Genomic DNA, 72,089 nt, shown 5'->3' on the forward strand with positions numbered 1-72,089 from the left:
AGTGAAAATCAGTGTTGCTTTAAGTCAGTGAAAAAGTGTCAAAACATAACATTAGAAAAATGGGTTTTTGGAGAAGCAAAAATTTAACCCTTGACTTCCAAGTCTTTATAAACAAGTTTCCACCAAAATCAAAGTCATTGTGCAAATCAAGGCATAGGGAAACATTTCAAAGTCTTTGAGTGTGCATCGTGCGCGTTTGGAGCAAGGTTGGAGGCGGTTTTCAGGGCGCGGTGCATATACACAGGGGCGCGACACACACAGAGGGTGCGGCACACACAGAGCCAGCCCCCAGTGTATTTTTCCATCGAGCGTGGTGCACACCCAGGGTGCGGCGCACTAGCTTTTGCATGCGACGCACACAGACAAAGCGCCAAAACAGTGCCAAACTTCCCCAAATTTTTGTGAAGCCCCTCAAATTGATAGGTAGGCTCTATGACATGACTTGTTCCTCAAATTTTATAAATGATATGATGGTTTATGGCAATGTTTGAAATGCAACAAAACTCATAAAGTCAACCACAAGAAAACACCAAAGGCCATTGTTTCTAGGGTTTCATATTTGTGGTATTGAAGCCAAGGTTCCATTTTCACCCACCATTTTTCCCTATCCTCCCTTTATCATTTTTCCCATTATCCCTACCCTAAAACACTACCAAACCCTATTCCCTTTCCCCTCCTCTTATTTGTCAACAAAACACCCGAAAACCCTACCTTGTCAAAACCCCAAAAAACCTACCCTATCAAATACCCAAACCCCCTACATATCCCTAAACAAACTTCTCCCCATAACCCCTATCCCCATCATATTTTCCCCCTCCTAACACTCCCTTTTTTTCATTGTTCCCCTTGGTGGCAGATATCACAAACAACACCTAGTTTCACACCATCACCAAAGGGTAGCCCAAGTACAGTACACATAGCAGTCATGGCATCTGAGCATTCATCAGAGTATGAGATGGAGACACAAAGGGATTCATCCTTGGAAGAACAGGCTGCCAGTAGACATCATAAGAGTGGAAAACATGTTAGGGATGAGCCCACCACCCTCACTGAATTACAAGCATTCCCTCTTGCCATGTCATGTTTCCAGCACCTAGCATGTTTTGAATTTTGTCAAAGGGTGGCTGATGTTAGAGTTCATCATGAGTTGACCTATCTTTTTTTGCTTCACCTACATGGATGTCAGTCTATCTTGGCCGGGGTCACCTTCACATTGACACCCGAAACTATCTCAGTGGCAACAGGCATACCAAATGTTGGAGAACAGTGGCATAAGAAGAAGAAGGTGGATAGGCAACACTATGAGCCTTAGATTAAGGCCAGATTCTTGAGTCAGCTCACAAGATTCTTTCCATTTAGATATTTGAAAGATGAGTATTCTCCACTCATGAAATTGATCATGAAGTACTTCAGTTGTGAGGGGAGGTTCTCTCGAATATATGCCTATCACATCAGGTTGCTCATGCACTTTACCAGGGTGCGGATGATGAACCTACCATTTTTCATTTGCAGGAACATAGAGAGGATGAACACCTTCATGCAGCATAAGACCCCTCAACATCAGCTTAACAGTGTTTATCACTTTGCTCTTATCCAGATTTTGGTGGATCATCAGTTGGGATTGCAGGGCACTGCTTGGGAGGACTTCATCTCCCGTGACTTCTTCAACACTTCACAGGTACTAGTAGATGCAGAGCATGAGATAGGTGGTCCCTATCATCAATATGAGTGCCATGAGACCACTGCTATGCTAGTATCCATCACCTATCAAAGAGGCAGTAGGCACTTGTTTGCAGCAACAAAGTGAGTGTTATATCCACCCAGGGTAGAAAGGGCCTCACTTCCTACATCGACAACACAGGTACAGGACAAGGACAAGGAGCCCATGCATGAAGAGGGGCCATCAAGTGAATAGGAGGGCGATTTCATCCTCATTTAGGATGATGATGCAAATGTGGAGAGCGGCCGACTTAGGATGACTATTCAGGAGCTGAACACGGAGATCCAAGACTTGTCACTCAATGTGGAGAGGGCCAAATGGATCATCAAATATTTGGAGTAGAGGAACAAGCAGCTTGAGGACCTGCATGAGATCACGGAGCTGCAAAACATCCGTGAGAATCGACAAGCTGCCCAACAAAGGAGGATCGAGCTCACTACCTTGGAGCAAGAGATCAACAATGACCGTGAGTCCTGGCTAGAGTGGATCAACATCCACCTGAAGAGATTGCTGGAGAAGGCCGACAAAGACAAAACCATACTGAGGAGGATGGTTTATCATTACAGGGCACGAAATATGAGTGCAAAGGACCAGATAAGGAGCTTGAAGACAAAATTGAGCAAAGCAACAAAAGAGGCAAAAGAGCAAGATCGGCTTCGAATCTTGGCTGTAGCTTTTGTGGCCCAGAATAGTGCCTCTTAGAGAACCTCCAGCCCAAATTTCAAGAAATTTGGGGCAATTTTGGTCACATGGTAATTTTTTGGTCAAAACACAGGTTTTTTCTCCCTGTGCGCGCCGCCACTGGCGCGACGCTTAGAATTGGGAGCTCCAAATTGGAAATGGCTTGAATTTCTGGATTCAGCATGCAAAATCACGACCACTGGTGCTTGGACAAGAAAATTGGGCATGATTTGAGTCTCCAGGAGGTCAAAAACACCCAAAAAATGACCTCTCTGCCCCTATTTTGACACACAGGAAGCAGTCTTGGGAGAATGAAGATTTGGAGGGGCAAATGAGCACCAAATTCTGAAATTCCACTTGGGTTAGAAAGTAGACAGGACAAGCTTTCCAAAAAGAACACTTGGGCACATTTTGGACTCCTACAAGTGCCTCAAAACAAACTCCAAAGTGGCGCAGCGCATATAGAGAATGGCGCGACACATATAGGAAAAAAGGCCAATTTCACCTCCGTTTCGCGAAATTTCGATTCGCGACTTCTCCAAGTGGGCCTGCTCATCTACATTTCACTTTTGCAGCACCTAAGGTGGAATTTGAAGTATTTTCACTCCATATTGGCTTCTATCCAAGTGGCAAAGGAAGGCAAACAGTCACCCAAGCCATTTGTCATGTTTGTAACGCTGCACCTGTAGCTAATGGTTGGCTTTCCACCTCCATTTTGTAATGATTCGAGTAACTCCCCAACCCTTGGGTGTTCTATCTCTTCATGGCACATTCTATATATTGTATGCAAACTATTTTCAAATGGTTGGTTGGCTGGTAACTTCTGGGAGACTGTGGGAAAGAAACTTTGTTTCTTCATTGTATACTTTGACAGAGAATTAATGAAAGGTAGTGGCTTTTTTTCATGAGATTCATGTGGTTGTGAGTGTAGAAAATGCGTCTCTTATGTTTCATATGTATTTCATTATGTTTCATAGTTCATTTCATATTCATTTCCAGTGAAATTTTCTAAGTTAGATAAGGTAGAATTCATTTATATTGCTCTGCATGTGGGAAAATTTCATGTTCAGTGTTCTTCTTCCGTTGAAAAGGATTTATGTACTTATGCCCTTTTCACTCTCCTAAGCAATCCTTTCCATTCCACGTTATTTCAAACTAAATTGCTAGACTTTCTGCATGTCTTGCCTCACGAAGTAATCTGTGCCTTTGTATTAAATTCTCTGCTCATTGTTGTCCGTTGGTCCCATACCATCCCAGAAAATCAGTCATTCATAAAAAATTGCTTCTTGTATCCATATTTACTTACTAGCCTAAGATCAATATTTCACTGTTAGTCATCTCAAACCATTCTGTTTACTTATTCACTAAGCGTGACTCGAAGAGAGCCCTCTCCTGTTTTGGTAGGGCTAGCTACCAGATTGAGCATGGTTTGTGGTTACCTTGAATTTTGCCTTCCTTCAACCTAAGGCAGATTTAGGTGCTAACAGTATGGACATCTATTTAGTATGTAGACTGCAATATAGCAAGCTTTTGCCTAAAGGAACATGGTAAAATCTAAGTCATGAACCATAGATTTAGAAATCTCTACAATAGACTTGTTCTTCTAGTCAACAACACCATTCTTTTGTAAATTTTATAGTATTGTCATCTCTCTCTTGATCCATGGCTTTGATTAAAAAAGAATCAAGTTCATTAGAGGTATACATGCCTCCATAATGCAATCCTAGTACCTTGATTATCCTAAATGATTGGTTCTCAACAAGAACTATGAGCTCTTGGAGCCTACTGAAGGCCCTATATTTTGTATTCCTAAAATATATTTAACTTTTCTTGGAAAAATCATCAATGAAAGTAACAAAATAAATATCATATGTCTATTAAAGTGTGCACATGGATCATAGACATCTAAATAGACTAAATCAAGAATCCCTCTAGATCTATACTTTATGTTTAGGAAAGAAACCTTGACATGCTTATCGACTGCACATTCCTTGCACACCTCTCTCTCCTAGACCTTGAAGTCAAGGAATCCATCCACCATTTTCCTCAAAATAAGTAGGGATCCATAGTCTAAGAGACTAAATATTTTGTGCTAGAGCTTACATAGGTCAAAAAATCTCTGTGCTTCATTGGATTTGTTAGAAGTTTGTAAAGGCCACCCTCCTTAACTCTTTTAGCCAACACTTGATTAGAATCAAGGTTCAAATGTTTGATGATTAATTTTTGGTGGCTAAAACTAGAATATTCTGTCTCTACAAAGTTGATGAGATGGATCACATATATATGAATGAACTAAATCAATAATCCCTTGAAATATATGCTTACTTCTTGGGAAGGAAACCATGTCATGCTTGTTGAGTGCACATCCCTTGTATGCCTCTTTATATGCTTGACCTTGAAGTCATGGAATCCACCATCATTATCTTCAAAAGAGGTAGGGAACCGTAGTTTAGGAGACTAAATCTATTGTGCTAGCACTCACATATATTTTCATTTTTGGTCAACAAATCTCTTTGTTTATGGGATTTTTAGAATTTGGAAGGCCAAATACCTAACCATTTTGCTTCCTTTATTGGAACTGTGTAGTGACTCTTTTTTATATTCCATCTTGTGGCCTTTATACCTTTTCAGAACTTTATTTTAGCAAGTGTGTGTTATAGGTTCTATGACCTCACAATGTTGAATAGTATGTCTTTTAATTCCCATGAAATGGGTCTTGAGTAATGTATGAAAAAGGTTGCTAATATCTATACCCATATAATGTCCACATTGGAGATCCATATATTGCAGGATTTTCTATTTATCTATTGATATGTTTACTAAATCTCTGTTATTGTTACTGTCATCCCTGGTTAAAATATGCCCTCATTTGATCAATTGAACATACTATGAATAAGAATAACTGTTATTATCAAAGGAATTTATGGGATGTAATTTCTCTAACTCCCCTTACAACATGTCTAGCCCCTGTATACATCAAAATCTTGTATTTCCTCTTATTTGGAAGGCATGCATGACCTTTACCTGTACACCTATTCTATAAGCAATACTCCTCTATAAATATTTTTCTGCTTCCATGATTCACTCACCAAGGCTAGTGTTGTTTTTCAGTCGACTTCAACTTTGTTGCATAGGAAATTTGAAGAACATTATAGAACATAAAATACATTGAACCAACCTCAGATAGCTCTCAAACCTCTCATATGCCAAAAAATATCCTGCTTCAAGTTTTCTGTGCATAATTTGATTTTGATAGCATGGGAGTTATGCTAGCTTAAGCACCTTGAGAATAGGGAAAATGTGTATCACTACATAGTAGTCTCAAAGGACCAAAAGGTAGAATGAACATGAATCATATGAGTTTACCACTTTCTACAATTGATCATACTTGTAAAAATTCTTACCATCAGATCCTTCTTGTTGGATAATACCAAGGCCATTGTGATAATCTAGTACCAATAGCATTGCAATGTTGGTTAAAGATAAACTCAGCTAATGGGCTTCTATCTTAGAGAAGACCAACTGCACGAATAATTTTCTTCTTCAATTTTTGCATTGGCATTAATATTACCTATATTAACAAAAGAAGGGGATTCTACAGACTCTCCAACTTTCTCACCAGGTATGCCTGGTTGTGAGAAATCATTTGCACTCTTCTTGATTTGCTTCCTAGGTCTTCCTTTCTGTTTAGAATCACTATTTCTTCTCAAATATTTAGGATAAATTTTTTTAGAGGTACCTATTAATCCTTCATAGTTTTCTATGCATTTTTAGGTTTTGGAGATGGCTTCCTCTCTGAATTAAATTTTCTCTTTCTAGTTCCTACCTTTCTATTATCTATTTCAATAGAATTCTTTCATACTACTTGAGAATCCTCTAAATAAGAATCACCTTCAACATTTATTTGAATAGTTTGTGTTGTGTTGGACATGCCCTTTCTCTTTCTCTACCTATCCTTACCCTATGTAGGCCCTTGTTCCTTTATATTCTGCTCAAGTTGAGCATCATCCAAAAAGAAGGAAACATCTTCACCATGCATTAAATCATCTTGTGCATGACCCCCCATCATAACAAGTTGTTGAACATTATTCCTTTTACTATCTCTTTGCAAAATTTTATATTCAACAGTCTCATTCCAAATCAGTGTGTACACTATGACTTCCTTCATTTGTCCATGTTGATGTGCCCTGTCCATGGCCTTTAAGTCCAAAGTTAGATTCCAATCACTTTCATAAAATATAACAGTATCAACAACTGTGAGATTGATTCCCAAGCCCCTAACTCTTGTGGTCAACAAAAAGACAAATATATCTTTCTTGTTTTGGAAGTCCCTAACCATTTCATCACGATCCATTATGGTTGAACATCCATCCAAACAAAGATATTTTTACTTCTTATAATTCATGCAGTCCTCAAGAATATTGAGCATTTTAGTGATTTGAGGAAATAAAAGAATTCAATGGTTTTTAGCATGGAGGCATTTCAACAAAGCGTCTAATGTTTGTAGCTTCCCAGAATCTATAGGAATTTTTGTAAGATCAAAGCTTTGCAAAGGAGGTGAAGATTTGAATATTCTGTTTATAAGTTGAAGAACTGGTTGTTCAGAAAATAAATATGAGTCTATTTCTTTAATCAAATAATGAGGATCCCGAGGTTTTGTAGGACCATTGAACTCGGATGTACAAGAAAAACCAACTAGTAGCTTTTTCATCAAAGGATGATGAAGTTCTTTCGCATCTTGATATGAAAAAACCCTGTTCGAGTATATGACATCAATCGACGGAGCTTGTATTAGCATAATGAATGAATAAACATATTTTAACAATCCAATATTATTAATACAATGGTTTTGATGGGAGATGACTAATCCTTCATATTGTACATTTCTAGGACTAGTAGCACACTTTCTTCTTCAAAATATTGACTATGCACGTGTTGGCAACATCAACAATCTACTAACAACTCTTACTTTGTCTTCTTCAATCTGATCATACTGCAAGATATCCTTCTCACTTTCCATGAAACCTTCAGTAATTTCATCTAAAAATCAATGATCCCATTTCAATAAAAAATAAAGTAGCCACTCCACAACTGAACATATACCAAGAAAAAAAACCACAACTGGCAATAGGTCAATCATTTGAGAAAATCCAAATGTGCCACTTTTAGCAGGAAAAATAGATTCCCCTTATGATTTCGATGTAAAAATTGATGAATGAATATTTTCAGGCGAATAGACATTAAACAAGTTGTTCAAACATCTCTATCGAAACCCCTGAACTAGTCCAGAATAGAACATGGGTTGGCTCTTAATACCTTCTCTATAAACTAGCTTGGGAATCTTGTATGAGATAATATTTCGACTTCCAACATAGTTTATATCTTCCAGTTCATCAAAAGGTGTTGGTAAAATAGAATTCCCAATTTACCTGAAGTACATAAACATGCACCCTTCATTCCTTTCAAATAACTCTAGATCATTGCATACCTTCCACAACTAGATAAAAATGTTCATGAGGTTTTTAAATTTTTGTAGTTTATATAACCTCGGGAACTATCAATTAATTTGGCTACATAAATATTATTCTTGATAGCCTCATAAAAGGCATATTGTGAGAGCTGAATGTGCAGTTCATAGTTACTTCCTTTTTATTGGTCATTTCGATGATCACATCTTTCTTGGACAACATGTAGTTGATTAAGTTGGTGTTCATGCAATGTGCCTCCATGATTTGCATGATTTTTTATGCCTTTGGAGAACCATTCATTTAATTTCTCATGGCTATCAAACAACTTTGGCATGATAAAATCAAGTAGTGTCCAAAGTTATACCATGTTATTTTGAATAGGTGTTCGAGTAAGAAAAATACTATTTCAACAGTTGAAACCCAAGAGCGTTTTCCACCGTATATTTTTTGAATTTAATGTAGCAGCTACAGCCACCCTCCAAAATTTTTCCTTAGCTTCATTTTGCAGCCTCCCTATCAACCATCCTTAGCATCATGTTTTATACTATCTACTTATATATGATTCAGTTGAGTTTCAGTGGCTTTTCAGCTTGTGTTTGTCAACTTATTTTCCTCCCATCATGGGCTGACATTCCAGAGTTTGGTCATTTTCTACTTGTTATGCTCACCTAGAAAATTGTGCAAATCTGGAGGGGACCCAACCTTCCTCTCCAAAATTGCGCAATCCATCTAGGCTATGTGTTGCTCTCTAGAAATGTGCAGAATAGCCAGGCATCCTTCCCTCTAGAAATTGTGTAGAGTAGCCCATCACTCAAATTTCTCTAAAAAATTACACAATTCTAGCTGACAACGAGGGCTTCAGTCTAGAAATTGGGTAAAGCCTCAAGGACAGCCAAACTAACTCAACCCAGAAACTATGAAAAAGCCACTCCAAGGCTTGTAGGTTATTGCTTGTGTTCCTAAGTTCACTGTTCCCTCCAGGACTGAGAAATCTTGATTTTCATGCATGGGTTCCTTTTCCCAAAAAAGAAAAAAAAAGGAAAAGAGAAAAAATCATGCTTAGATTTTAGTGATCCATTTTTAGGAGCTGGAAGTTACATGCAAAATATGTTTTAGAAATGTCTTGCCAAGTGTCGCTTTGTCCTAGATTTATGGCATGCGCATCATAAACCTCGATCTTATCAAAACTATTTATTCAATGCTTCAAATCTCATTCTTCACATCAATATTAGAGCTCTAGCATCCCACATCACATCTAGGAGCATTCAGCACATTCAACTCAAATTTTTCTAGGTAAGTCAGCTTTTCATGTCTTTTGTTTCTTTTCTGTTTCTTTTTGTATTTTAGTTTGTGTGAGTGTTGCCTTCTTGGTTTTTTTGAATGTTTTTTATTGTTTTAATGCATGTTATCTTGTGGAAGTATTGTTTCAAGTTTTTCATTGCATATCACTACTATCGCATGTATGACATTGTTTATGCATTAATGGTCATCATTGCGGTGACTTGCTTCACACACTTACTGTAGAAAATTTTGAATAATTTAACACATATTCAATGGAGATTATCCTGATCATGTACTATTGCGGAAAACATACACAATACATAAACTCCTCTACGTTGATCATCAATATAGCAGCATCAATAACAATAAAACATCAAGAGCATTCACACATTAACACAGTATGTATCTCGGGGAAAGCATCTCGCTAAAAACCCCAACTATCTGTATATTAATGATTGAGTCATGTAACATTACACAGCATAATACTTCTCACAAGTATCTCCATCTCTGTTACACACAATACAGCTCATATCTGATCTCCAAATCTCTTCCACTGCTTGCCTGCCTCCACTGCTCAATACCTGCTCAAGAACTGATGAGAATGGCTCACCAAACTCATTTTTCACCTGCAAAATAGTCACTCACTCTTTTTTGGACGTGATCACAAGCTATAATGTGGGAAAATACGTGAGCAAACTCATTGGCATACTCAATCCCTTGATTGTGCAAGATCTGGTGCACAACTATAGTCACAACTGATAGCAATCTGATTCTCTACCACCTGTCCCTGTTGAACTGAACATGCACTGACATGCAACTGAGTTAACTGATGTATTCAGTTGTATTATGAGTTAATAACTTGTGAATTAATTAATAACTAATTCACCCAACTCATCTCTAGTCTATTTGCCAGTTAGACTAAATACAACCAGTTTAACAAAGCTAAATTGAACACAACTCCATCAACTCCACAATCAACTCCACCAAACTCAACTGATTGAGTTCTAACTGAAGTCATGCATGCAACAACTCAACTGACTCATAAGAAAAGCGTATTTCCTTCTGACAGCTGCATGTGCCACCTCTGTAGCTCAAACTGAAGTGCTCCAAGAGAATAAGATTAAGTTTATAGTCCAAATATTATTGTGAGATAATAATATTTGACTTTTCTATTTTTGACAGCCAGTCTAAAAATAGACTTTGATCACTCACACTTTCATCAAAAATAGAAGTCCATCTATTTTTTCCCAACTTGATCAATCATCCATAAACAGCAACCTGCAATCCATAGACATGATCCATATGTCTAAAAATAGACATAGTCTAAAAATAGACTTCTGCCAAAAATAGCCTGCGGGCCCACTTAGTGAAGGCGACTCTTTTCACTAAGCTCCATCATCTTGTTGCAATCTCAACACTCCCTCTCGAAAAGATATGGATTATCAGCAACCCCTATCCTGCCTCGGTGGTACTCGAATTTGCTCCTGGTGAGAGCCTTCGTCAGAATATCAGCATCCTGATCCTCCGTTGGAATGTACGAAAGTAACATGATCCTTCGCTGCACACAATCTCTAATATGATGGTACCTGATGTCAATATATTTAGCTCTATCATGAAATACAGGATTAGCCGAGAGTTTAATGCAACTCTGGTTATCACAGTAAATCACAGTAGGATCCAAATGAGAACCGAACAAACCAACCAGGATCTTCCTCATCCATATAGCCTCGCATGCAGCCAAACTTGCTGCCATATACTCGGCCTCCGCTGAACTGAGTGCCACGGATATCTGTTTCCTGCTGTACCAAGAAACTGCTGTCGATCCAATACTGAAGACCCCTCTTGATGTGCTCTTTCTTTCTGTTGGGCTCCCTGCCCAATCTGCATCCGTGAAGCCACATAGCTTCACCTCATCCTCCTGTTTGTACCACAAACCATATCCCGATGTGCCTCTCAAGTAGCGCAATACATGCTTGCCCGCCTTCCAGAAGAGCTTGGTAGGCTTAACCATAGCTTGTGAAAGCTGGTTAACTGCATAGCATATATCAGGTCGTGTATTGACCAAATACATCAGCGACCCCACCAACTGTCGATAAACAGTGGCATCCACTTCTTCTCCCAAAGTGGCATCCTCCTTCCTCCAACCTCCAGGAAGAGGAGTATCAACAGGCTTGCAGCCATGCATGTTGAACTTCTCCAGTATCTCCCGAGCATACTTGCCCTGAGAAACAAACAGTCCACCACTGCGCTGCCATATTTCCAATCCTAGGAAATAGTGAAGGAGGCCCAAATCCTTCATCTCAAACTCTGTAGCAAGATCCTTCTTGCATGACAGTATCAACAGCTCATCACCCGTTAGAATCAAATCATCAACATACAGTACAATTATAAGCAACTTACCCCCCACCACAATCTGGTATAGGTTCGGATCTGCCTCGCTCTTGGAGAATCCAAGTCCTGTGAAATAGCTGTCTATCCGTGTGTACCAAGCACGTGGTGCTTACTTCAACCCATACAGCGCTCTCTTGAGCCTGCACACATGCGACTCGCTGCTGAAGACTTCAAAGCCTTCGGGTTGCTCAATGTACACCTCCTCCTCAATGACTCCATTGAGGAACGCAGTCTTCACATCCATCTGATGAATGTGCCATCCCATCTGCGCTGAGAGAGCAAGAATCGTCCGTATGGAAGAATACCTTGCGACAGTGCAAAGGTCTCCTCATAATCGATCCCCTCAATCTGTGAAAAGCCTCGGGTAACAAATCTTGCCTTGTACTTCTCCACACTCCCGTCAGCTGCCTGCTTAACTTTGTAGATCCATCTCTAACCCACCACTGATTTCCCTTCCGGTCTAGGAACAATCTCCCATGCACTGTTTCTGACAATAGAATCATACTCTTCCACCATGGCGTCTACCCATGCGGGATCCTCCACAGCTTCCTCGAAAGAGGATGGCTCAGTCACAACACACTTGCTCATAAGAGCCATGTATCCAGTGTACCGATCAGGTGACTGTCTCTGCCTGCGTTGGGCTGTAGGTGGTCCTACAACTTTCTCTGCATCTTGAGCTAGTCGCTCAGCTTCTGTCAAGCGCTTTCGCCCTCTGATGGTTGGCGCTGCATGAGTGGTCTCTTCCACTCCATGAACCTCGTCCTGTGGCTGATCCACGTCCTGAAGCTCATCCTTAGGAACTAATAGCTCCTCATCTGCATGCAAGTGTAGCTCCCTCTCAAGCGAACACTTCATGGCTTTCTCCTCCTGAAATTTTATATCTCGTCACACAACAGTTTTACCACTGTCTGGCAAATACACACGATAGTTGTGGGGCATATCAGTGTACCCCACAAATATCCCAACCTCTGCGGTCGGCTCCAACTTCTTCCTGGCATCCTTTGTCACATGCATGTAAATGTTAGCACCAAAAATCCTCAAATGAGAAAGATCAGGCTTCTTACCAGAATAAGCCTCCTCGGGTGTACTCATGCCAAGTATCCTATGAGGACAACGGTTCTGCACATAAACTGCTGTATTGCATGCTTCCACCCACAAGTGAAGGGGTAGGCCCTGGTCATGCAACATTGCCCGTGCAGCACCCACAATCGTTCTGTTCTTCCGCTCAGCTACCCCGTTCTGTTGTGGGTTATGGGGAGATATGAGCTCTCTACGAATCCCTTCTGTCTTGCAGAAATCCTTGAACTCGTCCGAGATGTATTCACCACCATTATTGCTCCTAAGAGCCTTCACCTTCTTCCCTAACTCCTTCTCGACCAGTGCTTTGAATTCACAGAACTTTGAATATGTCTCACTCTTCTTCTGCATGAAGAAGATCCAGCACTTACGAGAGAAATCATCAACAAAAATCACATAATACCTGTGTTTTGCTGTCAAAGCAACTGAGAAAGGTCCACACACGTCTGTGTGAATTCTCTCAAGGATCGTCGTGGCGTGACTATCCTTCTCATGAAAGGTGGCTTTCACAAACTTCCCCAAAGTACACCCCTTGCACTGGTCTGACTGCGCAAGTGTGCCTTTAGGAAGCCCTGTAGTGATCTGCTGCAGTATCTTCAAGGCTCCATGGTGAAGGTGACCCAATCTCCTGTGCCACAACTCGCCATCATCCCGGCTCACCAATCCTTCTGCCTTGCCTGCCATTACTGCGCATCCATCTACATGCAACTAATAAAGGTTCCTCACTCGAACCCCTATCTTCTGGGTCTCACCAGTTGTCTTGCTGCGCAGGAAAGCCTTTCCCTTGCTGAAAACAACATCATACCCCTTGTCTTCTAACATCGCCACTGAGATGAGATTCTTCGTCAATCCTGGAACATGCATGACTTCCTTCAATACGAAGGGTTTACCAGACTCCCTCTCAAAGGAAATGGTACCGATACCGGTCGCATTGTATCTACCATCATCGCCCATCTCGATGTGCACTCCAAGATCTTTGTCCTCCAGATCAAAGAACAAATCTCTATCTCCCGTCATGTGAAAAGACGCACCACTGTCCGAGAACCACACTAATCCCATCACACTTGAAACCAAGCATGCGATCAATGAAAAATCAAGCTCAAACTGTGAGGCTAGAGCCTCTCCTACTGAAGATCTAGCAGCCTGCTTGTTCTTCTTCTTCTGCGGACAATTAGTGGCATAGTGTCCGTGCTGGTGACAGTGAAAACACTTCACCTTGGACATATCCTGCTTCTTGCCTTTCGCACCGGAATGAGAAGCTTTCTTGTTCTTCCCCTTCTTTGCTTTGGCAGCCAAAGCGCAATTATCTTCATTAGATACCTTTGATGAAGATCCATTCTCATACTTATTGTTACTGAGTTTATCCTTGAGCGCCAGGTCGCTCTTGCTTTGGAATAACATTCGCAATCCGTTGAAAGACATTTCAACAACACTGCTGCAAATTCGAATTCCACCAGCTACCAACTCAACTGCTTTTGATCTAAGATTCGTGAGAACACAATATTTCTCGTACAGAGATTGACTGTATGGTCATTCACCAGATATCTCACCTTCCAAAGGAAGGATGAATCCAGAGGCTACCTGGCCCGATTACAGACTCTGCCTGAAGAAATAAAATGTAAACACTTTCTGAATAATAGATCCGATGATCAATCCTCGCTTGATATCCTGTAAAAATCTCTTCTACAAATCAACAGCTCCGATACCATGTAGAAACTTTTTCTACAATTATCTAGCTCGCTCTGATACCATGTAGAAAATTTTGAATAATTTAACACATATTCAATGGAGATTATCTTTATCATGTACTATTGCGGAAAACATACACAATACATAAGCTCCTCTACGTTGATCATCAATATAGCAGCATCAATAACAATAAAACATCAAGAGCATTCACACATTAACATAGTATGTATCCCGGGGAAAGCATCTCGCTAAAAACCCCAACTATCTGTATATTAATGATTGAGTCATGTAACATTACACAGCATAATACTTCTCACAAGTATCTCCACCTCTGTTACACACAATACAGCTCAGATCTGATCTCCAAATCTCTTCCACTGTTTGCCTGCCTCCACTGCTCAATACCTGCTCAAGAACTGATGAGAATGGCTCACCAAACTCGTTTTTCACCTGCAAAATAGTCACTCACTCTTTTTTGGACGTGAGCACAAGCTATAATGTGGGCAAATACGTGAGCAAACTCATTGGCATACTCAATCCCTTGATTGTGCAAGATCTGGTGCACAACTATAGTCACAACTGATAGCAATCTGATTCTCTACCACCTGTCCCTGTTGAACTGAACATGCACTGACATGCAACTGAGTTAACTGATGTATTCATTAGTTGTATTATGAGTTAATAACTTGTGAATTAATTAATAACTAATTCACCCAACTCATCTCTAGTCTATTTGCCAGTTAGACTAAATACAACCAGTTTAACAAAGCTAAACTGAACACAACTCCATCAACTCCACAATCAACTCCACCAAACTCAACTGATTGAGTTCTAACTGAAGTCATGCATGCAACAACTCAATTGAATCATAAGAAAAGCGTATTTCCTTCTGACAGCTGCATGTGCCACCTCTGTAGCTCAAACTCAAGTGCTCCAAGAGAATAATATTAAGTTTATAGTCCAAATATTATTGTGAGATAATAATATTTGACTTTTCTATTTTTGACAGCCAATCTAAAAATAGACTGTGATCACTCACACTGTGATCACTCACACTTTCATCAAAAATAGAAGTCCATCTATTTTTTCCCAACTTGATCAATCATCCATAAACAGCAACCTGCAATCCATAGACATGATCCATATGTCTAAAAATAGACATAGTCTAAAAATAGACTTGCGCCAAAAATAGGCTGCGGGCCCACTTAGTGAAGGCGACTCTTTTCACTAAGCTCCATCATCTTGTTGCAATCTCAACACTTACTTGTTTTCCTATTTTTGAATCCTACACTGACTGATTGCATGCATGATCATTCACTCTTGTCTGCACTTAGCTTCACACATGCATTCAGCCTTTACATGTTTTCAGTCACCTGTCGGTGGGTTTGGTCTGCCTTGGCCCAAACCTTGCCTTGCCCGACTTGCACTATGCATTTCTGAGAATGAAGGCTCTGCCTTCCTCCTAGAAATTATGCAAAGTTGGCCCAACACTGGCCTCTATGCTCTTTCTACAGAATCTTGAGAGGAAATTCCCTATTGGCCCCCGAAATTGCGCAGATGCATTTTCCTGGGTTGAAGTAATTGTTGATTGAAACTGCGCATTGCATAGCTTTAGTCCTCAGCAAGCCAAGATGGACTGTGCATTTCATAGTTCTAGTAGTCAGTTAGCCCACTGACAGTTCATACCAGCAGTCAGTCTCCCAGCCTCCCAGTGAAAATTGTGTAATCTTTCCAGTCAATCACCTAGGTGTGTTGCATGTCAGTCCTTAAGTTTCTTTTGGTTTTCAACTGAAATTGTGCTTGCCATGAGTGTTTCTATCTCTCAAGTATCACATTTTTTTGTCTACATCTCAACAGTATGGGTACAATGGCCTTCAGGAGAGCAGGGTCAAAGGACACCATCGTGAGTGCAATTGTAGATGCAATTTAGCAAGTGTCTATGAGCTTGCCTATCTATGAAGACAATAAGTTGTTTATAGATGAGGATATCAAGATGAAATGGCAGGACATCAATGACACATTTTCTGGCACATTTGAGGAGAATCTGGAAGATTGCAGGGTCTATTTTAACATTCACAATACTGCCTTATATCGGATTGCATGCAAGTATCCCACATTTCCATATGTGGACATGATCCACTATATTGTCTCACATATTGATCCAAAGACAATGGTGTTGAGCAGTGCCAGTGGAACACAACTTGCTACCTTCAGGGTGAAGGACTTTCAGAGATGTATCAGTTGCCGCAGTCGGTGATCACCATGGATACACCCTTCACCAAACCTAGTAGCAGTGCAAACTCAATAGAAATCTTGCGGAGTTGGGTGAAAGAGTCATCCAAGTTCAGGACAACACCCAACCAAGTCTAAAGGACAAGGATACTATGGATTTCATATCAGCTCTTGGTCATCTTTTCATGCCACTTATACGGCTAAGAGAACACATAAACATTCCCACAAAGTTGGGTGATTGTGTTGCATCAACTAGAAATCAAAGGAATACCTTTCAATTGGTCTGACATGTTGGCTCTCAGGTTGAAGTAATAGGTGACAGAAGCCCGACATTTGCCCAAGGGTCAGCTAGCAAAGTTATACATGTCCGCTTACATACTTGATGCAGTTTGTGCCCATCAACGGTTCCTAGGCTTGGGTTGGGCATGGACACCTTCAGAAACCTCTATGCACACTTATTTTTGGTTGTTATCTGAATGCAGCTTTCGTGGAGTTATCATACAATTATCAGACCACTTCGTCACCCCAGTGTAAAAGATGATCTTTGAGCAGGATCCACCTTGCATGTCGCAGGCAACAATGGAGGCATTGATTGACATAATAGATTGGTATGCCTCACCCCTTGGCACCTTCATCCGAATGTACAATGCGGAGAAGGCTCCACATGTTTTACCTAAGTTTTCCATGGAAAAGGTCATCATGCAAGAAGTTTCATATCACATCTTGACAGGGTTTTCATCTAGACTACATAGGAAGAAGAAGGCACTTTGGCCCACTCTTCCTTTGCGGATCGGGTTGTATGAGATCTGGAATCTCAAGCATGTTGAGGTCGAGATGGAGGAATTCAAGAGATTCACCTTCGACATGAAAAGTTTCAATCATATGACCTACATTTCTTAGTGAAGGACCACTATGTGAGAGTGAAACATCCTTGGATCCACGGGGAGTGTCATTGGCCTAAGGAAGACCCATGGAGATATTGATATAACTTCTCAAGGCTAAATGAACCGATCATCATAGTTGTAGAGTGGTTAGTAACTCATAAGGCAACAACATCTTAGAGAGAAGTATCATTAGCAATAACAAAGGGTAGTAGACCTGCATGTGACAAAGACAAGAGGAATGTTGTTGACAACACAAAGGCAGAGAAAAGTTGCAAGTTCAAAGCAAATCCAGTTGTGTTAAGAGAAACTATGGAGATTGAGGCTAAGAGGGACATCACAACAGAAGGATTGTGTAGAGGCCGCGGGAGAAACAAAAGCTGGAGGATGCAGAAAAGGAGTTGCAGGAGTTGAAGCAACAATTCAGGGAAGAACAGGAGCTATGCAGAAGAGAGAAGGAATGATAGCAGGAACAAGAACAGTAGGAGGTGCGACATGCATATGTTGATGAAATTATGCCCATATAGGTTATTGACTCATCCGAGCAGCTGGCATAGAGCAGATAGGGTGAGTAGTCACAGGAGAAGGACTTTGCTCAATAGACTGAACAGATGCTAGAGTATATGGACACAGATATGGTTTAGCCAGAGTCAGATCAAGATATTGACCTCATGCCTCAAGAGTAAGAGGTCACCCCATCAGTTTCGCTAGATCTGGAAGCAGAGAAAGTCCCAAGCGATCAAGGAGACACTGAAATCCTTGAAGAAAATTTGGAGGCAGAGATGTACAACATATCTTTCAATGAATCACAACACAGAGTTATGTAGTCGCACAAAGTGCCTACTCTAGATGTCCATGTATCTCTTGTGTAGTTTGAAGAGCGAGTGATCATTTCTGATGTGCGCAGACATCTAGATGCATTGGTCGATGCTACCAAACCATATGTCGAAGCCACCAGCTCAAGTGATTAGACTCCTGATAGCTAAGAACAAGCACATGGCTAAGGAGTTATAAGTGGGAAAACAGGGAGGAGAGAAGGTTACAACATCCACCAAAGCAGAGTTGAGTAGAGCGATACTAGATGAAGTATCATCTCCTAAGACAGTCATGTGGAAGTTGTACTTTAGATTCATCACCGTGCATAAGTTAGTTGTCCATATCAATGGTTGGAAGTAGTGTTGTGCTAGGAGAGCATGCATCTTGTTAGATCTACACACTGTTGTTGATCACATGCAAATATGGATAATGAGGTATGAAGGAGCCCCATTGCACTTGCCAAATATGATGAAGCAAAAGGAGGTAGAGTTTAAGGCATGCATCTGGAGTCATATCAAGAACTATGAGAAACTCCCACAGTTCATCACTAGTTTGCAAGATTCGTATGCATAGGCATTCAGGATCATGGATGCCATTATGCACATGCATGCGATCCCATCCATTGGCATACTCACCAAAGTGAAGTCAAAGAACCAAGTCTGACTGGAGCTAGACATGTACTTTGCTCAGTTGATGTGTGTAGCCACTAGTGTAGACTTGTAGATGAGCGCAAACACTATGCATCAGTATGTTGTTGATCCGACTACACTCAAGACATTTGATGCACAGTAATCTGACGAGTTGGATAGAGGTTACAAATCAGTGTACCCAGATGCAATGGAGGCAAGAGTTTCTTTCAGAAGGATGTCACCATGGAGCACATAGACACCATAACGGACTACCATGCTTGGCATCAGTTTTTCACTGCCAATTGTCACGAGTATGTCGAAGAGTTAGTCTTCCCAAAACTGTGTGAGTCTTAGTGATGTCTTACATGGCATACTCAAGCCTACTTTTGTCTAACATGGGTGCATGTGCATATTGTAATGTAAACATGTTATAAAAGTGAAAGACCAACTATCAATAGTAGAATGTAATAGTCATGTAGTAGTTGAAGAGTCATGAGGGTAGGTGAAGAGTCACAAAAGGGAATGTCAAGGGTCACCCCACCCTTTTCTATTTATAGAACCTCATAACTCATTGTAGAGGCTTTTGGGAGCCAAGCTTTCTATAGGATAACTTAGAGAAAGCTTAGAGTGTATTGTAACGAGCCTTGGCTTCTCCATGATGCAGAGTTAGTATATCAATTTTGAGTAGCAGGCACCAGTGACTGTAATGTTCTACTATCACGGCTAGCGGAAGTCTTGGTTGTATGTGTTGTAACATGTGTTTTGTTGCTTGTAGTATTCATTTTTCATTCAAGAACTTGAAAATATTTCAAAAAATATAAAAGCAAGAGGAAGAAGTGATAATTACATAGCGGAAGACCCAAAACATTGAAGAAACCTGAAACATAGAGGAGACATTAAAGAACAACGTAAAAACCCAAGTATGGGAGTAGGGAAGAGATGAATAATAAACACACAAGAGCTGTTGGATTTAGAAGATCAATGGACAAGATTTGTTCACGATGAGCAACGAGGATTAAGTCATAAGATAGAGCTAAGAAATGAATGACAAAGATTCAATCTAGCACTAGTGAAAGGAGAAAGTCAGGAATCGATTTGGATTGTCAGATCTACAGATGGGTGAAATCGATGGATATCGGGTTAGAAGATGCACGCTCGTTAATTCAAAAGCCAGGCCCTAACCTTTATAGGTTGAGAATTTATAATTCCCATCGGGTCCAAAAAGGCATTAAAACTTGTGTAAGTGTTCCACCCGACATCGTTTTGGACCATCAGATCACGCGGATCTAGATCAACAGTCACAAAATCATCGAGCTAGTTTGGTGATTGGAAAAAGACATCAGCCGTCAGATCGACGACAAGATCGATGGTGGAGAAAGGTTGCAATAAAGGAATTGGAAGGGAAAAACTGAAGAGTTTATAGGTGTGACTTTAAGTTATTTGAAGTCCAGTTGTAGTCGCATATCGCATGCGAGAGGAAAAGGAGGAATGTAATGGCTTGATGCGATAATGTGATATTGTGATAAAGGGAAGCATCAAGTAATGTGCGAGAACCAAGGAAAAGGCAAATAACCATAGTTATAGAGTGGATTTGGCTATATATGTGTGGAATTAAAGATTGGGTGGAGTTTAATGAAGGGCTGAGTATAGAGTCCCGATTGAAGAATTAATGAAGGATTAATGAAAGATTAAACTAAGGTTTATGAAGAATTATAAGTGTTTTATAATTTCGGTGGGTCCGTTGTATCTAAAATCATTAAGGTTTGGGTATATGGGTTCCGTTGTGTTATCACTGAAAAAATTTCAAAAACAATTTGGACAACTTGTATGGTTTCAAAGTTGTAAGTCAGTGTTGGTCAAGTCATTTCTATTGTTTTATTTAAGGAGTCTAAATAGTATGATAGGAGTCTTGTTAAGAGTATTGTTGGTATGTATAAAGGGGTCAATTCTCTGTCTTAGTCTATCATTGGTCTCACATCTCACATGGATATCATATGTCCAAACTCATTTCAAAGCCAATATTGTCTAGGTGGTTTCGCAGCACAGCATGTTTTAGGTGATTTCATAGCGCATAATTCATATTTTGCACTGGCTGCGCTACGAAATTGGGGATTTGTTTGAATCCATAGCAAATATTTCACAACTGTCATATCCATCAAAATCCATCAACAGTTGTCAGCCTATACACTTCGTCTATCATATCCGACCGCTTAACCTCATCATTAGGTCGTTAGGTGTCTTGGTACTGGTACATGTTTGCAGTTGAATTTTGCTCTGCGGTTTTGGTCGTTCAATCAGGCATTCCAAAATAGTATCAGAGGAATGGGGGAAATGTTCTTCTAGGTTTTTCTTCTATTCTTTGAATTTGGGGCAGTCTGAAACTATTCCTTGTAAACAATCTTGAGCTCAGTTTTTAGGGATATTCTCATTGTACTGGATATTCTGTTTTCTGAGATTTTACGCCCAGCTGAAAGACGGTTGATGCCCAAAGAAAGAAAGGCAAAGCAAGTTTGCGTAAACTTGATGAACAACCTGAATGGTTTAAAAGAGGCACACGAGGCATATGCTGGAAGCATCAGAAAAGAAGTTGGTTTGGATAGTTTAGCATCTGGGTCTGGTGGTAAGAGGTTGAAATGGGTATTGAAAGATGAAATTTGTATTGCTTCTGCTGTACAAGATGGTATAAATCGTGGTGCACATGGTGTGACATCTTTAAAAGATGCAATGTCTTTTTCCAAGCATCAAGCGTTTTGGACTGAAGTGACTAGAAAATTTAAAGAGGAGATTGGGCACTATCTATCAACAGATAAGCTGTTTCAAAAGTTTAGGAGCATGAAGTACAGGTACTTGAGTATTAAGCAGAGTGATATCCAAGAATTCAACAAGCATGATAAGGACCTTTTCAATCTACTTGAACAGGTTTTTGGCAATGGTAGCTGTGTCACTTCTGATTCAGATATTAAAAGACAAGACAAATCTGGTGCTCCTTTTTCAAGCAATGAAATTGAAGATAAGGTATACAAACAGAGTAGAGTCTAAGACTGTGTTTTTGAAATTACACAGCAGTTTTGTAGCGCGCTACGAAACTGCTGTAGCTGCATGTTACAATTCAGTTGATCAATTATGATTGACAAAGCGGCAAATCTTTTTGAAAGGTTTTGTAATCACACAGGTACATGAAAACGGTGGACAGCACATCAAGGACGTGGCAGTCTGCTCTATTTTGGGTAATTAAAGGATAAAGGCATGCTTCTTTCGATTCAAACATTTTGAGGCAAACCAAGGACCGACAAACAGGGGTAGTTTCCTATGTTTCAGGGCAATGGAAAAGATGTGTCATTGAAGATCGACCATGGAGCCTTGAACATCCATTACAACCAAACTAAAGAGGAGCAGATGTCAAAGAACGAGAACCATTGTAATCAAGGCTATTATTAGCATAACACGGTGTTAGAATCCTACTTGATTTAGATCTCTAAAAACTCCAGTCAACACTTTGTTGTATTTATTAAGTAGTTAGAGTTTAAGAGTTGTCAGTAATAGAAGTAGTTTTCAAATTCCCCTCATGCTGGAGGAGGAATCTCGATCAGTTAGAATAAGAGCTCTATATATAGCTGAAACAGCAATGTAATCAGGGTTGGAAATTTTTATGGAAAAGCTTGTATTTGGCCTATGTAAGACTCATTTTCAGTAATACATGCTTGACTTTACTTCTCAGGATTCATGAAGGATTTTTTATGTTCAGAATATGTGATGTTGTCCTTTCCTTAATTCTTACAGTGGTATGGATGTATAATCACTCAGAATCCACTGAATGTGCTCTGACTTCTTGTATACATTTATAAACTATGTGGTCCCATATGAGTTTATGCTCTGAATGTTTAAATACTGAATGCCCTGACTTCCATGTAGGGTTGAGTTCATTGTTATATTGAGGTGTTGTTGACTCCATAAGCCCAATGGATAGTTTTGTTTAATGTGTTTCCACCATTCATATTTTTCACAGTTGTTCTATAAGAGTTAGCCATCTTATCTTTAATCAAAATCATTAATCCATCAAGAGAGAGCCCTCTCAGGTTGAGGAGGCTAAGCCTCAGCCTAAAGTCAGTTTGAAATAGTTACTTGAAGTCTTCCTGGTCTGCAGCCTTCCAGGGCCTGATTTTGAGATAACATTTTGGTGCGTCTGCCGGGAGCCTGAAGATTAATCATTCCCGAAATCAAGAGGCTGAACTTCTGAAGGTAGCAGGAGCTCAGAAGACTTTTTGAGGCTGCAAATCTACCTTGGCGACTCCATTGTTGAAGAATTCGAAATTCATACATTCATGGTGATTCCACTGGAGTTATGAAGGACCCAGATGCTACCATTCTTATTTCAAGGTATGCATGCATAAATTTTTCAGGAATTCATGGTTTCCCAAATCATTTTCCCAAGGATGCATATTTTCTAAGGAATGGTCCAAAATTCAATGGAGAAGATTTGAGTTTAACTTTGAAGCATATATCAGATTTCTGTGATTTTACTGAGCTTCTTAGAGTTAAACATGAGGATGTTTGCATTATGTTGTTCTATGATTCATTTCAAGGGAAATGTAAACAGTGGATTGAAAGCTTTCCTACCAAATCCATTAAGTCATTTGAAGACTTTTGGCTTATGTTTTTGGAGGAATGGATAGATAGATCAGATGTGGTGGCAAACTCTCCTTCAATTCAAGGTTTCAAACAATGGAATAATGATCATAGTAATGGAGAAACAAATGAAAATTTTTCTTTGTCCTTGTCCTCGTATCTAAAATCATTTGAGTGTAAGGCAGAGGATAAGATGAAATTTTTGGATGAAGTTGCTAAAGATATTGAGAAAGACATTGAAGGTTTACAAGGTCAAATTCAGGCATATAGTTTTCATAATCATGATCATTATTTTCATAAGCTTTCTATGGCAGAACACAAGGAGAGAGTGTTGCTTCCTTTCTCTTTCACGATTGAGGAACTGTACACTGTTGTTGAAGATCAGTTTGCACACCCAGAAAGTTACAAGAATCATCAAGCTGATCATGTATTCTGGGATCCTATAGCTAAATACATGGAAGAGTTTTACTCTCCAGTGTTTCAGCTTTTCTATGAAGATCAGAGGCAATTTCAGTGGCAGTGGTCATCACAATATCATAGTTACTCTGAACTCCGATGCAGTAAAAAAACTCAAATATCAGATAAGACAAATGATTGGCTACATTGGAAATTTCACATTGATTGAGCTGAAAGAAATTTGAATTGTTAGGGTAGGTAGGTAGGAAAATGCAAATAAGCTCAAGGTTGACTGAGCATTTTTTTCAGTAGATGTAGATTTCTTTCTCCTACAGTGATCATCAAGCTTAAGGCCGAGGTGAAGGCCCGAGAAGCTTAAAGGGGATGCTTGTCTAACAAATTTCCATTTATTAAAAGAGGATAAAGCACTGGACCTGCGAGTTCTTAGTGTACTACAGGAGCACACTATCCCAAGTGGAGCCACTGTTATCACTGAAAAAATTTCAAAAACAATTTGGACAACTTGTATGGTTTCAAAGTTGTAAGTCAGTGTTGGTCAAGTCATTTCTATTGTTTTATTTAAGGAGTCTAAATAGTATGATAGGAGTCTTGTTAAGAGTATTGTTGGTATGTATAAAGGGGTCAATTCTCTATCTTAGTCTATCATTGGTCTCACATCTCACATGGATATCATATGTCCAAACTCGTTTCAAAGCCAATATTGTCTAGGTGGTTTCGCAGCGCAGCATGTTTTAGGTGATTTCGTAGCGCATAATTCATATTTTGCACTGGCTGCGCTACGAAATTGGGGATTTGTTTGAATCCATAGCAAATATTTCACAACTGTCATATCCATCAAAATCCATCAACAGTTGTCAGCCTATACACTTCGTCTATCATATCCGACCGCTTAACCTCATCATTAGGTCGTTAGGTGTCTTGGTACTGGTACATGTTTGCAGTTGAATTTTACTCTGCGGTTTTGGTCGTTCAATCAAGCTTTTCAAAATAGTATCAGAGCAATCGGGGAAATGTTCTTCTAGGTTTTGCTTCTATTCTTTGAATTTGGGGCAGTCTGAAACTATTCCTTGTAAACAATCTTGAGCTCAGTTTTTAGGGATATTCTCATTGTACTGGATATTCTGTTTTCTGAGATTTTACGCCCAAGCTGAAAGACGGTTGATGCCCAAAGAAAGAAAGGCAAAGCAAGTTTGCGTAAACTTGATGAACAACCTGAATGGTTTAAAAAAGGCACACGAGGCATATGCTGGAAGCATCAGAAAAGAAGTTGGTTTGGATAGTTTAGCATCTAGGTCTGGTGGTAAGAGGTTGAAATGGGTATTGAAAGATGAAATTTGTATTGCTTCTGTTGTACAAGATGGTATAAATCGTGGTGCACATGGTGTGACATCTTTAAAAGATGTAATGTCTTTTTCCAAGCATCAAGCGTTTTGGACTGAAGTGACTAGAAAATTTAAAGAGGAGATTGGGCACTATCTATCAACAAATAAGCTGTTTCAAAAGTTTAGGAGCATGAAGTGCAGGTACTTGAGTATTAAGCAGAGTGATATCCAAGAATTCAACAAGCATGATAAGGACCTTTTCAATCTACTTGAACAGGTTTTTGGCAATGGTAGCTGTGTCACTTCTGATTCAGATATTAAAAGACAAGACAAATCTGGTGCTCCTTTTTCAGGCAATGAAATTGAAGATAAGGTATACAAACAGAGTAGAGTCTAAGACTGTGTTTTTGAAATTACACAGCAGTTTCGTAGCGCGCTACGAAACTGCTGTAGCTGCATGTTACAATTCAGTTGATCAATTATGATTGACAAAGCGGCAAATCTTTTTGAAAGGTTTTGTCATCACACAGGTACATGAAAACGGTGGACAGCACATCAAGGACGTGGCAGTCTGCTCTATTTTGGGTAATTAAAGGATAAAGGCATGCTTCTTTGGATTCGAACATTTTGAGGCAAACCAAGGACCGACAAACAGGGGTAGTTTCCTATGTTTCAGGGCAATGGAAAAGATGTGTCATTGAAGATCGAACATGGAGCCTTGAACATCCATTACAGCCAAACTAAAGAGGAGCAGATGTCAAAGAACGAGAACCATTGTAATCAAGGCTATTATTAGCATAACACGGTGTTAGAATCCTACTTGATTTAGATCTCTAAAAACTCCAGTCAACACTTTGTTGTATTTATTAAGTAGTTAGAGTTTAAGAGTTGTCAGTAATAGAAGTAGTTTTCGAATTCCCCTCATGCTGGAGGAGGAATCTCGATCAGTTAGAATAAGAGCTCTATATATAGCTGAAACAGCAATGTAATCAGGGTTGGAAATTTTTATGGAAAAGCTTGTATTTGGCCTATGTAAGACTCATTTTCAGTAATACATGCTTGAATTTACTTCTCAGGATTCATGAAGGATTTTTTATGTTCAGAATATGTGATGTTGTCCTTTCCTTAATTCTTACAGTGGTATGGATGTATAATCACTCAGAATTCACTGAATGTGCTCTGAATTCCTGTATACATTTATAAACTGTGTGGTCCCATATGAGTTTATGTTCTGAATGTTTAAATGCTGAATGCCCTGACTTCCATGTAGGGTTGAGTTCATTGTTATATTGAGGTGTTGTTGACTCCATAAGCCCAATGGATAGTTTTGTTTAATGTGTTTCCACCATTCATATTTTTCACAGTTGTTCTATAAGAGTTAGCCATCTTATCTTTAATCAAAATCATTAATCCATCAAGAGAGAGCCCTCTCAGGTTGAGGAGGCTAAGCCTCAGCCTAAAGTCGGTTTGAAATAGTTACTTGAAGTCTTCCTGGTCTGCAGCCTTCCAGGGCCTGATTTTGAGATAACACGTTGATTGTGATTTGTGATAGCCCAGACCCAATATTACATATATTATGCTTAATTTTCCTGCGCATCCATTATATCATGTATCGTTAAGTTTTGGATTGATACACCAATTGAAATCTAATTGTGATTTGCAATGGAAAGTTAGTGGAGCATTGAAAGGGCAGATTCGATGGCTTTATGAGGCAAAATTAATTCTTTTTTAGTTCCATATTAATCAAAGGTTTGCATTGATTTTGCTGTGTAAAGGGAAAAATCAGTGTTAGAGAGGAATTTAAAGGAAGGTAATTGGTGTGGTTCTTTTGTGTTTTGGCCAACTGAAATGCGCCCGATACATGTGGAAGCCTAGGTTTACACAAGTCAAACACATTTATTATGGTTGAAACAAATTAAATATCATTAAGGCATATACAGAGGAACTCGAGAAATGATTAATAGAGCAAGCCAACAATTATCGTCCTCTTATAAATTCAGTTATTTTCCTATTATTTCATGTTCTTTGAGGTGTCTTTTACCCTCTATAAAATTTTGTAATAGTTTTTAATTCTGATAGTTAGGGAAACAATTTAGTAGTTTGACAGTTTCAGAGATCAGCAACTGTTTCACAAATGTATAAAAGGAGGAAGATTTACAGAGAAAGGGTTTGAATTTTGGAGAACCTGGAGACTAAGCCACTGTATTCCTGATATAGCTATTGATTACTAAAAGAATCAAAAGTTTCCATGAATTGTTGGGTATAATTTTTTAACTTCTCTGTCATGTGTCATCTTATGTTTTCCTCTTTCAAGTATAGTAATGAAGTTGCAGGTCTTTATTTTCTTATGTAGATAAAGTTAAAATCCCTTAAAAGACCACTCCTATACTTGATGTTTTCACCTTCATTTCTAAGTTATAGATAATAGTTTCTGTGTAAGGCAACATATTATCTTTAACTTCTCCAAGGGTCGCAGATAATAGTTTTTGTGTCAAGCAGCATATTTTCTATAATTCAATTCTCATTTTCATAATTATTCTAAGCGACGTATAGTAGGTTTTGTTTTAAGCAACATATTATCTTTAAGTTCTCCTTCAAGCTTTCTTCATTCATCATTTATATCTAGAAACAAATGGAATTCTAAGATTTTCTCATCACATATGTATTAAGGGATAAAGACCAAGTTTTCTGGGTCCTTAATTTAAGAATACAACAAACAATGAAGTGAAAAATAAGTGACAACAAACAATAATCATTAATTTCTTAAGCACAATTTCTCCACAACCAGGAAATTGGTTTCTTGAGGTACAACATTAATTGGAGCTATTGTCAGGGAGAGAAGACAAGAACACTTTTCCCTAGGTTTTCACTATTTTCTTTGGTTGTTCAGTGAGGAGGAAATATTCGGTTGTTTTGAATCAAAGCAATAACTCTAGCTTCAAGGAGACCCCATACAAGATCAAACACTTCACAACAAAAGGATCAAGCTCTTTCAGATCTTGAAAGGCTAGTTTCTAGAAGGGCTAAAAAGTCTAAGATCCCAATTACACCCATCCCCACATTGTCTGTATCAGGTAGTAACTTACTCGAACATTCATCTGATAAAGAGTGATATTTTTCATCATCTTCATTTCATAAACCTAACTATCAAGAGCAGTCTTTACAGTTCGTTACTTTTCATTTACCTACTATAATTATTCATCCTAAACCAATATCCAGATTACCACCTCTGCACACTCCATTTACTTCTAAGTTAGGTTCTGCATTTGTTGGTAATCAAAGTTCAATAAACATGACAGTACTTTCATTCTTGATGAATAGGTATGCACCTCTTCAATTGCCACAACCGTTAAATAAAATGCCACAGGAATACCTCAAAATTATTCCTCATTTTATAGGGGAAGATGAACAAACTACAGAGAATCATGTGTCAGTATTTTGCAACATTGCAGAAAAAAATGTTGAGAATGTAGATGTTGTTCTAAGACTTTTTGTTCAGTCATTGGATGCAGAAGTAAGGAAATGGTTTAAAGGACTTCCCAGTAATTCTATTCCTTCTTGGGAAGAGATGGAGCATTTGTTCATTCAGAAATGAGGAGAAAAAAGAGATCATGGGTATTCATTAGCAGATTTTAATGCCATAAAGAAAAATTCTGATGAAACTGTGGCCAAATTTGTCAGAAGGTTTAACAAATTGTATAATAGTCTTCCAGTGGAGATTAAGCCTCCTCCTGTTGGTGAAAAAATAACTTTTGCAGGGGATTTTGAATCAAATTTTGGATTCACATTAAGGAAATAATATCTCCAACCCTTGATCAAATCCAAACAGATGCATTAGAGATAGAAGAAAATATGGTGGATGTAGGAAAGCACTGAAGAAACAACTTATCCAAGACAAGGGAAAGGCAAAGATGGGATCCTCTCAAAGTCAAGCATTGGAGGATATGTGTAATGTAATTAAAACTTTGTCAGATAAGCTAAATAAATTAGAGTTAGAAAATAATAATTTTCAGAAGCAAACACAGTATAATAAGAACTTTAATCCGCAATACAGAAGACAACCTTTGCAAATCTTGAAGAAATAAAGAAAAGATCAAAATATAATTCAAGCACTGTTATGTATAGAAGTAGATCCTGGTGAAGAACAACAAAAACTTGAAGATAAAATTTCTACATTATATGCAGTAGATGAAGATGAATTTGGTATTGGAGAAGAAGAGTAATAAGATGATGAAACATATGCTATTCATGATGAAAATAAAATTGATTAATATTGGAAGTAATTCTCTGATTTTATGCAGGCTGGACTACATAAGAAATATGACTTGAGATCAAGGAAAAGATCAAGAAATCAAGAAAATGAAAGTGAGCAGAAGTTTCAACTTCCTCACCAAAGGCGACTCCATAAGAATCTGAGCCTGCAAAACAAGTGAATAAAGGAAAGCAGCAACAGAATGTAAATGGCAAGACACAAATACTTCAAGGTGAGTCTTCTCAAGATCAAGGTGAAAAAATTCCTTTGGAGAAACTTGTTTCAATTCCTCAAACAATTCCAATCATGAAAAAAAGTCAAGAGGACAACAAAAGGACAACTAAACAGGGTCACTTATTTAGTCTTACTAAGGAGTTGGAAAAGGTAAGAATTTAGGTTCCTCTTATAGAATTGACAATAATACCTATTTATCAAAAGGAGATGCTGACTTTGTTAGGTTGAAAGAAAATGAGATTATAAATGACATTGTAAATCTGTAAGAAGACAAACTAGTAGTGGTTTTTGGTCCACATGTTGAGGAAATAGACTCTTCAATACCGCCTTTTTACATTTCCTTATTGGTCCATGATTTCCTCTTACATAATTGTATGTTTGATTTGGGAGCTTCACATAATCTTGTGCCTTTGTCAGTAATGAAGCAAATAAATCTACAAGTTACCAAACCCTATAGGGGCTTGTATTCTTTTGATTCGAACAAAGTCAAGTGTCTTGGGGTCATTAAGGATCTCGCAATGTCAAATGCCTAAATCCCCGCTAGAAGCTTGGTCATGGATGTAGTAGTAGCTGATATCCCTACTATATTTGGAATGCTTCTATCTAGGTCTTCGAGGGCTAGATTGGGTGGTGTTTTGAAACTAGACTTTACATATTCTATTATACCAATTTTTAGCGGGGATGAGAGGAGATTATGCAGAGAAACTAGATTTGTAAAAACAATTACAAAAGTTGGAGCAAGTAATTCACTTGTATATAGCCAGGAGAAGGATGACTTTGTTTGTTTCACACTGCATGATAATGCAGAGCTGGTTGAAGATAATCAGAAGCAGCTCGCTTAAGCCAATGTAATTACAGAGCCACAAACTGAAGGAGTGGAAATGTTTCTTTGATGGAGCTTATTCGAAGGAAGGAACAGGTGCTGGTTTTCTTTTAATTGCACCTGGAGGTAATATGTTCCCCTTTTCCTTTAAATTAGAGTTCAAGGCAACAAACAATGTGGCAGAAAATGAGTCCTTGATTATTGCTCTACAAATAGTTAAACATGTTGGTTCAAAGCTAGATTCATCTTCATTGATCAAAAAATAATAGTTACATCACTAAACTGTCTGCAAAAAGAGCTAAAAAATGAGCTGAGTATAAGGCTACACTAAAGTATGAAAATAGACTATCAAATGGCTAACCTACTGAGGCTTGAAGCATTCTTGTTTATACAAGTGAGGACTCCCAATAGTCCTCCTAAACTTTAGGAACTTGACTGCTTAAAGCTGCAGATAACGACAACTTCACTAGACCTGCTTGGCTGCCCCTTGGAATCATCATTTATGGGATCTTGTACTCTGAGTTGTTGATGGAGAACTTGAGGAAGGGGTTATTAATGAAGGAGACACCCTTCCTATAAGTCCTCAGCCATGTTTCCTTGAGTTTGGCTACCAATTTGCTCATAAATGCCTAGTCTTGGTCCAAAAATGTCCAAAAATTTGCAATAAACACTCATTAGGCTATGTGGCAAAGTGACTATCCCCATTCACTCTATTGACATAAATATATTTTAAAAACATGCACAAGACTATGGAGAATGGTGGATTAAATGAAAATAATAGGAGGAATGAGCCCATATAGTTACCCATTTCTGGGGTTCATCATCACCCCCCTGCTGAATGTGTTGCTCATTCTCTGAGCAACTAATCCAGTTCTTCATCTTTGATAGCTTTAACAACTTCGTCGACATCCCAGGCCTCTGAGGTGATGTCCTTTTCTCTATCATAAAAACCTTCTTTCATGTCCACTTCCTCCCATTGTTTCTGTTATTCCTCCTCCTTAACCCTTTCCAATAGTCCTAGCAGTAATGGAGGACTGAACTTAAGACCAATCCAGTTGAATTTCAAGTTTTGCATTGATTGTTTGTATAGGGGCACTCTCCTCATAACTTCCCTCATTCTGGTTTGGGAGTGATACTCCCTTATCTTTAGGCTATGGGACAATGTATTCCATCTTCTTATGCAAGCATGAAGGCAGTTATCACCAAACAGTCTCTCCATATCTTCAAAGTGAGCAATAGCTTGTGCTTGCCTTTCAACATAGTCAGGGGAAACCTGAGGAATTTTTACAAGGTGCTGGTGGGTATATATGAGATCCAATGGTTCAGCCCTTATCATGAGGGGCTCACTTAGTTCCCTGGCCATAATCTTCTGAATTTCTGCTGCTGTCTTTTCCTCATGGCTCAACCAAGAAGCCATAACCATGAGTTGTAGGTCTCCTAATGCAGTGTTTGGAACCCATAGATATATGTTAGGAAGTGCCAGGTTGTCTAAATAGAATTCTGCTAACTTGGCTTTATCTTCAGCTGAGCTACTATCACATAAATGCATAAACTGGTTGTAATTTTGGAATAGGATTGTGCCCCTTTGGGCCAATGTTTTAATTTGGAATTGGAGCCATTGGTATTTAAGATAAAATGCATAGGATTTAGCTGGTTGTCTGCATTTCAAGGCTTCCATTGCCCAGTTGGCCATGTAAGCCATTTGGGCTTCTTTTTCATGTAACTGCTATTTTAAAATCTGCACTTCAGCTACTGCTTGAGACTCTTCTTCTTGTAGCTGTTTCATTAGCATTTCAACATCAGTCTGTGGCTCTCCCTCTTGCTACTGTTTCTCTGCTACTTCATTGTCTGCTAGGGGACCTTTTTGCTGTTGTTGCCCTTCCAAGATTGGCAACCTGTCTCCCTTTTGAATTTCTCGTTGCTGTAACTGCTGTTTCAGCAGTTCATTTTCTTCTTGAAGTTGGGCTCTCCTACTGCTCTCTATGTGCCTTACCATGGCCAACTCTATTCTCAACACTTTCAGCTTGTCTTCCATGTGCCCTATATCTTCAACTCCTTTAGATTTAGCAATTTGCATCCAGGTGTGGGTTCTAACCCTTTCTTTTTCTAATTCAAAGAAAAGAGGCACAACAAATTTTTGTGGGATGATCTTCCCACCTTCTAGCAGATTGTAATAGGAGCCTAAATTAGGCTAAGGGCTTGGTTCAGGTATTTCATTGGCCTTGCCTTCCCCTCGTGATTGTTCTTTTGCCTTCTCTTCTAGTTTTTCAGTTTCTTTCAACTTTGCTAGTGTTTCCTGTAAAGATGTTTTAGCTTCCTATAGGACATCTTTGGAGTCCATCAACTTGATTCTTTCCTTCTAGGTGGATGTTTTGGGACTTCCTCTCTCATAAGTGATAGAGATCTTAGAGGGAGATTCTTCCTTCTTTTTAGTAGGTGTATCCTCAATGACAATTGGTTCCTTTGATGGTGGCTGGGGCTTGCCCACCTTAATCCTGGTGCTCCTTTTGGCTTTGAAATACATATAGGGTTTCCTTTTTCTTTTTCCATTTTGTTTTGCTGGAGTGTTTAATGCAGCAAGCACAGTTGTTGCTTCCCTTTCCAATGTTTCAAGGGATGTTTCTTCCTGTTGTTCTTTTCCTTCATCTTCTGCAGTCTTTCCTATGTCTTCTATTTTTGCTTATGTCTTTGCTATCTCTGGTGATGTCTTCTCCTTTTCTTGCTGGGTCCTTGCCTTGCCTGTGGCAATCTTCTTTTGGGATTTCTTGGGCTTTTTCCTCTTAGCCCTTGTCCTTTTTCTCTTCTCTGTTTTTGAGGCTGTCTTATTTTATGCCTTAGGCTCAGCAGTAGTTTTGTTAAATTTCCCTTCTTATTTCTGTTTCTCCTCTGTTTTTCCTTCTGTTTGAATGTCTTGTGTTTCCTCATTACTATTCTTCTCAAGTTCCTTTGTTTTCACCTCCTCTTCACTGCTGGATGGGGTAATTTCCTTAGTCAAAGTTCTGATGTCATCTTCTCTGGACATATTCCTAAAAATTTCCCAAGCTATGGGGATGGTATATGTGTGTAGGGAATCTTCTACCAATAGTTTTATGAGCCCATGGTGGGCCAGCTGGTCTGGGACCCCTGCACTTAGCTTGGTGCCACATTCTATGAAATTTTGGAGGAGAAAATATGGGAGACGAAGTTTTCTAGCTAGAGGTAGGTCCATCCCATATCTCAATTCATGCAACAACCTTAAGTGATAACAATAAATTATGCTAAACCTCCCTTCACAAGTGATATATTTCATTATCTAGTAGCTGACTTCACTCCATGGAGGAGGTAAGATTGTCCTTCTCACCCTATTTTTATCCTCTACAAGATGCTCCTCAGGCTAAAAAAAAGTCTTCTTAGAAACCTGTCCCAATGTTTTTTCCTCCTTGCTCCAAGGGAACCGAAGTGGAAGACCTATGATTCTACTGATGAAATCAGGTGTAAGCTCTAGGGTCAGAGCCCTAAAACTAACTGAAGCATGTGTTTTTGAATGGGATCTTAGGGACATAAAAAATTCTTTAGTCACCTCCTCATCATATCCATGAATTCTTTCAAAGAAGGGCATCCAATTTTCCCTGGTGAAGAGGGCCACCACCTTAGGGTGCTCATACAATTTACTGGAGTTCAAAGGTTCTTTTCTCATGAAACCTCCTGGCATGGTGTTGAGTTATTTCTAAAAATGCTCAGATGAGAAAGCAGCCGAAACTGAAAACAAAGGGATAGCTGAATTTTGTCTTTTTATGAAACCAAATAGGGAATTTTCTCGTGTGCTTTCTCCTTACAACATCAAATTGCAATATTTCCCCTGTTTCAAACTACTTTTATCCTGAATTTGATTCTCAGTTTTTGGAAAGAATTTTTTTTTTTTTTTACAGAACAAAGGATAAATAACACAGGGTTTTTTTCAGAGAGTAGACAAACATGCAAATTTGGTTTTTGTTCACAGGCTGGTTTCTACGGTTGCATGTGTTTTCTTTATAGTAGAATGTGAGAAAGAAGAAGACAGACTTCGAATGCAGAGAAGAAAACAAAGAACTGTGTAGAACTCAGAGAAAATATGTAGGAAGACTTTTAAGCTTCACTTTCCTTTCTTTCAACCCAATGCTATGTTTTTAATCCACCCCCTTATACAAATAGGTCATATATAGAGAGGTTTCCTGAGCCTACCTCATTTCAAGCTCGAATTTTGACAAAAAACTCAGGTTTTCCGTCTGCAACACTGCTCTCTGCCCTTCTTGTAGAAATCTTCCGGCTCCTGTAGAATGCAGCAGTGCTTCTGTAGACCCCGATAGGCGGGAGGGTTTTGAAAAACTGGCAGAAAACTAGCAGAAGACGACTGGTTTATTGTTCTGAAGGTGGTAGGTGAGTACTGCAGTAGAGAATGTCATGAATGAAGAATGAAACAAAGGGTGTTGGAGGCTTAGACTGCACCGTCCTTTAACTATTGGCGTAATCTACGGTGAGGAGGTGAGGTGGCCGGATGGGTACGTTATCCCCATCCGGACCATTGGTCCTATGTCACGGTCATAATGGTTCTGCATGCTGCCTAACCGCCATCACCTCCCTTACTCCCGTTATATGCCACCACCACTACCAGTCCCGAATTTTTTCTTCTTGAGTTGACATGCCACATGTGTTGGCTGCGTATCTGATCGACAGTTTGAATTTGTCGGGGCTCATTTGAATTCCATGAGGGTGTGTAACTAAATGAGGGTGGCCAGTTAGCTGGCCACCGATTCCATTTAATTGTGACCATTCCCACAGTTCATGAAGTTTTTAAATAATATTCATGGAATTGAGGAATAGGTTTAGGCACTTCCCTGCTCAGCCATTGCTATGTTATGCATGCTTCAGATTTTTGGCACTTCATTTCCTCGTTGCTATTACTGCTAGTGCTCTGCATGCTCAGCCTTGGCTTATGCTGATCATCTCTCATTCAAACTCTGTTCCTTGCATGCTTCATACGTCCTGCTGCGGTGACCCTGTCTCTGGAGTATGTTTTTCAAAGGGATCAGCTACTACAGGAATCTTGTAGGATTTCCTGTAGCTGCTTCTCCTTCTAAAATTCAGGCTAATACTTGAGTAGGGCTAACAAAACTACTAAAGAAGGTCTTGAATAAAAAGAAATAGTAGCTAGAAGGTATTAGGTAGGAATGATTAAGAACGCTGCTACTTTTATTTTTCATCATTTTTTTTGGTTTTACAGAATGAAAGAAACAGAATTTCTGTATGTAGCTATGCAGGGACAAAAAAACAAGTGGAAATGTGGGTGTACAGGGATGGAATGGTGAAATAGGAAGATGGATGGTGGCAGGGAGGTTCACAGGCCTCATAGACAAATTTCCAACCCTCGGGTCCTTCTCTGAGACTGATTTTGGCATTTCTATAGTTTCTACAAGATCCTCCTATAGAATACACAGAGTTTCTTGTAGGATGCGAAACTTTCAGAACAAATGAGACCAAGACTTGGGATAGGATAACGATGATGGGGTGATAGACTGTGAAGGGTGCATGCAGCCTGGCCATGTCTTTTTCCTCTTATACGACCCTCCCGCAACTTGCAATGACCCTCCTGCAACCTACAATTTATTCAAAAGAAGTTAGGTTTTTCTTTTTTTTCTCTTTTTCATTTTTGAGACAGCTGGGGTGCCTCCAGGAGGTTTTCACCCTCATTGCTTGCCCTAGGCACCTCTAAGAGGTTTTCACCTAGGGATATTTTATTCCATTTTCTTTTTTCTCTTTTTTTTCTTTTTTTTCTTTATTTTTTCTTTTCTCTGTTTTTCTATTTTCTTTTTTTGTTTCTCTTTTTTTTTTTTTGGCTCAGGGTGTGGGTGGAGTGGAGATAGGGACCTACTCCACTACTAACACTAATTTACCCAGATTCTCAATGAACTCCTCCTTGGAAAAGGGCTTCTTGTAGATCTTCAATCTATGCCCATTGACGAGCATGGGGATGAATTCTTCATAAATGGTCCAGATAAGGATTAAACCATTGTCATTGCATTTTTCTATTGTATATGGTCCCAGCCATCTTGTCCTCAGCTTTCCCTTGAAATCCTTCTATCTCGAATCATACAGCAGTGCCCAATCTCCTTGCTCGAAGTTTTTTTCTTTGAGGTGTTCGTCATGCCAGATTTTTCTTTGAAGTTGGACTACCTCTAAGTGTAGAAGGGCCTACATTCTCTGTTCATCTAATCCATTTAGCTGAAGCAATATTTCTTTTGTGCATGGCTAAGATCTAGGTCCAGCTGAGCTGCCATCCTTAATGTGTTATATTTAAATTCTATGGACAACAAAGCCTTCTTCCCATAGACCACCTCATAAGGTGTGAAACCTGTGGTGGTCTTCCTAGTAGTGTTATAGGCCCAGGTGGCCTCAACCAATTGGTCTACCCAATCTTTTCTGCTGCTCCTCACTACCTTAGTCAAAATCCCTTCCAAAGCTCTATTAGTGACTTCCACCTGTCCATTTGCTTGCGGATGATAAGGGGTGGAAGTTTTGTGCTTGATCTTGTGATGTGTGAGTAGGTCTTCAATTAGATTGGAGGTAAACTAACTTCCTTGATCTATGATTAATTATCTTGGATAGCCAAACTTGTAGAAAATATTTTCCCTCAAAAACTCAACTAATTTTTCTTCTGTTGCTGCTTTGACTGCCTTTGTTTCTGCCCACTTTTTCAGGTAATTCGTGCACACAATGATGTAAGACTTCTGTTTTGAAGGAGGGTTGATAGGACCCACAAAGTCCATGCCCCACTTCTCAAATGGCTCGAAAGTCACTTGAGGTTGCAGGGGCATCTCATCCTTTGGAGTAGGTTTCCCCATCCTTTGACGTTGGACACATTGGCTGATGTATCTCCTGACATCTTGATGAAGAGTGGGCCAATACTAACCTGCCTGCAGAATTTTGAAGGCAGTTCTTTTTGCTACAAAGTGGCCCCCACAGGGCCCATCATGACAGGTTAGGAGGATGTCAAAAAATTTCTCCTCCCTGACACATCACCTCAAAATATGATCTGGGCCAAGTTTAAAAAAATTTCCCCCAATCCAAGTGAATGGGGCACTTTTCCTTATGATCTTGCTCGTTTCTTTTGAGGACAGGTGTGGCGAAAACTTTGCTGAAACTAAATAATTTGCTATATCAGCAAACCATGGAGACAGTACTGAAATAGAAAATAGGTGTTCATCTGGAATTTGATCATCCACCATTCCTTCTTCACTTGCAGGCAGATCTACACTAGATAGAAAATAAGCAACAAAATTTTCCTTACCTGGCTTATCAATAATGGTCAAATCAAATTGCTACAATAAAAGTAACCATCTAATGATACGAGCATTTACATCAGGTTTATTCATCAAATACCTAATTGTAGCATGATCAATGTGTACGAATGTTTGATAGCCAGTGATGTAGTGTCTAAACTTGTTTAGGGAATGGACTATAGCCAGGAGCTCTTTTTCAGTTACAGTGTAGTTTAGTTCCACCTTGGATAGGTTTTTACTGACAAAATATATTGCATACGGTAGCTTCTCTTCAACTTGTCCTAAGGCTGCTCTTATAGCTTTGTTCAAGGCATCTGTGTGAATGTAGAAAGGTATGGCCTAGTTTGGACCTCTCAAGATTGGGGTAGTTATTAGCTTACCTTTCAAGGCATCCAAGCCTCTTGACAGTTTTCAATCCATATGAACTCAACATCTTTTCCCAAAAGACCAAACAATGGAGAGGCTAGCTTACTAAAATCCTTAATCAATCTTCTATAATACCCTGCTAAGCCTAGAAAACTCTGAACATCTCTTAGTTTTTGAGGAGGTGGGACCCTTTGGATGATAGTAATCTTGTTGGGATCCACTTATAATCCTTGCTAAGAAATTGTATGACCTAGAATGGTCCTTTCAGTCATCAGGAATTCACATTTATCAGGACTAAGGGATAGGTTCATTTCAATACACTTGGCTAAAACTTTCCTCAGGTTAGTCAAAAGCTTCTTGGATGTTAGAACCATAAGGGGTAAAGTCATTCATATAGATTTCCACTGAGTCATGAACCAGTTCAACAAATATGCTCAGTACTACTCTCTGGAAAGTGGCAGGAGCATTGCACAACCCAAAAGGAAAGACCTGATAGGACAAAGTACCCATTAGACAAGTGAAAGTGGTCTTATCTTGGTCTTCCAGGATGATTTGGATCTAGCTGTACCCACTAAACCCATCTAGGAAGGAAAAGAACTTCTTCCCTACCAGGCCATCTAACACTTGATCTATGAAAGGAAAAGGGAAATGGTCCTTCTTGGTGGCTTTGTTGAGTTCTCGATAATCTATACAAATTCTCCACTTCCTATTTTTATTTGGCACTAGCACCAAAGGAGAAACCCATTTGCTGTCATAGATGGGGTATATGAATCCTGCATCCAGTAATTTTTGCAGTTCTTCTTTGACAATGTCTTTAAGGGCTGGATTCATCCTCCTTTGAGGCTGCCTGACTAGTTTACAATCTTCTTTAATGTAAATGTGATGGGTATAGACTGAAGGGTGGACTCCCTTCATCTCCTTATAACTCCAAGCAAAAGCATCCAAATGTTTGTTCAATAAGCTACATAGTTCTTTCTCCTGAGAGGTGGATAGGGATGAGTTGATCTTCATGGTTCTTTTTGGGCCAAATTCCACATTCTTAACTCGGAGAGAGGTTGGATCAGCCACAAAGAGAGTAACTAAAGCATTGGCTTGGGTTTCTTCCACCAACTCTTCTAATGGCAACACACTGGGGGGTGGATTTTGAATCAAATTCTCAATAAGATCATCCTCGATTTAAGGACCCCCTTGGTAGCTTCCACTGTGCACAATAGTGCAGAGTAGACTTCATCCTCATCTTCCTCCTCCAACCAGAGAGATAATTCATTTTCTAGTAGAGGTTGGGCAAGAGGATATAGGACTAGCTATTTGGACATATGCCCATTCTTGATGATCATTCTCCCAACTCAACAACTAATGTAAGCATCTGTGGTAGCTAACCAAGGTCTTCCTAGGATGAGAGGATACCCAGTGAGCTTTTCCTTTGGCTGAAGAACCAAGAAGTCAGCAGGGTACTCCCAGGAATCAATGGAGACCATGACATCTTCCACAATCCCCTCAGGGGTCACGGTGGAGTGGTCTGCCAACTGCAGTACTGTTTAGTTCTTTCTTAGGGAACCATGAAGGTTGAGTTTGAGCATAGTGTCCCTAGTCATTACGTTAATGGTAGCCCCTAGATCAATCAAGGTGTGGGGGGTTATGGTGCCATTGATGTGGACATTGACTATAGGACTCCCAGGATTGAGATATTTTGGACAGATTACCTGCCCCAACATCAGGTCGGACAGTTGTCCTATGACATTGATAGTTGGGGCATCTCTCTTGTGCCTACCTGGGTGCTTGAAGCACTTCCCTTTGATCAACTTGTTGTAGATTGGTACATATTTGATGGCTCGGAGAAGTGGTATTTTTACACATAACTGTTTTAGTTCTCCCAGAAGTTCATTTTCTTCTGGGGTCAGTTGTGTTGTTCCAATTAGTCTCTCAGGAAAGGGTGGAATGGCTTTTGGTTCACTTTCCTATTTATCTTCCTCATCCTCCTTAGGGGGAGGTTACATATCTGGGAGGACCTTCCTGGATCATAGGTTGATCTCCTGAATATCCACAGCATAGGTAGGGCATGTTGTTTCTCTAGTATATACCTGATGGGCCTATCTGTTATTGGGGTTCGAGTTTAGTTGAGCAGGTATTTAGGGTTGTCTTGGAGGAGCAGGAGGTAATGGTTGTGGTTGAGCAGGTGGTGGAGGCAAAAGAGTGGGAGGAGAGTTGTATTGGGGCCTCCACCCTTGATGAGGTGCATTCCACTGAGGTTGTGGCTGAGCGTGAGGATGAAACGAATGAGAAGTCCATTGAGTATGGTATTGAGATGGTTACGACCGAGGGGGTGTGGACCAGGAAGGATGAGTAGGGTGACCCCAAGAAGGCATGGAATTGGATTGATTGGGGTTGTAATAAGTCTGGGATGACCCTTGCATTCCCTGCTAGTAAGCTTTGGGTCCATGTGGCCTCCTTTGGTTCATGAAGTAGAGTGGTTCAGTGACTCCTTCAGCCCCTTGGTACATAGCTTTAAATTTGGGTAAGGAAGGGCACTGATTTGTAGGATGGTCTTCTTCACAAACAAAACACATTTCTATGGAGTACAATGGACATTCGTTCCTAGGATGCTTTCTGGTGCACTTGGGACAAAAGATGGCCAAAGCCCTCTCAGCTTCCTCTTGCTTCTTTTAGATTCGAAAGGTATCCATTTGCATGGCAATAGTCTGTCTCATCTTGCTTTTGAAATCTTCCATCTAATTTGCAAATTCATTTTCAAGGAATGAAATGGATAAGGGGGTACTGGCCAAAGGTTGACTTTACCTACCTCTCTTTCTGGCTGCCCTAGAAAGGTTTCTAAGCACAGTATTGATGTCATCATAAGGTAGCTGGTAGATGTTTCCCCCAGCTAGCAAATGGAGGGTATTTAGAAGGTCTTCAAGGATTCCTCTGAGCAGAACCAACTTCAGAGATTCGGGGTCAAGTGTGCACCTGGCCCTTTTATAAATGAGTTGAAACCTCTCTTTATAGTCTTCTAAAGATTCATCACTTCCCATGGTCATTCGAAAGATTTCCTCCTTTGTATCTTTTTACCTACAGTAGTCTCGGTACTTGTTGTTAAAGGCTTGTTGCATCTGAGCCCAAGTTGTGATATTATTTCCAGGTAACCCCATCAACTAGTGTAATGCTGCATCCTTGTGGGTAGAGGTAAAGAGTTTCAACTTTTGCTCGTCTTCTGCATAGTCATAGGTTTGGCAAAGGACAAAAAACTCAAAAAAGAAGGTATCAGGGTCTTCAATAGTCAATCCATGGAAGTGAGGTAAGGATGAGTTGTGTCCCCATTGGTCTCTCGGATAGGAAAGGCACATTCTATTCTTTCCCCATTTCCTCTAACGTTTCTGTTTTCAGCCATGGTCTTAGGAGGAATGGTCTCTTGCTCTTCTTCTATTATAGGATCTTCGTATATCTCTGGAGGTTCACATATAGGTTCTTCTGGATCACTACCACCAAAGAAGAGAGAAGAGTGACTTAGTGATGTGGTGGGGGCGTTGGGTAGGAATTTTCCTGAATTGTCTCTATTCCTATGAGGCATGAAAGGAAATCTCTTTTGGGTAATTTTTGTGTTTTTTTTCTGCTTGTACTTGCAAAAACTGAAATGGATTGAACAACAAATTGCAACTAACTAAAATAAACCTTGCTAAAATGAAAATTGTAGAATTGAAATGAAAGCAGGAAATGACTAATCTATTTTGTTGAAATGAAATTGAAGAATTGAAATGAAAGCAGGAAATGTCTACACTACGCTTGCTGAAATCAAAATTGTAGAATTGAAATGAAAGTAGGAAATGCCAATCTACACTTGTAGAATTGAAATGAAACAACTACTCTACTCTTGCTGAAATAAACTACTTAGCAGAAGGTTGCAGTAGAAAATAGAAGAAAATAAGTAATCACAAAATACTCTGACGCTTCCCTGGCAATGGTGCCAAAAAGATGGTGAGCTCTAGTATTGCAGCAATGATGTTGCAACTCGTGGGGCTCCCTACTTTACTTTTATCAACCCAGTAAACTTGGAAGCGACGGTGCTATATGCACAAGTACTAGCTCTTACTGCAGGCTGTCACTTGGTCAGCTGGCACAAGTTCGCTAGGAGCTTAAGCCAACTTCTATCAGTTCTTAGAGGAAGCTTTTAACTGTGATGGAAGAAAGCTAACTCAAAAGAGGCTATTCTATTTGCAGAAAGTTAATGAAAACTGAAAAGAAACGCTGTTGGACACCTAATCCTAAAGGGTTAGCGTGGAAGTTGAATGGACAAAGCAGTCCAAGAGACCTTGGGATCTGAATCCCAAGAGTCACCTATTGTACTATAAATGTACATCTTTTGTTAATAAAAATTGTACTCACTGATTTATCTTTCCTATTGTTTTCCTATCCATGTGAGTTTAACATGGTATCAGAGCCGCTTGTTTTTCTGTGGCCTGTTATGTGCATGTCAGTCCTGGCCCTATGCCATATTCTTTTCCAGCGCTCCTTGTAACTGCTCTCTGCCATAAAAATATTTCTGCGCCCTCTGGCCTGAATACGCTGCCTCTGTCATGCGTTTTTTACCTGAGCGATTCTCTGAGCATATAGCGCTGCCACTGCTGTAGACTGCGCCCTATGTCCTGAGCCCTGCTCTGCTCTGACATCCTGAGCGATTCCCTGCAATACGTTTCAGATTATGAATTGATATTGAATGCCCTGCGCTCTCTGACTACCAGAGACTGCGCCCTCTCATAGCATGAGTCATTGATAATGAACGTGCATAACCGTTGATGCGTTTCACCTGGCCTGGCCTGGACGTGAATTCAAAGACTTTGAGCGGGTGCGTTTTAGATTCTGCTACCGCATATAATGTTAAAAAAAAAAATTGCAAGTGATCCTGAGTACTGCCAGCCTGCAGTCGTGAGGTGAGGTTTTGGCTTCCATCGCCGAGGTGAAATTTAAAGTGGCGCGTCCTTCGGATCGTGAAAGAGAACTTCATTGAGAAATAGACCAGCATTGAAGCATCTAAGCAGAGCATGTTTCGTTGACACAATGTTGGAGTACGACTCTTCGTTGAAATTTAAAACAGAAATCGATGAATAAATTGTGCTGGAAAAGAGCCTAGTTGCGGTCTTGAAATGTTACATGGTCTTGCAGTGCTAGAGTGTGTATGTGTGCGAAGTAGCCTGCTTTGAATGAGATGCAGTGGACTACATATTTATCAACTAGAGATATCTGAACAGGTTGTTAAATAGATCAGAGTCACATAATAGAGAGAAGCCTGTGGAAAATACTTCTGCATAACAGAATCATGTATCGGTGACGCGCGTGTTCTGTCCATCTAAATCACTGCATGTGTTGATCCTATTGTGTGGAGCGATGATACGCTTACAGCAAGTTGTGAGAGCTTGGAACACAACACAGAGCTCGTTATCTAAGTTTGAAGTTTCATCTCTCAGTGTTATCAATATTCAAGGCAAGTTCAAAATTGTATGCAGCCATTGAAGATTCGTTAATGATATGCTGTTGTTGTCATAAAAAGGGCGTTCGATACATATATACGTGTCCATGTGATTGTTGTCACTGTGCACTTCGATTTCCACTTGGGTATACCTTTACATATTCGGTTCCTCTTCTCGGCGGTTCCTCTTCTCGGCCCACTGGTAATCCATATGCTCCTCAGCCCCGGTCCAGTCATCATTCCACTGCAACCACCGGTTTGACTCAACATACCACCACAATGTTTGCAATTTCCTGCGGTTATGTCAAAATTTCCTTCAAAAGATTGGTTTGTTTAAGTTATGGCATGGAGAATGTGTATTATTTATGAGGAAACCTTTCTATCGGGCATCAATAGAAAAAAAATCACTCATATAATTTATCACACAACACCTCAACGGAGCAGAGTGGCAATGATAACAGAATTGTCAGCGTGGTAAGCTTTTGCATTCAGGTGTTTGGAGAACTTTTCAATTAAGTTCATAAATTTTGTGTTTGCAATAATGGGCATTCAAACTGGTGCATGCAATTGTCAGAGCGTTGATTTATGTGCGCGTTGATTAATCTCAACTCATGCTTTATATATGTGATGGAGTTGTTTCATGTCGGTTCGTATATAATGTTGGTCTAACTGTTCACAACCCAATAGCCACCATTAAATTGTGGAAATTGAAATCGATTACAGGAAGGATTTTCTCTATAAGATCTCTTGTCGTCATCTTTTGTCTCTCTTGGAGAATAGTGGCCGAATACGCACAAGATTGGTCCCTCCGGTTGTAACCATTATGCCCTATGAATGTCTCTTCCCACTGTGGGTTCATACATACCACTCCATATCACAGTGAATATTAAACTGTGATACCAAACCACCTCATACATCTCTCCATACCGCTCTCTCATACCTCTCTGTCCAACTTGCTCCGCATGACCTAAAACCTTGGTTAATGGATGTGTTTTTATATATAACTTGAATGTGAGGCAACACGACTTGCAGCATGTGCATTGGGGCACTAACGTAAGTGACTGTCTTACAAAGAAGCAAAGTTTCCGCTCACATTGACTGCGTCAGAAGGGAGAATCTGGAAGCTATAGAATCGAGTGGCAGCAAGACAATGTGAAGAACGATTTGCAAGAGTAGTTTTCTCTCTTCTCCAATCATCCAAGAAATTATATAGCTGCGACCGAAGTATCATGTCGCTCAAATGATTCAGAGATAACAGAGGAGGCCGATAAGAGCATTGATAGTGTCAAGACCGTGAAGCTCGAAGCTGCACAGCTTGCAACAGGTTACGGGTTCGATCTCATGCCCATGCTGTTCGACGAAAGATCAACTACAATTTACTTGTGTGATTTGCCTGTAACTGAGACCCCGAATTTGGAAAATTCGAGTCTGGATTTCGTCAGCAATGCAGTGTTCAGAGGCGCCTCAGATGATCAGAGCCTTCTAGAATTCGCAGAAGATATGGCCCCTGGGATTATATCAGAGCCTTTAAAATCCCAAGAGGGTTTGAACGACGAACTCCACTGAATTCCCGGGATCTTTCTTTGTGTTTGCTAACTGGAAATTCAAGACAAATTTATGACTGATATAATCCTTGCGCATTTTTTCAATTGCATTGATAGTGTGCATTTTTTTGTGGAAGAAATTGTTGAGAATTTGTAGTGTTCTTCTGAGGCTAAAAGCACAGATCTGGAAGCTCAAAACTATGGTTGTGCTTCAATACCATTGTTTGACATTTTAAAGTAGATTCGAAGTATATGTCTGCGGCCCTCCTTTGGTAAATATTTCTGCTAAAAACTCTAGACAAACTTGCAGGTCTGAGGCATTGGTCCTTCATTTCAGAAATATATTGTGGGTGATTAAGGTCAGAGACATCATTTGCCTCCCATTTCAGAGACACATTGACACAGGCTGAAGCAATTTTGTGGCCCAAATCTAAGGAGAAATCTTCGACCCTGTGGTTGGCATTTAATATTGGACAGTCTGTTGCATTTTTGAACTGAGAGCGGATGGGTTAAACTTTGGCTGCCATGAGAAGAGTTTTGCTGTTGACAGAGAAAACCTATTGATTTTGTAAATTTGAAGGGAAGGAAGAAGCTTTTGTTCTGCTTGGGCTAATTTTTAGAGAGAGATTCTAGATATATTTTTTCTGTTTAGTAAAGATATCAAGAAATGACTCAAATTACTGAAATATTAGAATTCTTAAAAACTCTCATACATTCCTCAGATCATGATACAGTGAGAATAAGCAAAGTTTCTCTAGTTGATATTAGAACCTGTTTGTATAATGTACAAGAAGATATTGAGTTTTTGCAGCTTGAGACAAAGCTACAGCAGGAAGAATTACAGCAGTGGAGTCATCATTCTGAACCTGTTTCTGTTCAGAACAATGAAACAGACTCCCATGAACAGCAAGTCAATAATGGTACAGTTCATTCAAATAAAGCAGCAGTTGTACATGCAGATGCAGAAATTCAGTCTGCACTTCCCAAGCCCATCATCAGACCTTGGGAACAGCTTGTTCACAACAAGCACAGAACTGGTCTTGGATATGACAAGGACTTGTCCTTTCATATTCCAGACTATGCCAAGCCCATTCAGTTTCAGAGTGCTGGATTCATTTATGACAGTTCAACTGCTCCTCATGACAGTTCAGCTTCAGCTGTTCCAGACTCTGCCTCTCTTCCATAACAGCAACAACAACAGATCGTGAAATGCCAACACTGTGATCGAGTTGGCCATTTGAAAGATCACTGTTTTGATCTTCATCCATGTAAGCATTGTCATAAAACCAGTCATTCTTCACACAGATGCTTCAAAAACAAACGTCCTGCAAGAACAAAGATTCATCTTGGATGGATCGCTTCTTGGCAATGGGCATCAACAGCCAAGAAGATATTCCAAACACATGTCAGAACTTGTTCCAGAATATTGAACAGTCTTGCAGTTGAGTTTTCTCCATCTTCTCACCTTGTACCTGACAGGGGGGGAAATGATGGTCATCTACAAGCTTCAAAGTCACATCAAGCGAGCCTGAGCCACAACCTGCCACACCAGTTTCAGAGTTGCAGCCAGAGACAAAGATGCCTGAACATGCCTTCAGTTGGCAATCTGGGACACTTCCTCTAGCAGAAGACTCCAGCTTCTTGCCAGTTTTGGAAGAGTTCCAGGAATTACAGAGTTGTTGGTCATCCTTAAACTATCACAGATTGAGAACACTTCCTCTAGCAGAAGACACCAGCTTCTTGCCAGTATTGGAAGAGTTCCAGGAATTGCATTAAGCATTCCAGAGTTGTTGGTCATCCTTAAACCATCACAGATTGAGAACACTTCCTCTAGCAGAAAACTTCAGTTTCTTGCCAGTATTGGAAGAGTTCCGGGAACTGCACTAAGCGTTCCAGTGTTGGTGGTCATCCTTAAACCACCGCCCTTTTTTACCAACATTTCATAGAGCACATTCAGCCTAGTGCTGCCATGCATTTTTTGCACATTTTGTATTACAGCTCTCTTCTTGGACTCATACATAACCCTTCGGATTAAGGGGGGGAATGTTGGACACCTAATCCTAAAGGGTTAGCGTGGAAGTTGAATGGACAAAGCAGTCCAAGAGACCTTGGGATCTGAATCCCAAGAGTCACCTATTGTACTATAAATGTACATCTTTTGTTAATAAAAATTGTACTCACTGATTTATCTTTCCTATTGTTTTCCTATCCATGTGAGTTTAACAAACGCAAACCCTACCAAACCCTAGTTTTACCCACTAACCCTAATTTTGCAAGAAAAGAGATGGAAAATAATGAAATGGATGCCATTGACTATTGAAAAGGTAAAATGCATGTATTTAAGCTACTTCTAAAGGAAAATGAGAAGAAATCATCTTTTTGTACTTTTGAGCAATTTTATGCAGAATTATTATGCTTGTGTTTTGACTAGTTGTGACTGTGCAGAGGTTTGGTGGCGAAGGGAGATGGCATTGGCATTTGTAGGAGGTGAATAAGGTGTGGAGAGGTCCTAATAAGTCACTAGTACCCTTCTGGAGACTTCCATTACGATCAGACTTTGAAAAATCACTCGCATGAACTTCTACAGGAGGCTGCAGGGGATCTACAGGAGGTTCTACATGAGGATCTACAAGAGGAGGCCGAAAGTGGTTTTTGGAGGTTTGAAGGTGGAAAATTGGGTGGAAAAGGGAAACGAAGGTTGGATGGAGATGTTAAGGGGTCTAGGACTTTCTCAATGAAGATCAGGAATGAAGGAGATAGTTAGATTTGTTCAAAGGTCAAGAAAGCAATTTTACACAAAAACACAGAAATTAGGACAGTTTGGGAAAGTATGGTGAATGAGTGGGAGAATCTTGGGAGATGAACTGGAGTAGGTTGTGTGATGGAAGAATGATAAACTAGAGTGTTCTACAAGTAGGCTGCACACTTACTTTTGAAAACTTACCCAAGCAAGAACTAAAAAAACAGAGTTTTACCTATTTTAACCTAATTTTGACCTAAAAACCAGAAAAGTGCTGAAAATAACTTTATGGACAGGAAGTTATGCAAGAAATCCATGGAGACTAAAAAAGAACAAATCTAAGCATGTAAATACAACTCACGTCAACTTCTCTAACTCGAAATCTCACACTAGCAATTGCATTAGAAAGCAAAAATAGTGTTTTGGTGGCGGCAAGAGTGCCTTGATCTCAAATCATGGTCCCAAGGAGGGAGAAAGGAGATCAAGGCCTGCTTGGTAGCCTTTTTGGATCTTTTTCTATTATTGCAGCAAACTATCTAATCAATCCTGAAGCAAGAACAACTATTCTAATCATCAAAAGCAACCTAAGTAACAAAGCAAGATTTAACCTAAACAACAGGAATTATTTCATGAATGCAAGAAAAGAACATATAAATACACAAAGGAGGTACTAGGCACTTGGGTTTGGCCCAAACCCAAGAGCTTCAACCCTCTAGGAAAGATCAGTGCTAGTTCAAAGCTAGATTCATCTTCATTGATAAAAAAATAATAGTTACATCACCGAACTATCTGCAAAACGAGCTCGAAAATGAGCTGAGTACAAGGCTGCACTAAAGTGCGAAAATAGACTATCAAATGGCTAACCTACTAAGGCTTGAAGCTTTCTTATTTATACAAGTGAGGACTCCCAACAATCCTCCTAAACTTTAGGAACTCGGCTACCTAAAACTGCAGATAACAACAACTTCACTAGAACTACTTGGTTGCCCCTTGGAATCATCATTTGTTGGCTCTTGTACTCCAAGTTGTTGATGGAGAACTCAAGGAAGGGGTCATTAATGAAGGAGACACCCCTCCTGTAAATCCTCAGCCATGTTTCCTTGAGTTTGGCTACCAATTTGCTCATAAATGTCTGGTCTTGGTCCAAAAATGTCCGAAAATATGCAATAAACACTCATTAGACTATGTGGCAAAGTGACTATCCCCATTCACTCTATTGACATAAATATATTCAAAAACATGCAAAAAAATATGGAGAATGGTGAATTAAATGAAAATAATAGGCAGAATGAGCCCATATAGTTACCCATTTCTGGGGCTCATCAATCAGGTATAAGTTTTTGTGTTTAGAATGATATAAGCATATAATTCAGTATTTATGCTTTCTTTCCTGCCCCCAATCTCTAGATAGAACAAAGTATAGAGCAATAAAGGTCAAAGCGCAGCCATATATGATTGTGGAAGGTAGTTTATACTAGAAGGATCCTGTTGGAACTTTATTATTATGTTTAATAGAGGATCAGTTTACAGGAACAATCAAAGATTATCATGAGGGGTTATGTGGAGGACATTATAGTTGGAAGATGACTGCACATAAAATTCTTTAGGAAGGATTCTATTGGCCTACTTTGTTTGGTGATACATATAATTTTGTTGGAAGTTGTCAGAAGTGTCAGCTTTTTGCTGAGAAAAAGAGATTGGCTCCTTTACCTCTGATTCCAGTTTTCAAAGAGGAACCATTCAGACAATGGGGATTGGATTTTGTAGGAGAGATTAATCCACCTTCAAGTGGACAACACAAGTGGGTTCTCAGAGCAACTGATTATTTCACCAAATGGGTAGAGGAAATCCCTACTAAGAAAGCAACTGATCAGATAGTAATGAATTTCCTGGAGGAGAATATTTTTAGTAGATTTGGATGCCCCATCAAAATTATAACAGACAACGCTGAGGTCTTTAATTCAAGTTAGTTCATTACTTTTTTTCACAAGTATAATGTTATTTTGTCCCATTCAATAGCTTAGCATCCACAAGGAAATGGATTAGCTAAATCTACTAACAAAACTTTGATGAAGATCCTTAAGAAAAATATTGCAGAAAATCAAAGAGACTAAGATTCTAAGTTAAAGTTTGCTCTGTGGGCTACTAGAGTAACTACAAGAAGATCTACAGGGGAATCACCTTTTGAATTAGTATATGGAACTCAGGCTCTGTTTCCAAGTCAACTTGTGAAGCCAGTGATTACAATGATTCAAGAGGCAAAAGAAGAACCAAATGCTTTGACAAGAAGAATGAATAAAGTGAAAGAGCTAAGCGAGAACAGGGACAAGGTAAGAGACAACTTGATTTTGTATCAATCCAAGATGAAAAATATTTTTGACAGAAAAACCAAGGAAAATGATTTTAAAGTTGCAGATTTAGTATTGATATGGGATACTAGAAGAGAAGGTAAGGGTAAACATGGGAAGTTTGATCCTCTTTGGTATGGCCCTTTTAGAATTGCTAAAGTAAGATCCAATAATACCTTCATTCTTGAGAATCTTGATTGTGAAACTCTACAACTACCTGTCAATGGGAAATACTTAAAGAATTACTTCTAGTTTTGAAGAATAAGTGTCATTTCATTGTGAATACTGGAGTGGAATCAGTGTACAAATGCCATAGAATTTAAATTTATGCGAAGAAATATATGATTCGATGCCCAAAGTGAAGGCACTAATCTGCGGTTCTTAGTGCTTCTATGGAAAAAGCACTATCCCTAGGTGGAGCCAGATGTTGTAACATGCATTTTGTTGCTTCTAGTATTCATTTTTCATTCAAGAACTTGAAAATATTTCTAAAAACATAAAATCAAGAGGAAGAAGTGATAATGACATAGCGAAAGACCTAGAACATTGAAGAAACCCGAAACATAGAGGAGACATTGAAAAACAATGTAAAAACCCAAGTATGAGAGTAGCAAAGAGATGAAGAATAAATGCATAGGAACCATTGGATATAGAAGATCAACAGACGAGATTTGTTCATGATGAGCGGTCAGGATTAAGTCATAAGATAGAGCTAAGAAATGAACAGTGAATATTCAATCTAAGCATTGGTGAAAGGAGAAAGTCGGAAATTGATCTGGATCGTCAGATCTACAGATGGGTGAAATTGACGGATATTGGGTCAGAAGATGCACGCTGGTTAATTCCAAAGCTGAACTTGAACTTTTATAGGTTGAGAGTTTATAATTCCCACCGGGTCCGAAAAGGCATTAAACCTCGCGTAAGTGTTCCACCTGACATCATTTTGGACTGTCAGATCAAGCGGGTCTAGATCAACAATCACAAAATCATCGAGCTAGTTTAATGATCGGAAAAAGACATCAGTCATTGGATCGAGGACAAGATTGACGGCGGAGAAAGGCCTGATAAAGGAATTGGAAGGGCAGAAATGAAGAGGTTATAGGTGCGACTTTAAGTTATTTGAAGTCCGGTTGTAATCACATATCGCATGCAAGAGGCAAAGGAGGCACGTAATGGCCTAATATGATAATGCGATATTGTGATAAAGGGAAACATCAAGTAATGTACGGGAACCAAGGAAAAGGTGAATAACCATAGTTATAGAGTGGATTTGGTTATATATATGTGGAATTAAAGATTGGGTGGAGTTTAATGAAGGGTTGAGTATAGAGTCCTGATTGAAGAATTAACGAAGGATTAATGAAAGATTAAACTAAGGTTTATGAAGAATTATAAGTGTTTTATAATTTCGGTGGGTCTGCCGTATCACAAATCGTTAAGGTTTGGGTATATGGGTTCCATCGATTGTGATTTGCGATAGGCCGGACCTGATATTACATATATTATGTTTAATTTTCTTGTCGCATCTGTTATATCACGTATCATTAAGTTTTGGATTGACACACCAATTGAAAGCCGATTGCGATTTGCAATGGAAAGTCAGTGGAGCATTGGAAGGGCGGATTCGATGGATTTATGAGGTAAAATTAATTCTTTTTGAGTTCCGTATTAATTAAAGGTTTGTGTTGATTTCGCTATGTAAAGGGAAAAATTGATGTTAGAGAGGAATTTAAATGAAGGTAATTGGTGTGGTTCTTTTGTGTTTTGGCCAATTGAAATGCGCCTGATACATGCATATGCCCAGGTTTACAAAAGTCAAACAAATTTCATTACGGCTAAAATGAATTAAATATCATTAAGGCATATACAGAGGAAATCGACAGCGGATTAATAGAGCAAGCTAGCAATTATCGTCCTCTTCTAAATTCAATTATATTCCTATTATTTCATGTTCTTTGAGGTTTCTTTTACCCTCTGTAAAATTCTGTAACAGTTTTTAATTCAGATAGTTAGGGAAATAGTTTCGTAGTTTGACAGTTTCATAGATCAACAACTATTTCACAAATGTATAAAAGGGGAGATATTTACAGAGAAAGGGTTCGAATTTTGGAAAACCTAGAGACTAAGCTACTGTATTCCTGATATAGCTGTTGGTTAATGAAAGAATCAGAAGTTTCCATGAATTGTTGGGTATAATTTTGTAACTTCTCTACCATGTGTCATCTTATGTTTTCCTCTTTCAAGTATAGTACTGAAGTTGCAGGTCTTTATTTGCTTATGTAGATAAAGTTAAAATCCCTTAAAAGAGCGCTCATATACTTGAAGTTTTCACCTTCCTTTCTAAGTTATAGATAATAGTTTCTATGTAAGGCAGCATATTATCTTTAACTCCTCCAAGGGTCGTAGATAATAGTTTATGTGTCAAGCAGCATATTGTCTATGATTAAGTTCTCATCTTCATAATTCTTCTAAGTGATGGATAGTAGGTTCTGTGTTAAGCAGCATATTATCTTTAACTTCTCCTTCAAGCTTTCTTCATTCATCATTTATATCTAGCAACAAATGGCATTATGAGATTTTCCGGTCACATATGTATTAAGAGATAAAGACCAAGTTTTCCAAGTCCTTCATTTAAGAATACAACAAAAAATGAAGTGACAAATAAGTGACAAAAAAAATAATCATTAATGTCTTAAGCACAATTTCTCCACATCTAGGAAACTAGTTTCTTAATGTACAACAGTATGTATGATTGGATGTTTCACTCTTTTAATATAACAGAGCCAACACATTTTATGCATATGTTGTTATTGTAGTTCGGCTATCCTGGTTACTCTAATGATGTATGTAGTTGTTATTTATGCATGTATGTATGGACTATTATGTATGTGTTTGTATGAATCTTATCGAAGTGCATTGTTAGTATAATCCATCACTTTGGATAATCAGCTATTGATTTCCATCTCATGACGTATTTCTGCTCATGTGTTCCCCTTCAAATTGTGTGTTATCACAAGTTTCTAAGGGACGCACTCACTCCCCCTTATGCGTGTTAGAGCCTTTCATGCACCTTCCTTGACTTGTTGCAAGGTCACACCCTTGCTGCCAACAAGGACATCTTACTTACCTTTGCGTGCAACCGCAGTCGAGGCAATACCGTACTACCCACTGCTAGGACTCCTACTCCAAATGGTCTGAGGTATAGTTGGAACTTCTTACGAGAGAGATCCCCTAACATGTTGGTGGGTTTAGCACCATCAACAGAACTCTTAATCACTTGAGCTTCATCTAAAACCATATATTTCCATTTAACTCACCTTAAGTACTTCTCTTCATGATCTGGATTTAAGTAGGAATGCAACAAATTATAGAGATAACCATAAAGATAGAGATGCAGTGGAAATAAAACTTCATTTCATTAATGTAAAATACTGAAATATTCTTACAAACCAAAATGGAAATACACCAGCTAGGGCGATGGTAGCTTACCTTTAAGAAGAGATATGGCGGCTACATACCTCTGAACTGTGTTACAATGAGGCTTGAAGGCCTATTTATTGTTGAGAAACAATGGAAAACCCTTAACATCCCAAAACCTAACCCTAGAAGATGAAACACCAAATTGTGGACCCCTTTTGGGTAAATTTGTACATCAACTTCCCGAGGTCGTAACTTTGGCACCCGATCTCTGTTTGATGCGTACAATAGCTCGTTAGAAAGATCTGCCTAAGAACTATAACTTTGGGAAGAGAAGGATTGGCTCGTCGACCCATGTTGCTCCCATATTTCCCAAAAAATATTGTTTAGGGCCTCAATATGGCTTTAGAAGTTCAAGACCCGAAAAACTGCTAAAAATAGTAAATTATGCTACAATTACGGAAACTGAAAAATTGAAAGAGGCAGTTGTGGGGGACTAAGTGGGATTGGTGGGTGGCCACCAACATCCACCTAGATCATTCCTCCTCCCTTAGGAAGCAATCGTCCCCATTGCGTTGAGTTTCTCCATTTGCTGATCTTCGTCCCTGGTGAGCTATTCTGCAATCTCTGATGTGTCCAATAATGGTGGGAAGCATGGTCGAGGGTGTTCCACATTGAACACTTGATGCAAGCAAAGGAATGGAGGAATGTTGTGCTCCAAAACATTATTTCCCACACCCTTGGTAATGGTGTAAGGACCATGTTAGTGTGGTTGGAGCTTCTAATGGGCTCTTGTAAGGCATTCTTTTTGCAGATGCAACCAAACTTTGTTGCCCACCTGAAGCTTGTGTGGTACCCCTATTGGTGAGGAGAAATTGTTCCTATGTTCTATCATGACCGTATCCCTTTGCTGCTGCTACTGCGTGGAGGAACCTTTCACGGGGGTCATGGATGTGGTGATGATCTTCCCATTAATTTGGGAGCGAACCAGACAGAAAATGAATTTCCTAGTCTAGGAGATGAGCTTACTGGCTTTCTTGGTAGTGATCAAAGAGGTGGTGGTAGGTGGGGCTACCTCCAGTATCCTATATAATGAATTACACAAAGAAATAATGACAACACGAGGGCTTGACTCATACACAGCATGTCGCCTCCACTGGTATGGCTGGCCTAATAGTGCATCACAAACATCCAGAGGTGTAACATCACACAATACCTCATCTATGAAGGGTTTGATGCTGTAAGGAAGGTGTGTCCACTATTAGCAAACTCAGAGATCTCATCCTTGGTGAAGCCACCCGATACTGTACAACTATGGTGTGGTGTATTCAGTAGGCCCAACCGCTTCACGACCTCTGCTAAAATGAGGTTCTTTTGGCTGTCATTGTCGACAATGATTTGTAGTGATGAACCCTTCACCCACATATGTGAGTGGAAAAGATGCTCCCCCTCCTCTGGATCTTCAAGCTCATTCTTCTGGATCTTGGCGATGGCAACAATGGCGCTAGGCTCCGCATCAATGATCTTCTTCCCTTTTCCATTTCCCTTATCAAGTTCTGACTCAGGGTCGAAACATGAATCTGATTCGGAAGCCTTCAACTCGGCCACCAGTGACTACTTGGTCTGACACTCACTTGTGTTATGATTGGGACTCTTGCGGAACTCACACCACTTTCCTATGTCCTTCTTCGAATTTGTGGTGTTTTTCTTTTCTTGTGGCTTCGACGAGTTTCCTTGGGTCATCGCGCCTTGGCTTTGTCCTTTGGTCTTCGTATTTGCAGATCCAAAGTCTCGCTGCTTCTGTTTAAACTTCTACTTGATCTTGACAGTGATCGGTACGTTGTGCTGAGCGAGGAGATGTTCAGGAACTCCATATCTTCCTAGATGTATCTGTGTAGCCAGCCACGGTATTTTAGTAGCAGATGTAGCTTAGAATATTTGATACACAGCTATGTGCGGAGGGTATGAAAAAAATTTGTGAACTCTGGCACATCTTGGTCTCGTCCCTGCCGCAGTGTGGTCCACTTTATGTATTTGTCCTCATAGCTTTTGACAAGGTAGTACTACTCCTTGATGGCATCCTGGAAGGAATTCCAAGTGGGTGCAGCTAAGAAAAGTGAGTCTGTACTTTCATCCTTCTTCTTGCAGTAGGTTTCCCACCAGTCCTTGACGTGGGGGGCTACTTTGAGAAGAGTGAAAACAATCTTTTCCTGACTTGAAAATTCATGAACAGAAAAATAACCCTCTAGTAGATTTAACCATTTATCTATGGCATCTGCATCTATTTGACCCTCGAATATGGGGATTTCAAAATTAACTTGTACCTTGAAGGGTGTGGCATTTCCAAAGTAGTTGCTGGAAGCCAATGCATCACCTCTTGGTAGCTGCTAAAGGATCTGCACAAAGTTGTGCATCATTGCATTCCATTGTCGCTTGAGGGCTTCTTCAAGCAATATTTTGATAGGATCTCCTGCCCCCTCATCTTTCCTCTCATCCACCATGGGAGGTCGTCAGGATCTGCAAGGCTGGTCTTGCAAATGTTGGACCAGTTAAAGCCCTAACTCCTTATATCCCGACCTCGTTGGGGACATGCAAAGAAAAACAAAGAAAAAGTAGACCACTCTAATACCAGTGATCTGAATTTAAGCAGGAACACAAAAAATTACAGAGATAACCATAAACATAGAGATGCAGCGGAAATAATACTTCATTTCATTAATGTAAAATACTGAAATATGCTTACAAACAGAAATGGAAATACACCAGCTAGGGCAATGGTAGCTTATCTCTAAGAAGAGATGTGGCGGCTACATGCCTCTGAACTGTGTTACAATGAGGCTCAAAGGCCTATTTGTTATTGAGAAACAATGGAAAACCCTTAGCATCCCAAAACCTAACCCTAGAAGATGAAATGGCAAATTGTGGGCCCTGTTTGGGTAAATTGGTACATCACCTTCCCCAGGTCGTAATTTTGGCACCCGATCTCCATTTGACGCGTACAATAGCTCATTAGAAAGATCTGTCTGAGAACTATAACTTGAGAAGAGCAACATTGGTCCATGTACCCATGTTACTCCCATATTTCCCAAAAAACATCGTTTAGGGACTCAAAACAGCTTCGGAAGTTCAGGACCTGAAAAACTGCTAAAAATAGTAAATTGTGCTACAATTACGGAAATTGAAAAACTTAAAGAGACAGTTGTGGGGGTCCAAGTGGGATAGGTGGGTGGCTACCAACATCCACCTAGATCACTTCAGTTACAGGGAGCTAGTATCTTGTGACAATTATATGAAAATTTTCTTCCCTTCGATAAAGTCGTTTAGGATTTATAATTTTTTGAAGTACAATCCATTCATTACCCCAGTAAGCGAGAGATATAAAATCAAGAAAGAACCTTCCAATTTCATCAATCAGGTGAAACCACAAGAAATGGTCCCCATATTTTCTTTGCCTTAGCTAAATGGGTTAAGAATGCCATTTTTTGAATGGCCTTACCTAAACCCATTTCATCAGCTAGGATGCCATTCAATCCCTTTTCGTAAAAAATTAAAAACCATTCAAGACCCTTGAGTTGTTAATTTATTAGAATACGAGTGAACATTTTTGGTGTTTGCATCGATGAGGTAAGAGGAAATCAAGAAGGATTGAGAAAATCCATGTTGCTAGAACCTTCAACTGCACCCTCTAGTGTCATGCTATCAGCTCCATGAAATTTTAAACACTCGTCATCAAATGCACTCGTTTATTTCATTTCTATTTGTTCATAGATTATGTTCTTTTCAACTCTAATGGATTCTTCTTTAAATGCAATTTCTTCTATATTTTCTTCCTCCAACGGTATGGAATCATATATTTTTTGACCCAAATCTTCGGAAAGAGGCTCCAACAACTAGCATTGAAGGTTCAGTAGGCTGAGAAGTTGTTTTATTCTGCATGAAATGACTGTAAGGCTTTGTCTATGAAAGTAAAAAGTTTAGCCTTTGTTGTTTCCTTTTAGCTTCTCTAAGCTCTTCCTCATGATTCAAAGCTCCCACTACATCCCTCTCTTCCTTTTTACATATTTGAATCTGTTCTTTGTCTTTTTTTTCCAGAATAGAAGTATATCTCAAGATAATTTCCTGGTGCGCATTAATGCAACCTTCATCAACTTGAAGGACCATGCAAATCTATATTTAACCTAATTTTGGCAATATTCTGCAATTTTTTTAGCATCATTTGATTCTTTTCTGTGATATAATGAGAAATTTTTATGGTGTTTTAGAAAGTTTCTTTTGACAATGTTGGCCCAATTCTTTGGAATTTTCTCAGCATCCTCCCTTTCAACCACAGATGGATATTTTTGTATGGGATGCTTCTTTGTTAGCTTTCATTTAATAACCTCATAGCTACCACCTTTCTCCAAGACCCTCACATAACAAAATTGTAATTTACCTGTTTCAGACATAATCAATCTTTGAATATCTGATGATTCCTGTTGTGCTGGAAATGATTCCAAATCATAATCAAATACCTGCAGAATTTTTTTTTTGGCTTGAGTCACATGATTATTATAGCACTTTCAATCCACCCTGAAGAGTTTCATACTTTGTGGAAGGTTCTCCCATTCCAACACAATTTTGATGTCTAATTTAGCAGCCATCATGGCAGACAAAGATCTCAAACCTAGCCTACCCTTCAAAAAACTCTCCTCTATTTGAACATCTATAAAGTTTGGCAAGTTCATAGATGGTGTTAATTTTTCATAAACTGGTGGAATTTTAAAAGAAACTCCCTCTTCTATCTCCAATAAACTAGATGTTGATGCGTGAGGACCATTTTCCAGAGCAATGTCAAGATGGTTGTAATTTGTAGAAATTCCCAATGTAGATCACCTGGTATTGCAATGTACTAAAGCAAACACATGATCTACTTCTACAAACAATTTAGCGGAAGCTTAATCGAACATGAGCAACTTCAAGCATGAACATATATAACTGAGAATGGGAAGTAATCAGCCATAACACAGAAGATATATCACTGGGGAAAGCACCAACCTAAAACCCCAACTCTGTATTATCTTACAAGTGGAAATATTCTTCAAGTTAAAAAAAGAATCAACTCGCAATCTATCCTTCTCTCTATGTAATCAAACAATAAAGATTTTTTGCTCATAGATAGTTAAAGGCCTCTATCTAACCTCTGGTCTGCCCTCCAAGCCTCCTATTTCTTTTCACAATTCTGATTGGGGTCTAGTGCAGCCACTTGTGTGAATTTGCCTCTTCACACACTCACTAACCTCTGATCCAACTACTCAATCCTGAAGGAGATAAATCCTCATCATGGATGAGATTCCTTTATAGGAAAAATATTCATCCAACTGATAGTACATTGTCCCTTCTCTGATCTCAACTGGGTCTGTGTCTGAACTAATATGCATGAGTTATTCATGAGAGAATCTTCAGTTAGCTTAAGTGCAGCAGTTATATGCAAGCATGGATTAACTAACTGAACTCACATTAATTTAAACAAACTATTTAAATCAATCTAACTGAACTTGACTCAGTTAACTGAGCCAACTAATTACAACTCAAATTAGAACTCATCCTTATCTCTTTAACTGATGGACAAATTCCTTAATTAATAGATAAACTGTTACATGTCCTCACATAGACTTCATGTTTGATTTTTCAGAACTAATTAACTCATGGTGAATTAATTAATTTATTTTCAAACAACTATTAAGTTGAAATTCAAATTTTACTTCCTATTTCTAGTCCAGGGACTGACTAAAATAGGAATCCATACTGAACTGCTAAAAATAGAATGTTGTTTTTATCACTTCCATTTTTAATTCCCTCTTTCCCAATCCAGCACTGGTAACCAAACTACTATTTTTATCATTTTTTGTTGCTATTTTCAACACTCCCTCTCAATAGGAAATCTTCAACACGAACCTGATCATGTACCTCTAGAATGTTCTACATGCAACACATCTACCAAGTGTGTTTGCTCCAACAACTCTCAGAAAAAAAAAACTCCCAACTAACCTCTCTGTTGGGCTAGAAACATACTCTGATGCGGAAGCTCTACTTGCTGCTGACAAGTACTCCCTCTCTGACCTCTAAGCTGCTACAACACTCCATGCATCTCACACCATTGCACACATATTTGTGCTACCCTGCAGTAGTGAAACACTCCTGTTCCTCTTGCATTACTACAGCCTGATAGCTCTACACAATCCTAGGACTCCTGCACTGTATCTCTCTCTGCCGCTCCATTCGAATATGTCTCTACCCACTCAATCAGTATTGCTACTCCTCATTGGGGCTCATGTAGCAAAGTTGAATCAGAGAGGTTCGGTACCTCAGGGATCCTGCCCCTCCTTAGGACGATCACTCCACATCACCCCACCTCCTACCTGGAGGTATGGCTACATGTGATCCCTCTACCCACCTGGCTCGAAGTTTTCCCCTACTGGAGGTCTCTGCATTGAGTAGATGTCTCTACTTAGTCGCCACTCAGCTTCCCCTGTTATGGCTACTCCACAACCTCCTGAAGTTGTTGCACCAATCATGGCTCCTCCACAATCATCAAAGACTTCTTCTGGCACTGCATGTTGAGAGGTAATATACTCTCCCTCTCAACCACCAAGTCTCCATCAGTTGCCTTGCTGCTCAAGGATTTGCATGCATCTTGAACCTCCAGAGCATAAAGGTTCTTGACCTGTGAACCGATCTGCTTGACTTGTCTACTGATGATGTGTCTAAGGAAAACCTTTCCCTTACTGAAGACTACGTCATAGCCTCTATCTTCCAGCATCGCAAGCGACACCAAGTTTCTCTTCAGTCCTGGTACATACTTGACATCGGTCAAGGTAAGGCGAGCTCCATGCTCCCTCTGAAAAATAACTATCCCTACACCTGAGACACTATACTTTTCATCATTACCCATCGCTATGAGTATCTGGAGATATTTCTCCTCCAAAGTACTAAACAAACTCTTGTCGTTGGTCATGTGGAAAGAAGCTCCACTGTCAAGAAACAAACCACTTCCCACCATGGATGAAACCATGCATGCGAAGAGTGTGAAATCCAAATCGAGTTGTGAAGCAAGTGCCTCACCTTCTGATCCTTCCACGGATCCCTTGGATTTCCTCTGTGGACAATTTGCAGCAAAATGGCCCACCTCATGACAATGAAAGCATCATACTTTCGACTTGTCAAACTTCTTCCTACCATGGGAAGAACTGGATTCAGAATGAGAAACCTTCTCCTTCCCTTTCTTTTCCTTACTTGCTAAGATGTAGTTTTCTTCATCCTCCAATCTCTGGTTCTTCTTCTTATCTCCTCCTGTATCAAATCCGACCAAAGTCGTTCTCAATCTGGTAGTTTCTCTCTTCCATTGACCGAGTCCTGGTAGCTATGCCAGCTCTTAGGACGACTGAGGAGTGTTATACTCACCATGTCATCATCAGCAATCATGACCCCTACACTTGCAAGCTCATCCCTGTAGGTGGTAAGCTTGTTTAGGAATGTAGAGATTGTGTTTCCCTTTTCGCACTTGATCTTTCGAAGTTCGTCCTTCAGCGCCAGCTTCCTTTGATCGCTGCTATTCTGATAAAGATCTTTCAATGTTTTCCACATCGAAAATGGATTCTCCTTCCCATGGAGGCTCAAGACAATGTGATCTCGAACTCCCTCCAGCAGGATTCTCCTTGCTCTAGCCACACACTTTTTCCATTCTGCCAGTTGAGTAGCATCAATCGGCTTCTAGAAATCTTGATCAATGAAGTCCTTAAGACCCTTATCTTCCAATACTACCTCCATGCGATCCTTCTAGGCTATATAATTTGAACTTCCATCAAAGGCATATTTGAGTCTAAACCACTGAACGCCATCAGTGAAATAGATGTGATAAGAACTCAATTCAATACTCAGAAACCAAACTTCCTACTTCTCCTACTTCTATATTGTTCTTCCTTGATCACCTTAGCTCTGATACCATGTAGAAATTCCTAATGTAGATCACTTGGTAATGCAATGTACTAAAGTAAGACACATGATCTACTTCTACAAATAATTTAGCGAAAGCTTAATCAAACATGAGAAACATCAAGCATGAACATATATAACTGAGAATGAGAAGTAATCAACCATAACACAAAAGATATATCACTGGGGAAAGCACCAGCCTAAAACCCCAACTCTGTATTATCATACAAGTGGAAATCTTGTTCAAGTTACAAAAAGAATCAGCTCTCAATCTATCCTGCTCTCTCTGCAATCAAACAATACACCTCTGATGCTCATAGACAGTCAAATGCCTCTATCTAACCTCTGGTGCCTCCTATTTCTTTGTGTAATTCTGAATGGGGTCCAGTGCAACCACTTGTGTGAATTTGCCTCTTCACACACTTACTAACTCCTGAAGGAGATAAATCCTCATCATGGATGAGCTTCCTTTATAGGAAAAATATTCATCCATCTGATAGTACACTATCCCTTCTCTGATCTCAACTGGGTCTCTGTCTGAACTGACATGCATGAGTTATTCATGCGAGAATCTTCAATTATCTAAAGTGAAGCAGTTATATGCAAGCATGCATTAACTAACTAAACTCACATTAATTTAAACAAACCATTTAAATGAATCTAACTGGACTTGACTCGGTTAACTGAGCCAACTAATTACAACTCAAATTAGAACTCATCCTTATCTCTTTAACTGATGGATAAATTCCTCAATTAATAGATAATCTATTGCATGTCCTCACATAGACTTCATGTTTGATTTTTCACAACTAATTAACTCGTGGTGAATTAACTAATTTTTTTTCAAATAGCTGTTAAGTTCAAATTCGAATTTTACTTCCTATTTCTAGTCCTGGGACTGAATAAAATAGGAATCCATACTGAACTGCTAAAAATAGAATGTTATTTTTAGCACTTCCATTTTTTCATTCCTTGTTGCCCAATCTAACAATGGTACCCAAACCGTTATTTTTAGCAGTGCTATTTTTGCACTTCTATTTCTAGCATTTCTTCTTGCCATTTTCAACATAATTCCCCAGATTCTGGACCGCATCATCTATATGAGGACATGACAAAGAAAGAATGTCTAATCCATGTGGAGTCCTCTCATCTTTTAGAACCATTTGAGAACCATGACTTAATTTCTAAATCTTCCCATTTGAATTACACTTTGCAGTGGAGGAACCTATGCGGGCAACAATTGCTTCTCCTTCTTTCAACTTATTGGCTTTCTTAAACTTTAGTGCATGTTTTGACAATATTCCTCTGATATGTGCTTCTAAATTTGATCATCATATTCATCATTTCTATCTACATGTTTTCCTATGGAAGAGTTATAACCAGCCTCTGGTTCAACATGGTACAATTATCTTCTTAAAGCCATCTCTGATGGTAAATCTGATGGCCTATTAGCCCTACCACCATTTATTTGTGCAAGAATTGTGTCACAACCTTTCATTCCATTACTCTCATCTTGACTACTACTAGTGTAATTATCTAGATCATCATCATTATCTTGTGGTACTTGATAATTCCATATAGAATCTAGGTTAAAGAGTTATGAATATGAATAATTATTTTTAACCAGATGGTAGCCATTGGTACAAGATGACTTGTGATCCATCTTGATATTGGGACAAAATCAATTGTTATCACTTCCAACAGTAGTGATTAGACTTGAGCCCTTTGACAAGGAACCTGCATGATAATTTGTCACTGAAACCCTCCAAAATTCACCAGCAGGGGTGTGTATTTTGTTTGGGAATCAAATCATCAACCAATGGGTAATCAATACCTCATGTGCCCTATGGCTCCTTACGCTAGAATAAACCTATGAAGCTTATGAGTACTATGCATAAGTCTAGGTTTTGAGGATATTTGGGAGTTTGAACCAAGCCATATCTTCTTATACCATATTTCCAATGCTCTACCACTTGCTTGCTTCTTATTTATTTTGAATTACCACTTACCTTGTGTGAATGCCAATTTTATCAAACGAGGTCATAATTTCTCTTCTTTCCTTTTTTTCTTTCTTGCATCTTTGTTCTCATCATTAACCCAAAATACTTGATATTTAGTATTTATTATTCAGTATTTAGCATTTACAAAAGCTACTACCTTCTTGAACATATGCCAAATTTTAAAATTTCATTTAGCATTTATTGAGTTGCATGCCAAAAACATTATATTTTAGTGTTGAATGAACTAAAATATCTTCCCTATGAATTCAAATTGGGACCACCCTTTAAAAGGTTGCTCAAGTGTTGTAAACTCTATGACCAATCCTTGTTAACATGTATAACTTCATATCTGGACCAAAATGTGGAGAGGGATCTTCAATCAAGGTAACCTCTGAATTGGAAGACATGAGTTGCCTATTTATATTATGGTACAAGTTTTTGATTCAAAGAGATTAGTTTTCAAAATTTTATATCCTGGTGGAGAGCACAGTCACAAGACATGGACCCAGGAAACATTGGGCAAAGTCTAAAAAAGAAGGCTGATTTGGATTTACCCAATAGAAAATTGGCATAAAACTCCACAATTAAAATAAATTCTGAAATAGTGGCTTGCCTAGATGGTAAAAGTGAGGTGGTGAGATTTCCCATATCAATGTTTAAGCTTCTTTGATATCAAAAGTGTGTTTGTGGTTATGGATGTAGCAACACAAAAAATAATGGTTGAAGTCAGATGCAAGTTTTGAGAATCTTTTGATAGAATGAATGCCTTTCATTCACAATCTCTTAGTGGATACCATTGTTTCTAATTTGTCTCACTTATCTAGCCACATTGTGGTAAGAGGAGGCTAGTTCAAATTCTCTCTTTGAGACATACAGAAAGGGAAAATTTGTCAAAATATTTCAGAGTAGTCATCTCTGTCAAACTTCCTTTTCAAAATCCTTGGTCAAACTTGTTGACTAGCACAGGAAAAAATAATTAAGCCCATTGCATCTTTGCCAAACTTGAAAATATTTGAATAGGTTTGGCCCAAACTCAAACAAATCAGACATTTATAAACAAATTTGGGAACTCGTATTTTAATGTTGGAGAGTAAGCATAGAGTGTAGAACAAAATTCCAATGGTATACATAGAGGACTTATTGTAGAGGAAAATATAAAAGACGTTGGGATTTTCTTCCTTTTTACTAAAGAATTAAATTCCATTTATCAAGTACATAATCAATCATGCTGGATTATTTTGTTTCCTCTAATATTTGAGTACATGTGGACACATGTTCAAATAAGAAGTTTTCATTGTTGGCTATTTTTTTGCTTGTCATATTTATTTTTCCCACTCTAATCCTATTATCTATGGATCTTTTTGTTATTCCCCTAGATTTATTCTATAAAGGTAGAGGGGGGATGAAGTGTATTCTTGTATTAAGTAGTTTTTTTTCGTTTGAGGTTCTTGTCTTCACATCCCTTTGCTAGTTTAAGTACTTGTGGGAGGACATAGTTATCAATGAGAAGTAGAGAGTTCTTTCCTTGTATCCATGCAATTTCATGTTTGGATACTCGTGCTTGGTGTGGATTTAGAAGTGTTTGAATTCCCCTTGGATATTTTTTTGGTGTAATGGATATTACCCAAACTTTGGGTTTACTGTTTAGTGGTTACATTTTAGGATCATTTTATTTTTACATCTTGAATTAATTAATCACGAGAAGCACTCTCAATTAGTTTTTTAGACCCCATAGCTAGTAGGCTCATTATTCATAATTGCATCATATATACTCATTGTATTTTACTTTTTGGCTTGAAAATTAGTGTTTTAGAGGCAAATTTTGACGTTGTCACAACAAATTTACATGATTCAGAAGGTTTGAAATCAATCTTTGGTGTAACTGAAGATTTTAGATTTTCATAATTATAGGTCATTTATAGGATATAAATGTCTTCAAAGTTTCACTTCTAATTGAATATTCAACTAAACATATTGAGTATCTTATACATAACTATTTTTCCCTCCACCCACTTTTCATAACTTCCATAACCATTTTGTAGGGACCCACAACTTCAATGCTATTTTGCTTGTTTAGTAAAATATTTGCCAAGCCTTTTACAAATTTTCATAATTTATTGAAATTTGTAGAATTTACAAGTTATAAAGTTTCAAGGTCTAATATTTTAAAATCTAATTATTTAAAGGGTTCTAGCTCAATGGAAGAACACCTGCTTTACAAGAAGGAGATTGGTGGTTCGATTCCATCGTGTCTTGATATTCATACGGAATGGCGACGATCATTTTTTGGTGACAAAGGCTCTTTTGACCATTACTAATGAACTTATGGTGACATTTTTTTACCCTCACTAAGATATGGAATGGTGATGGTCAACAAACACCAGCATATATATATGCATCAACAGTGATGACCATAAAAGGTCCATCACCATAAATCATTGTTGTTCATATGAAATTGTGATGATCATTATTTGTGACAAACCTTGAATGTCACCACAACACATGTACTTTTAGTGATGCAGCCTTTGGTGACATTCATTTTTGGTGACAGAGGCTTTATTGACTGTCATCAATGAGCTTATGGTGACATTTTTTTATCCTCACCAACATATGAAATGGTGGCAGTCAATGAACATAACCATATATATGCATCAATAGTGATGGCCATGAAAGGTCCACCACAATAAATAATTGTTGGTCATATGAAATGGTGATGGTAATTATTCATCACTATAATCATTATTCTTAACGGACGTTGAATGTCACCACAACACCTATACATTTGGCAACACCACCGTTGGTGACGTTTATTTTTTGGTGACAAAGGCTCTTTTGACCATCAATAATGAGCTTATGGTGAAATTTTTCGACCCTCACTAATGTCATTTTTCATTGTAGTGAAAATAACCATCTTCCACTTCACTTAATAAACTTGATACTACCTTTTGAGATTTTAGAAATCGTCTTTGCCGGGCCATTTCAAAAACGAGCTAAACAAACGAGAGAAAAATACATTATTATAGTAGTGGAGTATTTAATGAAGTGGGTAGAAGCAGATCCATTCGATTGATTCACAAAAGAATTAGTGGATAAATTTATCTATGAGAATATAGTAACTTGCTTAAGCTACCCCTTAACTATAATCACTAATAAGGGAAACCATTTTATAAATGGTACAATCTAGATGTTGATGCAAAAACTCATGATTGTGCATAGAAAAACCATTGCTTACCATCTACAAGAAAATGAAGCTATAGAATCATTTAATAAACATTGCATAAAGGACTAACCAAAATATGTAATCTATAAAGAGATGATTGGGATGACAAAATCTTAGTTGTATTGTGGGCATATCGTACGATATATAATTAATTGACTTGGTTTACACCATCAAAATTAATCTATGGGAAAGAGGAAGTCATACCACTTCATTACACATAAAATGTTGCAAGTGTGTTGATTTTCCTAAAATATATTATAAAAGAAGAAATGGAACAACTCCATCAATTACAATGTTTAAAGGAAGATAGACTTCATGCACTTCACCAAAAACAATTTAGAAAGAATAAAAAAAAACATTGCACAACATAAATTTGTAGACTAAGAATTTAAAATTCAGAGGCTTAGATTTTATTTATGATAGTTAGGTGAAGGGAAAACCTAAAAAATTAGAATTTTTATCGCTTTGACCCTTTGTCATTGAAAATATGCATTCTTTAGGGATTGTGTAGTTAAATACATTACAAGGGAACTTATTTAAATCACTTGTAAATGGTTCCTGGCTAAAAAGGTATATCTCTTGATAGCATTAGTGTGTGCACTACAAGGAAATGCTTTAGCAGAGTTTTTTGCAAAATCCCTTATAAAATAGCCCAAAAATGTGTTTGTAGCGTAGGTCAATAGCAGAGTTGGGCGGGTAGATGTTTTAGTGAATGTCTTTTAACGGTGTGTCTCTATTACACTAATGCACATGTGCACTAGTATAAACAAATGCATCGGTGCTTGATATCATATGGTGCATTGTAGAATATTTATTTTTTATAGAAATAAAAAATAGTGGTGCACTGAGTAAATAAGGTGCGTCAATACGTCTACTACTCGATAGCATCAGAAAAGGGTTAAATTTAAAAAAAAAAATAGTTGTAAAATTCATGTTGCCCAGTCTAGTGCTATACTCTCACAACACCTCAATGCTAAACGGGTATAACAATGCTCTAGTGCTTAAATAATACGGTGCACTATTATGGGGTTTTTAATTTAAAAATAGTGTTGCGCATATTATATTATAAGCACCAGTGTGTTTAATTGAATTAAAGTCCCTGATGCTTAATATAAAAATGGTGCACAATTCAAGGGTTACTTTTTAAAAATAAAAAATAATGGTGTGCTCAGTGACTTTGGAGCACTAATGTGTATACTACTCAATAAGATCATATTTGTATAAACTTAAAAAAATGTGAGTTGTAAAATTCATCTTCACCATTCTCTTGCTATACTCCCACTAATTCCTACTGCTTTGACATTATAGGAATGCATTGGTGTGTACATAAAATGGTGCAATGTTGCATATTTTTTAATTTAAAAATAATAGTTTACTAGGTGAAATCGGAGCACCTATGCATATACTACTCAATAGCATCAGAAAAAGGTTTAATTTAAAAAATGTTGGTCGTAAAATTCATTTTCACCATTTCAATGGTCTACTCCCATGAATAATTGGTGTTATTCTTGTTCGTAAATGCCCTAGTGTGTAATTAACATAGTGCATGCGATATCATTTTTAACTTAAAAAAAACCACAGTGCACTTTATAAATACTTTACCCTAGTGCAGTTACAAAAGAACACTAGATTAGGGTTAAATAAAAAAATTACGGACTGCAAAATATAATTTTACCATTTGCAATGTTGTAGAAATATCAAGCACCAGTGCAACCTTTTCCTCTATGAAGTTCCCTACCATCGGTGTTTCCATTGTTCGCCATCCTTCTATCTATTACTCAATATGTGCCCTTCGAATTTTGTGAAACAATGGAAATTTTTTTATTTTTTTATTTATTTGGCAATCGGGCCTTCCCCACAAGCAAATGTCCAGGTAATGTCTATGTTTCTCCCTAACTTAATTATTTAGCAGAGTAAAATTGAAAATTAAGTTAAAAAATGCATGGTTTTTGAAAAAAACCTCTACAGTTAGTTTGAAATGTTTAGCTTGCACCACTTGCAGTGCACCCTATAAAGTTATAGAGTGCACCAAAAATCAGTGGATAACGTTAATGCACCATTTTAAAAATTATAATTTTTATGGCCATGCATCGAGTAAAATTAACTTCCCCCTATGTTTATTTTTACCTAATGCACCACCCAATATTTAAACCTAAATAGGAGACTTAAATTTCTTTTCTCATTTACTTGGCAACCATGTCTCCCCAACAAGAAAATGTCCATGTAATGTCTATGTTTCCCCCTAACTTAATTTTTTAGTGGAGTAAAATTGAAAACTAAGTTAAAAGTTGCATTATTTTTTTGTTTTTTTCTTCATGATGCATTCAAAACATTTGGCTTGCACCATTCATAGTGCACCCTATAAATTTACAGGGTGCATCACAAGTTAGTGTGTAACATTAATGCACCATTAATGGTTCAGCGCTTTCGGTAAATTGAAATGCACTGGGTCATTAAGTTCCATGAGACACCACTTTTAAAATTATATGTTTATGGCAGTGCATTTGGTAAAATTAACTTCCTAGTGCATATAGCTTTTCCCAACACACATCCCAATATTTAGTTCTGAATGTTCTAGTGCAATGCATTGATCTAAAATTAACACATAGGTGCAAAATTTTACGTCGAAACACCGCAGTAAAAAGCAAATTTAAGTAATGTTATTTATGTATACAAATCGAAGCCAGTGTGTCAAGTTGATGTATGCACCATTTTTAGTGCATTGCTCTTTTTTGGGGCACATTATGTCCAATGTGTTCCTATTTTTTGGTGCACTGAGGTTGAATTTTATTTTTATAATTGAAAGTTATATGTCCATATTTATAAACACATTTTCCATTTAGTAAAAAGAAAAATTATGTTTAATAAATGAGGCTGATTTATTTTATATGTCAATCATGGATAGATGTCAGAGGAAAGAGTAGAAACAACAGGAATAGGAAAGAGTTGACCAATACAATATGGCATGAGGGTGGGAAGCCTGAGAGAGGGAGATGTATTTGCACCCTTTCGCTATTACTGTAGTGACGCAAGGCCTCTTGAGGAATGTTGGCCTCCTTAAGTACTACGAGGAGGTTACATCCCTGAAGGGGAACTCCGAGTTTTTAGTGCAACTAGTTTGTCAATGGGATTTCCACTAACAAGCTTTCTGTGTCGATCCTGATCAATGGTTTCAACCCACTAAGGAGGACATTTATTTTATCACTAGCCTATCTAGGAGGGGAGGATTTTCCATAGTTCCCTGATGTCCCCCATGATGTTTTAGAAGAGATTCATCTTGTCTATTGTTGAAAATATGTTGAGGTTCATGTAGCTTCTCTAGCATATTTTCAAGTGTCTGATGAACAACTATGGATCACTACTTTTGGTGCAGAGTAGGTTAGGTGCGTCTCATTGTTTTCAAGCATAATTTCACGTTATACTAGTGATGGGAAATGCATTAGTTTCCCTCTTTTGTTTTATGCCAATTATTTGGTGAAAAAGACACGATGTATCAGATGGTCTACCACTTTTTGTGATAGTTTTATATAGCTTTAGATAGATGTCGTGTTATGATACATCATTGGGAAAAAATCCCTTTTCCTTAAAATGTTTTTTTTTAGAGGTTTCTAGAGACGAGGCTTAACTTTTACCATTGCCCTCTTTGGGTGATGACTAAGGTGTGTATGCACTTGTGGGACAAGATGATTTCCAAGAGGGTCCAACTGAAGTATTTGTCCAGGATATCTATCGAGGCACTAAAGCTACTGGGTAGTGAGGCCGACCACATTTTGTCTTAGTGTCATGTCCTTACACAGGGATGGATTAGCGATAGTGTTATAAAATCCTCTTCACACAAGATGAGTGGACAATTGCTATAGGTAATATTAATGTTTTCCTTCAATTAATATAACTTCATTTATTATCTCAATTAATTAGAATAAAAAGTATTCTAGCACATTCTTTTACTTGTTTTATTAAATTTTTTAGTAAAATTGTTGAATTATTTTTGTGTACTATATATTTTGTAGACATTAGCACATTCATTGGGGATGTGCCTCCTCCCGCACTAGATGGAGATGTGGAGGGCCAAGTCCGTGAAGGGTGAGGTCGGATGTCCTGATCAGAGACACCCTAGCATGTGGTGGCACCGTAGGCTTGATAATGGAATCAAGATGGATTTAGGCAACCGATTCTCTAGAGTTTTGGTTGAGGGACGAGTCTTCCTACAATGGCTCAAGACATCAGGGAAGACCCTATGCTTTGGATATTTGGACAGACTTGCCGCATGATATTGTGAGTCTTATGTGTCATATTGTTGAAGCTAGTAGGCTTATACATACATTAAGGAGGGATTGATGCCATGCAAAATATACAAAGTTTTCACCCAATATTACCCCATCAGATCATGATGATAAAGTTGGTGATCCTTCTTATAGTACTTAGCCACCTAGTCCTCCACATTCACCTAATGATCACCCAGTGCCTCTTGTTTCTCCTCAGAGAATACCAACCACCTTATCCTCCACCTAATAGTTTAACTCTTAATCAATTAGTTTACCATCCATTATCTTTTACTACATACTAAGATGCCATTACTATTGTTTTATCATATATTTTATAACACTTATTTGATTTGTTTGTGTTGAGAAATATAGGGAAACCTTGTTTAATTTGTTTTCTCCATTATTTAGCAATTTCTTGTGATTTATTATTTTCTTCTTCTTAGTAGTTATGTTATTATTATCAAGACAATTTCCAAAAACAAAAAAACACCAGAGAACACATGATATAGGTGCTCAACTAGGGGAAAACCCCTATCTAGGGGAAAACCTAGTCAAGAAGTCTTCCTTCAGTAGATTCATATGACATTGAGACAACCAAGACCAGGGAAACAACCTCCTTTCCTCCATCAAGGTAGCCTCTTTAATCTTAAAAAAACATTAATGAAATTTAAGCTGAAATTCTTCATGATGTGGATCTCGTTCTTCCTTCTGCTTCTAAAAATTTTTGGTTTGTAATACTTTCTTTCTACAAATTTCCTTATCTTTACATGAGTGACAAATGAAATAGGCTTGATCCTTGCAATGATATTTGGTAGACTTCCTTTTTAGGTACTCACATATCACTGTAGAAATGTAGACTTCGGCCTCCTTCTATCCCTATGGAATTACAGTCTTTGGTCTCCTTTAATCACTACAGAATTGCAGAC

General features: G+C 38.7%; 2 pseudogenes; both read right to left on the reverse strand.

The window, feature by feature from the left end:
- Positions 1-6,362: 6,362 nt before the first annotated feature.
- Positions 6,363-57,402, reverse strand: LOC149193703 (chromatin-remodeling ATPase INO80 pseudogene; annotated as a pseudogene).
- A 5,316-nt stretch (positions 57,403-62,718) lies between these two features.
- Positions 62,719-63,341, reverse strand: LOC149193704 (chromatin-remodeling ATPase INO80-like; annotated as a pseudogene).
- Between the last annotated feature and the right edge of the window lie 8,748 nt (positions 63,342-72,089).

Source organism: Pinus tabuliformis, chromosome 2_2, assembly GCF_031772625.1.
Source record: "Pinus tabuliformis cultivar Carrire ecotype Pingquan chromosome 2_2, CPIR1, whole genome shotgun sequence".
Lineage (NCBI taxonomy): Eukaryota > Viridiplantae > Streptophyta > Pinopsida > Pinales > Pinaceae > Pinus > Pinus tabuliformis.